Source organism: Aquarana catesbeiana, linkage group LG05, assembly GCF_042186555.1.
Source record: "Aquarana catesbeiana isolate 2022-GZ linkage group LG05, ASM4218655v1, whole genome shotgun sequence".
Lineage (NCBI taxonomy): Eukaryota > Metazoa > Chordata > Amphibia > Anura > Ranidae > Aquarana > Aquarana catesbeiana.
This window is the reverse complement of record NC_133328.1, coordinates 329,176,488-329,248,576: the sequence shown is the minus strand read 5'-3', so window position 1 is coordinate 329,248,576 and position 72,089 is coordinate 329,176,488.

The window sequence follows — 72,089 nt, the reverse complement described above, 5'->3', positions numbered from 1 at the left end:
GAAGTACACCTTGGTTTTCAGCATTCCATTTATTTTCTCTATGGTGACATCAAGAAAATTGATCGACTCCTCACTGACCTGGTATTCCAATTTAATGTTGTTTGTATTGCTATTAAGCTGTTTCAAGAATACCTCCAACGATTCCTTCGGCCCTTGCCATATTAGCAAAATATCATCAATGAACCTTCTGTAGAAGATCATTTCGGGTCTACTGGTGTTAAAAATGCGTCTGTCCTCCCATTCAGACATAAACAGGTTGGCGAGGCTGGGGGCGTATTTTGCCCCCATTGCCACGCCAACCTGTTGGGAATAAAAGTATCCATCAAACCAGAAGTAATTGTGGGACATGCAGAAATCTAGTGCATGTCCCACAAATTTCTTCTGTGCAAATGGGATGTCATCACGTTTGTTGAGCGTCCAATTAAGGGCCAACGCTGCATCTTCATGCTGTATGTTAGTGTACAGCGACGCTACGTCAGCTGTCACCAAATAAGATGTCACTGTGGGGTCAAGCTTCACTGGTTCCAACAGACGTAGCAAATCCGAGGTATCCTTCAGATATGCTTTCGTTGTCTTCACACTCAGTTGCAGGAACTTGTCTAAATATTCGCCCAGTCTCACAGTGACTGATCCAATCCCGTTTACTATGGGTCGTGGAGGTGGATGCTGGGTGTTTTTATGCACTTTAGGTAGTGTATATATCACTGGTATGCGACTTGCACTCGGGACCAAATATCTTTTTTCTTTAGGGTTTAAGGCCCTCATCCCAAATCCCCATTCCACAAGTGCGGCCAATTGTGTACTATATGAATCTGTGGGATCCGACTTCAATTTCCTATAAGTATTTTGGTCACTCAGTAGTTCCACCAGTTGATCATGGTAGAATTTCTTATCCATGATTACCACCCCTCCACCCTTATCAGCTGGGCGGATAATGATGTTTTTCCTATTTTCCAAGGATTTAATCCCCTCCTTAATGTCTATTGGGAGAGGGAGCACTGAACACAGAGGTGTGGTGGAGAGTTCAAGTTAATTTCAGGAACTACCAAGATTTGCTGTGACACCATTATTTTGCATCTTTATCACGGACTTTCTCTGTTTCACATATGTGCACCTATTGTTGGACTTATATGTTATTTAGTCACGAAGTTCATGCTGAGTGTGTATATTGATCAGTCACACGCTTAGTTATAGGAGTGACACATTTGCGATTTTCAGCAATATCACTGAGTCACTGTAGTCATTGTTTTGCGTTTTGGTGTTTTTTTTGTTTTTTTGCTTTGTTGTTTTCATTGTATTTTTATTATTATTACTATTTTTCACTACTATTTGTTTGATTCACACACCTTTAACAAAGGGGTTATTAGATTAGATTATTCACTAGCAATAGTAACAATACGGAAATAGTGATTAGAATAGCGCCACATTTTTATTTTTCACGTGGGTTGTAATACACCATTGTCACGTCACAAGATTTAAAAATATTTTTCACACACTGTTATACACTAAGTGGCAGCTATAGATAGACTTTACTAACTGATGATCATTATGATTTAACTGATTTGTTCCGAGGCGCAGTGGTGGTTAATCGTGTGTATGTAGGACGTTACACTTAGAAGGACCGTTTATTCATCTACTTATTGTGCAATCCATTAGCTGCCATGGACCCTTTCAATTATTTGTCTAATAGACAAATGAATCCTGAACATGTTTTCTCAAGTAATCAAGTTATGACTGTAGAAGAGGAGGATTTTTCAGGGACATTGAAATCACTGGAAAATCTCCTAGAGAAACAATTAAAAGCGTGGTGGGATGTGTTCACTTTTGAGCACTACCAAAAGGAAAACTTAATTTTTAGGAGCCTTAGGTGGGAAGTACCCCCACAGGATGGTCTTAATGACTCGCATTTTATGGAAGAATGGCTGGCATTTTTTAATAGAGCTGGTAGGGAACTACAAAGCTTGGTTTTAAAAAGAAAGCATATTAAACTAGGTAGGATTAATGAGAACATTAGGCTGTTGCAAGAGAAATTGGAACCCATCAAGGAATCCAACCAAGTTAAAGATTTCAATAATAAAATGAAAATAAAATTAGAGAAGGTAGATCGTGAAACACAAAAAAAGAAGGTGAAGAAATTCACGAGGGACTCGAATGATTTTAGGACGAACAAAATCTACTCCTGGCAAAGCAATAACAGTGAAAACCAGGAAGTCACTGCCGAGGATCCTAGTCAGGAAATAGAACCCACTGTGGGAAAGTCCCAATACAAACCTACACAGAAGGAAGGCGGACAAAAAAACATGTTGAAAAAGAACAAACAAGGACCTAGTGGCACTACCCATAATGGTGACCACCAGGTGAGGAATAACAACCACAATGAAGGATATGGATACTCACCTGGACCAGGACGACAAGGAAGGGGAGAGTATAACTATCAAACACCAAGACCTCACAGGAATAACACCCCACAAAGAAGAGGTGATGATTACTACCAATCACCATATAGAGGAGATGAACCAAGAGGGTACCATCCCCCACAGGAACATCAGCAGTGGAGACAATACCCCCCACCGAACCATTATTCGGATAGGAATAATGGAATCCCGTTGTACAATAGATATGCTGGGTTGGAAGATGAGGGCTATTATGATCCACCATCATATAACAATTCTTTTTTAGGACAACGGGGGAGGGGAGGGAAACGGGGAACACCGAGGGGATACCCCCGAACACAATACCAGAAAGGGGGGGGAAAGTTTGGACCCCCCTACATGCAAGGTACAAACGTAGGGCCCCCACCAAGAGAAGGAGGGGATGTAGGGCTGGCCGATCAAGGCAATCCAAAAAAACGGCCGAGGGACATGTGAATACTGGAATTTACAATTTAAGCGGTGTGACGTTGGACCACAAGGAGATCAACATCTTAAATTTAGGCCTGAAATGTGCACCTAAAAAACAAATGAACAAATTTCAGGTATACATTGATACACACAAGTTCATCCGGACATTAAACATAAAAAAACATTTTTTGAATCACCCAGTGGAAGCAAGTATGAGGGCTTTGTGGACCCCGGTTAATATAAATAGTGGCCTAAAGAACAGGTCCATTTTTAACCCCTTAGTCCAAAACAACCACTTTGTGGAGGTATTTAAAAATCTCGTTTTAAAAGATATTGAGGAATTACCGGTTAGGAAAGGGGTGAATCCCTACTACATTAAGGAGGGGATTAAATCCTTGGAAAATAGGAAAAACATCATTATCCGCCCAGCTGATAAGGGTGGAGGGGTGGTAATCATGGATAAGAAATTCTACCATGATCAACTGGTGGAACTACTGAGTGACCAAAATACTTATAGGAAATTGAAGTCGGATCCCACAGATTCATATAGTACACAATTGGCCGCACTTGTGGAATGGGGATTTGGGATGAGGGCCTTAAACCCTAAAGAAAAAAGATATTTGGTCCCGAGTGCAAGTCGCATACCAGTGATATATACACTACCTAAAGTGCATAAAAACACCCAGCATCCACCTCCACGACCCATAGTAAACAGGATTGGATCAGTCACTGCGAGACTGGGCGAATATTTAGACAAGTTCCTGCAACCGAGTGTGAAGACAACGAAAGCATATCTGAAGGATACCTCGGATTTGCTACGTCTGTTGGAACCAGTGAAGCTTGACCCCACAGTGACATCTTATTTGGTGACAGCTGACGTAGCGTCGCTGTACACTAACATACAGCATGAAGATGCAGCGTTGGCCCTTAATTGGGCGCTCAGCAAACGTGATGACATCCCATTTGCACAGAAGAAATTTGTGGGACATGCACTAGATTTCTGCATGTTCCACAATTACTTCTGGTTGGATGGATACTTTTATTCCCAACAGGTTGGCGTGGCAATGGGGGCAAAATACGCCCCCAGCCTCGCCAACCTGTTTATGTCTGAATGGGAGGACAGACGCATTTTTAACACCAGTAGACCCAAAATGATCTTCTACAGAAGGTTCATTGATGATATTTTGCTAATATGGCAAGGGCCGAAGGAATCGTTGGAGGTATTCTTGAAACAGCTTAATAGCAATACAAACAACATTAAATTGGAATACCAGGTCAGTGAGGAGTCGATCAATTTTCTTGATGTCACCATAGAGAAAATAAATGGAATGCTGAAAACCAAGGTGTACTTCAAACCGACGGACCGCAACAGTTATTTGTCCGTGGCTAGTGGACATCATCCATCATGGATAAAAAACATACCGAAGGGCCAACTGTTGCGGATCCGTCGGAACTGCACCTTGAAGGAGGATTTCCTAACTCAATCAGACATCCTGAAGGAGAAATTTATTCAGAAGGGCTATAAGGAAGACATATTGGCCAAAATAACACAGGAAATTGCTGAAATTCCTAGAGAGGAATGTCTGAAAGAAAAAGAGGTACAAAATGAGGAAACCAGGCACCAATTAAGCTTTATATCCGGGTTTCATTGCCAGTATAAGGACATTGAACATATTTTTAGGAAATACTGGCATATCCTATGTAGAGATAAACATCTAGGAGAGATCTTATCAACTCAGCCGAGGTTTATATATAGGAAAGCCCAGAGTATAGGAGACCGAATAGTGAAAAAGATCCTGGATCCACCAGATTCAGGATCTTTGTCCTTTAATTTTAGGGGTTTTTACTGCTGTGGGAAGTGTGTCTGTTGTAAGACAGTAAAGGTGAGGAATAGAGGTGTTACCACTGTCACCAACAGAGAAGGGGATAAATTCGAGATTAAGGAATTTAGTACGTGTACCACCACACATGTCGTATACCTCATGTGGTGCCCCTGTGGCTTGTATTATGTTGGTAGAACGAAAAGACAACTAAAGATCCGGATCAGTGAACATCTGACCAACATAAGAAATGGGTACAAGTATCATAGTGTGTCCATGCATTTCAGGGAGAAACACCAACGGGACCCATCCTTGCTACAATTTTGTGGCTTAGATGTGGTACACCCCTCCTGGAGAGGCTCGAACAGAGTGAGAGACTTGTCACGCCGAGAAACGGAATGGATATTCCTGTTTAAAAGCCTCACCCCGAGGGGGCTCAACATTGAACTGGACCTCAATTGCTTCATTAACGACTTTTAGCTGAGCAGGCAAATCCCCTCTGGTATAAGATGGGTACATTATCCCTTGCCACCATGTAAAATGGTGTCTATATCGTTCCTCCATACACCCTAGAGTGGAATTCAAACACCCTATAGAGTATATGGTTATTTTGTTATAAGATGAATACAGGACTTTTTTAGCAGTATGATAACTTGTAGTCTGATATTAGACAGCCCAATTTCTTATATATTGTTTATATGTCCCAGATTTGAATTTTAATATCCTTTGTAGGTAGTCATACTGAAATATCGAGTTACGACTACGCCAATTAGCAGTAATGGATGGATTAGGATTATTTATACCTCTCATATAAGAATATGAAATATAGATATCTTATTATAGAGAAATGTGATACAGTTACAGATATTTGACTTTAAATTGTTTCAGATATAATAATAATAATTTTTTGGAGTTGTGTAATAATAGTCCTGTAATTACTCATATATGATTGATATTAATAGATGTATATGTAGTAACATCAGATACAACAAGTCTGAGTCTATTTTAGTTTTGAGTTAGCCAAGCTTATTCTTCCATTTTATATAATTTTATATATTTTTTTAATATATCTCTAAATTTCAATGTCTAGAGTACAGATTTTATTGTATGGTTATACACCTCTTTTTGGCGTGTATTAATGAGGACACTGAATATTACAAACCAGTGAGGGTATTAACAAATAGATTTGAGGAGCTTTGGATCCCGCTTTTTAATGGAGGGGGAATAAAACATACCTATATTATAGTTTTTTTTGTATTAAGCGCATAAAGCGCTCTGGGATACATTTCAGGACACTCATTAAAACATTAAAACAGTCATCGGGCTGTGGGATTCCCATATTAATGGTATTTGAGCAGTGGGATGTCAGTATTTTGATGCTGCTGCTGAGAACAACATGGTATGATGAACAGACAGCTGCATATAGCTGCGGTTAGCGCGTATGGGGACACTCTAACTGCGCATGCGCGAGACACGCGGGACGTACATGCGCACGGAGATTCCCCTAGTTAGATAGAGAGGAGGGAGGGTATATAGGTAGAGTGACAATCTAAGCGGCCTATCCCATGAATAAGCTACAGTTGTAGCGAAACATGTCGGGGGCAAGGCCGAGAGAAGGATAAACACCAGAGACTGTGTGACTTAAGAGAGCAAGGCGCTGCGGTTTCGCTTGTCAGGGGAGACGGAGGGTCTATTGGAAGAGCGAGCGAGGAGAGGGTGAGATAGACCCCTGTACACGTTACTGGCATTTAGGTCCTCCGCGACCACATACCCTTTGTGAAAGCCTTAGGAAAGCCCACCCAGGTTGCTGTGTTGAGATTGCTGTGTACAGATTGCCGTGGAGTTTTTTTTGGTGTGCTGTTATAAAGTTGACACAATGTGAGTGCATCTTTTGAAGTGTATTTTGAAGTGTGTATATTAAAAGTTTTTACGTTATCACACTATTGGGAGTTCTTTTTCATTTGCATATGGAACGAGTCCCTGTATGGAATACATTTAACCCCTTCTGATTACCTGGATATTCTTATGCTTGCTAGCCTCATACGAAAGTGGAGGCATACGGAGTTGGTAAGAGACTGTCTATTGGGAGAGGGAGCACTGAACACAGAGGTGTGGTGGAGAGTTCAAGTTAATTTCAGGAACTACCAAGATTTGCTGTGACACCATTATTTTGCATCTTTATCACGGACTTTCTCTGTTTCACATATGTGCACCTATTGTTGGACTTATATGTTACTTAGTCACAAAGTTCATGCTGAGTGTGTATATTGATCAGTCACACGCTTAGTTATAGGAGTGACACATTTGCGATTTTCAGCAATATCACTGAGTCACTGTAGTCATTGTTTTGCGTTTTGGTGTTTTTTTTTGTTTTTTTGCTTTGTTGTTTTCATTGTATTTTTATTATTATTACTATTTTTCACTACTATTTGTTTGATTCACACACCTTTAACAAAGGGGTTATTAGATTAGATTATTCACTAGCAATAGTAACAATACGGAAATAGTGATTAGAATAGCGCCACATTTTTATTTTTCACGTGGGTTGTAATACACCATTGTCACGTCACAAGATTTAAAAATATTTTTCACACACTGTTATACACTAAGTGGCAGCTATAGATAGACTTTACTAACTGATGATCATTATGATTTAACTGATTTGTTCCGAGGCGCAGTGGTGGTTAATCGTGTGTATGTAGGACGTTACACTTAGAAGGACCGTTTATTCATCTACTTATTGTGCAATCCATTAGCTGCCATGGACCCTTTCAATTATTTGTCTAATAGACAAATGAATCCTGAACATGTTTTCTCAAGTAATCAAGTTATGACTGTAGAAGAGGAGGATTTTTCAGGGACATTGAGATCATTGGAAAATCTCCTAGAGAAACAATTAAAAGCGTGGTGGGATGTGTTCACTTTTGAGCACTACCAAAAGGAAAACTTAATTTTTAGGAGCCTTAGGTGGGAAGTACCCCCACAGGATGGTCTTAATGACTCGCATTTTATGGAAGAATGGCTGGCATTTTTTAATAGAGCTGGTAGGGAACTACAAAGCTTGGTTTTAAAAAGAAAGCATATTAAACTAGGTAGGATTAATGAGAACATTAGGCTGTTGCAAGAGAAATTGGAACCCATCAAGGAATCCAACCAAGTTAAAGATTTCAATAATAAAATGAAAATAAAATTAGAGAAGGCAGATCGTGAAACACAAAAAAAAGAAGGTGAAGAAATTCACGAGGGACTCGAATGATTTTAGGACGAACAAAATCTACTCCTGGCAAAGCAATAACAGTGAAAACCAGGAAGTCACTGCCGAGGATCCTAGTCAGGAAATAGAACCCACTGTGGGAAAGTCCCAATACAAACCTACACAGAAGGAAGGCGGACAAAAAACCATGTTGAAAAAGAACAAACAAGGACCTAGTGGCACTACCCATAATGGTGACCACCAGGTGAGGAATAACAACCACAATGAAGGATATGGATACTCACCTGGACCAGGACGACAAGGAAGGGGAGAGTATAACTATCAAACACCAAGACCTCACAGGAATAACACCCCACAAAGAAGAGGTGATGATTACTACCAATCACCATATAGAGGAGATGAACCAAGAGGGTACCATCCCCCACAGGAACATCAGCAGTGGAGACAATACCCCCCACCGAACCATTATTCGGATAGGAATAATGGAATCCCATTGTACAATAGATATGCTGGGTTGGAAGATGAGTTCTATTATGATCCACCATCATATAACAATTCTTTTTTAGGACAACGGGGGAGGGGAGGGAAACGGGGAACACCGAGGGGATACCCCCGAACACAATACCAGAAAGGGGGGGAAAGTTTGGACCCCCCTACATGCAAGGTACAAACGTAGGGCCCCACCAAGAGAAGGAGGGGATGTAGGGCTGGCCGATCAAGGCAATCCAAAAAAACGGCCGAGGGACATGTGAATACCGGAATTTACAATTTAAGCGGTGTGACGTTGGACCACAAGGAGATCAACATCTTAAATTTAGGCCTGAAATGTGCACCTAAAAAACAAATGAACAAATTTCAGGTATACATTGATACACACAAGTTCATCCGGACATTAAACATAAAAAAACATTTTTTGAATCACCCAGTGGAAGCAAGTATGAGGGCTTTGCGGACCCCGGTTAATATAAATAGTGGCCTAAAGAACAGGTCCATTTTTAACCCCTTAGTCCAAAACAACCACTTTGTGGAGGTATTTAAAAATCTCGTTTTAAAAGATATCGAGGAATTACCGGTTAGGAAAGGGGTGAATCCCTACTACATTAAGGAGGGGATTAAATCCTTGGAAAATAGGAAAAACATCATTATCCGCCCAGCTGATAAGGGTGGAGGGGTGGTAATCATGGATAAGAAATTCTACCATGATCAACTGGTGGAACTACTGAGTGACCAAAATACTTATAGGAAATTGAAGTCGGATCCCACAGATTCATATAGTACACAATTGGCCGCACTTGTGGAATGGGGATTTGGGATGAGGGCCTTAAACCCTAAAGAAAAAAGATATTTGGTCCCGAGTGCAAGTCGCATACCAGTGATATATACACTACCTAAAGTGCATAAAAACACCCAGCATCCACCTCCACGACCTATAGTAAACGGGATTGGATCAGTCACTGCGAGACTGGGCGAATATTTAGACAAGTTCCTGCAACCGAGTGTGAAGACAACGAAAGCATATCTGAAGGATACCTCGGATTTGCTACGTCTGTTGGAGCCAGTGAAGCTTGACCCCACAGTGACATCTTATTTGGTGACAGCTGACGTAGCGTCGCTGTACACTAACATACAGCATGAAGATGCAGCGTTGGCCCTTAATTGGGCGCTCAGCAAACGTGATGACATCCCATTTGCACAGAAGAAATTTGTGGGACATGCATTAGATTTCTGCATGTCCCACAATTACTTCTGGTTGGATGGATACTTTTATTCCCAACAGGTTGGCGTGGCAATGGGGGCAAAATACGCCCCCAGCCTCGCCAACCTGTTTATGTCTGAATGGGAGGACAGACGCATTTTTAACACCAGTAGACCCAAAATGATCTTCTACAGAAGGTTCATTGATGATATTTTGCTAATATGGCAAGGGCCGAAGGAATCGTTGGAGGTATTCTTGAAACAGCTTAATAGCAATACAAACAACATTAAATTGGAATACCAGGTCAGTGAGGAGTCGATCAATTTTCTTGATGTCACCATAGAGAAAATAAATGGAATGCTGAAAACCAAGGTGTACTTCAAACCGACGGACCGCAACAGTTATTTGTCCGTGGCTAGTGGACATCATCCATCATGGATAAAAAACATACCGAAGGGCCAACTGTTGCGGATCCGTCGGAACTGCACCTTGAAGGAGGATTTCCTAACTCAATCAGACATCCTGAAGGAGAAATTTATTCAGAAGGGCTATAAGGAAGACATATTGGCCAAAATAACACAGGAAATTGCTGAAATTCCTAGAGAGGAATGTCTGAAAGAAAAAGAGGTACAAAATGAGGAAACCAGGCACCAATTAAGCTTTATATCCGGGTTTCATTGCCAGTATAAGGACATTGAACATATTTTTAGGAAATACTGGCATATCCTATGTAGAGATAAACATCTAGGAGAGATCTTATCAACTCAGCCGAGGTTTATATATAGGAAAGCCCCGAGTATAGGAGACCGAATAGTGAAAAAGATCCTGGATCCACCAGATTCAGGATCTTTGTCCTTTAATTTTAGGGGTTTTTACTGCTGTGGGAAGTGTGTCTGTTGTAAGACAGTAAAGGTGAGGAATAGAGGTGTTACCACTGTCACCAACAGAGAAGGGGATAAATTCGAGATTAAGGAATTTAGTACGTGTACCACCACACATGTCGTATACCTCATGTGGTGCCCCTGTGGCTTGTATTATGTTGGTAGAACGAAAAGACAACTAAAGATCCGGATCAGTGAACATCTGACCAACATAAGAAATGGGTACAAGTATCATAGTGTGTCCATGCATTTCAGGGAGAAACACCAACGGGACCCATCCTTGCTACAATTTTGTGGCTTAGATGTGGTACACCCCTCCTGGAGAGGCTCGAACAGAGTGAGAGACTTGTCACGCCGAGAAACGGAATGGATATTCCTGTTTAAAAGCCTCACCCCGAGGGGGCTCAACATTGAACTGGACCTCAATTGCTTCATTAACGACTTTTAGCTGAGCAGGCAAATCCCCTCTGGTATAAGATGGGTACATTATCCCTTGCCACCATGTAAAATGGTGTCTATATCGTTCCTCCATACACCCTAGAGTGGAATTCAAACACCCTATAGAGTATATGGTTATTTTGTTATAAGATGAATACAGGACTTTTTTAGCAGTATGATAACTTGTAGTCTGATATTAGACAGCCCAATTTCTTATATATTGTTTATATGTCCCAGATTTGAATTTTAATATCCTTTGTAGGTAGTCATACTGAAATATCGAGTTACGACTACGCCAATTAGCAGTAATGGATGGATTAGGATTATTTATACCTCTCATATAAGAATATGGAATATAGATATCTTATTATAGAGAAATGTGATACAGTTACAGATATTTGACTTTAAATTGTTTCAGATATAATAATAATAATTTTTTGGAGTTGTGTAATAATAGTCCTGTAATTACTCATATATGATTGATATTAATAGATGTATATGTAGTAACATCAGATACAACAAGTCTGAGTCTATTTTAGTTTTGAGTTAGCCAAGCTTATTTTTCCATTTTATATAATTTTATATATTTTTTTAATATATCTCTAAATTTCAATGTCTAGAGTACAGATTTTATTGTATGGTTATACACCTCTTTTTGGCGTGTATTAATGAGGACACTGAATATTACAAACCAATGAGGGTATTAACAAATAGATTTGAGGAGCTTTGGATCCCGCTTTTTAATGGAGGGGGAATAAAACATACCTATATTATAGTTTTTTTTGTATTAAGCGCATAAAGCGCTCTGGGATACATTTCAGGACACTCATTAAAACATTAAAACAGTCATCGGGCTGTGGGATTCCCATAATAATGGTATTTGAGCAGTGGGATGTCAGTATTTTGATGCTGCTGCTGAGAACAACATGGTATGATGAACAGACAGCTGCATATAGCTGCGGTTAGCGCGTATGGGGACACTCTAACTGCGCATGCGCGAGACACGCGGGACGTACATGCGCACGGAGATTCCCCTAGTTAGATAGAGAGGAGGGAGGGTATATAGGTAGAGTGACAATCTAAGCGGCCTATCCCATGAATAAGCTACAGTTGTAGCGAAACATGTTGGGGGCAAGGCCAAGAGAAGGATAAACACCAGAGACTGTGTGACTTAAGAGAGCAAGGCGCTGCGGTTTCGCTTGTCAGGGGAGACGGAGGGTCTATTGGAAGAGCGAGCGAGGAGAGGGTGAGATAGACCCCTGTACACGTTACTGGCATTTAGGTCCTCCGCGACCACATACCCTTTGTGAAAGCCTTAGGAAAGCCCACCCAGGTTGCTGTGTTGAGATTGCTGTGTACAGATTGCCGTGGAGTTTTTTTTGGTGTGCTGTTATAAAGTTGACACAATGTGAGTGCATCTTTTGAAGTGTATTTTGAAGTGTGTATATTAAAAGTTTTTACGTTATCACACTATTGGGAGTTCTTTTTCATTTGCATATGGAACGAGTCCCTGTATGGAATACATTTAACCCCTTCTGATTACCTGGATATTCTTATGCTTGCTAGCCTCATACGAAAGTGGAGGCATACGGAGTTGGTAAGAGACTGTCTATTGGGAGAGGGAGCACTGAACACAGAGGTGTGGTGGAGAGTTCAAGTTAATTTCAGGAACTACCAAGATTTGCTGTGACACCATTATTTTGCATCTTTATCACGGACTTTCTCTGTTTCACATATGTGCACCTATTGTTGGACTTATATGTTATTTAGTCACGAAGTTCATGCTGAGTGTGTATATTGATCAGTCACACGCTTAGTTATAGGAGTGACACATTTGCGATTTTCAGCAATATCACTGAGTCACTGTAGTCATTGTTTTGCGTTTTGGTGTTTTTTTTTGTTTTTTTGCTTTGTTGTTTTCATTGTATTTTTATTATTATTACTATTTTTCACTACTATTTGTTTAATTCACACACCTTTAACAAAGGGGTTATTAGATTAGATTATTCACTAGCAATAGTAACAATACAAAAATAACCTTACCTGAGTTATCTCAGAATCAAAAAAGCAGTTTGGATGAGCCTATAACTATAGATGAAGTTGCTAACGCCATAAAAGACCTAAAACTTAACAAAAGACCAGGCCCAGACGGCTACTCGGCTTTATACTATAAAATATTCTCAGAAATACTCTCTCCCATTCTCACTGAAACTTTTAACAAACTTCTAGATGTACATTCTTTTCGGCAAGAAACACTAATGGCAATTGTTTGTATGATCCCAAAACCCCTTTCTGATGATACTTCCTGTGTGAATTATCGGCCTATCTCTCTGTTAAACCTCGATATTAAATTATTAGCAAAAATAATAGCAAAACGCCTCAATAGCATTATAGGAAAATTAATACATAGAGATCAAGTAGGCTTCATGCCAAATAGACAGGCAGGCGATAATATACGCAGGGCAGTGTTATTGGCACATATTGCTAAAAAACGGAAAATCCCTTTATGTTTTCTATCTCTCGATATTAAGAGGGCATTTGACACAGTATCCTGGCAATATATGCAATATTCATTACAAAAATGGGGTTTTGGACCCCACTTTTTAACATGGATCAAAGCATTATATAATAAACCCAAAGCCTATATAAAATATGCTGGATACAAATCTGAAGCCTTTAATATCGAAAGAGGTACCCGACAGGGTTGCCCATTATCTCCCTTATTATTTGCCCTTATACTCGAACCCATGGCCCAATACATCAGAACAAACCAAAATATAACTGGCATTGAAGTAGGAGGTATTACACACAAATTATGTATATTTGCAGACGATATATTACTTTTTCTATCATCACCACAGGTCTCTGGTCCTAACTTAATACCAGCTCTTGATGGATTTGCAGCCCTATCCGGCCTTATGATTAATCCTAAGAAATGCCTAGTGCTTAATATTTCACTCACAAACATGGAATTGATCCCGGCTAGGGCTGCACTCCCATTCACATGGGCAGAAAAATCAATCCCATATCTTGGAATTCATTTAACAGCATCTCATTCTGACTTATTCTCAACCAATTATCCTCCTGTATTAAGACAGATCACAAATCTAATAAAACAATGGTCGCAACTTCCTTTATCCTGGATGGGGAAGATTAATGCAATCAAAATGACTATTCTACCCAAATTGCTTTATCTATTCAGAGTCCTCCCTATTCCAATTCCTTCCTATTTTTTGAGAATAGTACAAAAAAGAGCAACTTTGTTTATATGGGGCTCTTCTAAACCACGTATACCTATACACACACTACATCTTCCCAAAAATAAAGGAGGCCTGGGATACCCTAATTTTACTAACTACTACAGAGCAGCACATTTGGCCAGTCTGTCCAAATACCATGCAAAACAGGAAATCCCATTATGGGTATTTATAGAGGCTTCAGAAAATGACCCTCTATTAATATCAAATTTATTATGGCTTGATCCTAAAGACCGCTTTAAAATTCATAATCCCATAACTAAACACTTCTTATCTCTCTGGGATAAACTAAAAACCAAATATCAGTTACAATCTCCACACAATCCTCTCCTTTCTTTTATCAGAAATCCGGCCTTTTATCCGGCATGGATCTACCCAAATTCTTTTAAAGCTTGGACAACATCAGGCATTCAGACACTAAATGACTTCATAGCATCTAAATCATTCCTTTCATTCCCATCGCTTAGAGAAAAATATGATCTACCAAACTCTGAGATATTTAGATATCTCCAAATCAAAAATTTCTATACACCATTCCTAAAGGGGGATACACCATTATCCCAATTATCCATTTTTGAATCAATCTGTACAAAAGATCCATTTGCTAAAGGTACAATTTCATCACTTTATAATCAATTATATGGAGTAGCAAATCTTAATAGACCCTCTTACGTTCAGAGGTGGGAGGAGGACCTGGGACGAACTTTAGAAGACACGGACTGGTCTAACATATGGCTCACATCTAAGTCATCTTCACCCAACATCTTAGCACTGGAGACAAATTATAAAGTCCTAACTCGCTGGTACCTTGTACCCGCTAGAGTGGCAAAATATTCACCTAATACCTCAGCTCTTTGTTTTCGAGGATGCCCAGAAATAGGCACATATTTACACATATGGTGGACGTGCCCAGTAATCCAAACCTTCTGGAAGGAAGTCTTCGTGATTGCATCTAAAATATTTAAAAAAATAATACAACCAGATCCATATTTAACTTTACTTAATCTAAAACCGGAATGGTTAACACTCTCTCAATTCAAACTAATGATCCAACTAATAACGGCTGCAAAACAAACAGTGGCCAAGGCATGGAAATCTCCTACATTGGTACTAGCAGAAACAATTCACAGAATGAATAATACAATGTCCCATGCTAAGATGGTAGCCATCGATCAAAATCAAATTCCAAAATTTGAAAAACTTTGGCATCCTTGGATAAAACAACAGTTCCTGTCAAACTTCAATGACTCTGTCCTGTTGCCATGGTAACAGATTAAATGACTTACAGAGACACCCATTCTAAGGCTTCAAAGAGAACTAAAAAGAATAATAAACTGACGAGCGGGACAACCTTGTGGACCATACCTCTACCTTTCAACCCTTTTTCTTCTTTCTCTTTCCTTTTCTCCACCTTACGATTAAAGCTCATTATCAGAATTTATTTGACCTATATACACTCTACTTGTAAACAATATTTATAGTAGGTATAAATCATTTAAATACCTACAAAAGTAACTAAGGAAATGATATATATCTTTAATTTAGGTTTACGTGAACCCAATGTTTAATATTTGAAATTTCATGATATTTACCTATATAAACCCTACTGTAAAACAATGAGCTTACTTTATAGATCCTTGTAAACTTACTTTATGTATCTTTATAACATTGTATACTCAATAAACTTCTTTTGACAAGGAAATATAGAGGTGCTGTTCCCGATTTAAGTGCAAAATGAAATTATTCTATCCCTGATTTATTAATGTGTGCACAATGCTAACGAGTTTATTTTTAAAACATTATTTGTATAAATGTCACAAGCATAATTCCAGGCTGCAGAAATGTTTCCTATATTTTCTCTAATACTATGACCTCCTATGATTGTCAGCACCAACCTGACCATAATGCTTTATATTTTTCTAAAATACCTCAGCCAGAATATCACATTTTGGCCACAATATGGATCAGGGGATATTGTTTCCACCTCTAAAAGAGTTGACCAATAGCAATGGTAGAGTTTGTAATGAGTATTCACTTGTTTTGTACTTATCATTATTTGAACAGTGTTCTACCCCTACACTGGTCTGCTTGATAAAATGTGGGACTGTAAACACACAACACTAAAAATCAGGCATATGGTTAGTTAGACCTGAAAGTAGTGAAATGAGTGGTTAACCTTTCCCTCTCCCTCTGGTTCCTTGTTGGGCTTGGGAGTTAATTTGTTTGTTTTTCTTCATTCTCGGTCCTGTTGGCAAATGTCTGAGTAGACTCAGGTGTTCGTCGGTCCGGCTTAGTCATTCTTTCTCCCTTCCTTTGGTACCTTTTAATGTTTTATTACTCTAATGCACATGCCACCTTTGGGTAAAAGTCAGAGTGGAGGTATGGTTTGGACATTCACCAATTGGTTGGCCAACCCTTACCACCCCTAGGGCACATGTCTAGGTGGAGGGTGAGGCTTTAGCTTGGACAATCGCCAATGGGGGCAAACCTTCTGCTAAGGCTTTTTGTGGGATATGAACATAACCTATTTATGTTGCACATTTGTTTCTGCATTGCATTGTGGGAGTTATAAGCACAGGTGGCTTGCCCCTTACATTATCCATCTTTGATGGAGGGATGCCCACTGTATGCCTAAACAGAAGAGGAGGGTAAAAGGAACCTTTAGGGTAGGTGCCATTATATGCCCTAGATTTTAGGTATAAAATGTTTCTAATGAACATTATGATGTTCCTCCATCTCAGCCTTGTTCACTTTATTTCTATTACCAGGGATTTGCAATCAGCCCCATAATTCCATGCAATACAGATCAGGTAAAATCCTTATTTATTTGTATAAAAGACCATAACTTTTTTGTCATATTTTTTGGTAAGTACCAATATAGAGTAAAAAAGCACATTTTTGAAAGTGGGTGTATATATTAAGCACACAATATGTAGTAGTGTGGGAGAAGAGTGGCGCTGCCCTAAGAATGTTTATTGGTAAATGAATTACAACCTTTGTTCATTACCATAAGTGCTTGTATAGGCTGTCTCCTTAATTGTACCTAAGTATGGTCATATCTCGACCAGTAACCTTGTGTGTGTGAATCCCAAATAGTAAACCAAAAATAATAAACCAAAAATTAAGTGAAAAATTAAGGATTGAAATCTTCTTACCCTATTATCAGAGAGTGCTGGTTATATTTAAATTACCATAGATAATGTGAAAAAAGACCATTAATACTTTTAAAAATAGATAAAATAAAATAAAACAAAAATTGACCCCAAGGTTCAAAAGTATTGTGACACTAAAACATCCTATAAAGTGCAGTATAAAAAGTGTTTCATATGATCAAATTGACATGAATAATGTGAATATGAAAAAAGTTGCTTTAAAAATTAAATAAATTAACAAATTACCCCAAGGTTCAAAAGTATTGTGACACTATAGCCTCCTTTAAAGTGTAAAAATATTCTTTTAGGTGAAGGAATGTGTGTGATAAATACGGGGTGTCAGTGTGAGAGGGTGTTTAGAAACTCAAAATAAGTTAATTTGGTACTTTATATAGATATTATTTGAAAGTCATCCCAAACTCCAAAACTATTGGGACAGTATGGCACCTTATCAAGGGCAAACTGCCTAATACATATAAATAAAATTATAAATACAAAGTGTCAGTGCCAGATTCTATTGTGATTCTCAGAGGAACTGTTGGTATACCCACAAATTAAAATTACATTGAGATAATCCACAAGGCAAGTCGCATGAGAATAGTAAAACTCTTATATTATGTCAGCAATTGCAATAGGGATTTATAAATTATTTTGTCCGTTTAAAACCAGAAAATTGCCTCTAGCCGGACAATATAGTTAGCTGAGTTCAGTATATGCAGTTCATCAACCACAGGAACAAAAAAAGCAGTGACTTCTGTGTGTAGTTCAAACAGTGACTCGAGGTGCTCACCCCCCGTGCTCCCCCACCCACCAGAAAGAAACACCCCTACAGGGGTACCGAGCGATAGAGTGGGTGCCTTTGGGGATGGGTGTGGATCATTCCTGTACTATTGCTGTTCCTCAGGTCTGTATGGTTCCTCCGCTGTTTGCAGATAAAAACATGCGTTCCAGGAAACCAGGGTCCTCCACTGCTTGCCAGTTACTAACTGTTAGACTCTCCAGTCCACCCAGAGAAAGAAAAAACAGGGGCTTCCTTCGTGAAGTATGTCCTAGTTTATTGGTGCATATAGTAATAGCAAAGTCCATACACATAGAACAGGTATACTATATATTGTAAATCAAAAAGCGCTGTGTGCAAAGATGGAACCAGGAACAAGAAACGAGCGTGCGTTCCACCTTGCGTTCCAACGTACCACTTCCGGGTATGACGTGTGAGCGTGACTCCGCCTTACGCGTTTCGTCATAGGACGTTTTCAAAGACGTTTTCAAAGACGTATTTATCACACACATTCCTTCACCTAAAAGAATATTTTTACACTTTAAAGGAGGCTATAGTGGCACAATACTTTTGAACCTTGGGGTAATTTGTTAATTTATTTAATTTTTAAAGCAACTTTTTTCATATTCACATTATTCATGTCAATTTGATCATATGAAACACTTTTTATACTGCACTTTATAGGATGTTTTAGTGTCACAATACTTTTGAACCTTGGGGTCAATTTTTATTTTATTTTATTTTATCTATTTTTAAAAGTATTAATGGTCTTTTTTCACATTATCTATGGTAATTTAAATATAACCAGCACTCTCTGATAATAGGGTAAGAAGATTTCAATCCTTAATTTTTCACTTAATTTTTGGTTTATTATTTTTGGTTTACTATTTGGGATTCACACACACAAGGTTACTGGTCGAGATATGACCATACTTAGGTACAATTAAGGAGACAGCCTATACAAGCACTTATGGTAATGAACAAAGGTTGTAATTCATTTACCAATAAACATTCTTAGGGCAGCGCCACTCTTCTCCCACACTACCTCTCATATCTATTCAATTAGACCCCTTAGGGGAACTAATTAGGGAGAGGCTGCAGCTCATACAGTGTCTGAAGCGCGGATTTATTTACTTAACACAATATGTAGTGGTTACCCACTAAAAGTAATGTTTGGTAACTATAGTGTATATCTGCTCTTTCTCCAACCTTCCTTGGATGCTCTTGATCAAACATTATACATTACATTATACCTTTACAACAGAGTGATAATAGACAAGTTGTGAGTGTGGTATGGAATCTTAATAATAAATATGGGGAATTTGAATTACATAACATTTTTGTGTTTTGCGCAGTGCCTCCAACCTATGGTAAAAATGTGAACTTTGTTCAGACAATCAGTAACATACCACAATAATTTCCTGTTTGTTAATCTATGGGAAATTCTAACCAATGCATAAATATCTCCCAATAAAATTAATAAGTAAATCATTTTTATTAATTTACAAGTATAATTATACAATTTTATACAGAACCAGGATTTTTGGTGATTAATATTTCATACACCCTACCAAAGACATCAGCGCGGCAATAAAACTTTTTTCCTTATTGGGAAACTTGGAGTTCCTCTAAATATGCCTCCTCACATGTATGAAAACTATTCCTAATCCTCCACTACTGAAACACAACCATCAAAGGTCTAGTGGTACAATCCAATATTGGGTATGGTCATATATGATATGGTATTATACTAAGCACACAACATAGCAACACTACGTGGTTTACCTATTATCAAAAGAATGAGAAAGTCTAACTAAGATGAATCAGTCATTCTAAGTTTATTATTATTGGTTAACGACAAATTTACAGGGAACTTACGTGATAGTATATTTGAGGGGACCCTCAGTAAGGTCCTCTCAGGGCTAACTTTGAAAACTTAAGCAGAAAGTCTGTTTACAGTGTGTACCCACAAGGGGTGACAGGCTTGACAAATGTACAATGCTTCATTGAGGATATTTCTTAGTAACCCTACCAGTTAATCTGTTTTACTCTAATAATGTAGTAAGCTCCTGAATGGCGAACAATATGTACAAATGAGAAATGAAAAATCTGCTTGTATTTTGTATATTTTGGAAAAATACCAATAAAAATTTATTGTTTAAAAAAAAAACTTTTTTCCTTAATATTTGATAAATAACCCAAGGGTAGCCCAAATGTCTATGTTAAAAAAATTGCGGTAATCGTGCCTTAAGTTCAAAAAGACAATATTTCTTGTCCCTCAGAAAAACAATCCTCTGAATTTCTCTGGCCGGAAGGAATACAAATGTATGTCTCATGGAGTCAACAGATAGATATTATCAATTTGAATGAAATATTAATTTAACAGGGCTACCAGATTGAATGGGGCGATAAATAATTTCCCTGGGACCATAGTAGTCAAATTTGTTGTAATACAGGTTGATCTTGATCTCACCCACAAACGGCTTCAACACACAAGGCCAATAACTTGGGACAATTATTAAATACTAAACTACCCTTCACACAGTATTGGATACGATAAAATGTAAACAGTAAAATACGATTCCTATAATTTTCCCTTCACACCGTATTTTATAAGATACAGTGTATACAGTAAGATACAATTCCTATGATTTTGGGAAGAGAAAATATTATCAATAATTATATGGTCAGTATCTCACCAATGATTAAAGGAAAGGATGTATATTCGATTCTTCCTAGCAGCAATGTCCAACGAGATGGAGAGTGGTCGCTTATCACCAAATTTGTGTTCGTCCAGAGGGTGTAATGTCAGCTTGTGGGTCTGTGGTCCTCTCCTGAATCATGTGTGTGTCTCCTTTTGTATGGTGCAAATTCTTGGATGGTTACCTCCCTCACTTCATATTTACCATCTCGTGATTGGTTGGTTCCAAACATGGAAGGTAACTGCCCTGATTCTCACCCGCCCATCTGTGATCATGATAAATGTGTAATCAGAATATGATGTCTAGTGCTATTATGAAATGTGTTTTAATATGTTAATATAATATGGCGATTGCTGGCCTTTTGCCCTGTCATTTGCTGTCCCCATCTTGTGTACCTTTCTGGCTATAAGACATCTCTACCTAACCAAATATATTGAGATTGACAGAGATTTATGGACTCAAACATCAACTTTTAACCATGACAGACTGGTGCCAAATCCTTGTCAAATGCTTGGATGACTACAGTACACATTGATTTTTACAAAATGCATTGCAACATTGTAATTTAACATATTATAAATCCATATCTATATCTATATATATATATATATATATATATATATATATAGATATAGATATATATCTATATCTATATCTATATCTATAGATATATATATATATATATATATATATATATATATATATATATATATATATATATATATATATAGATAGATATATATCTATATATATATAGATTATATACATCTATAGATATATATACATATCTATATATATACACATATACTCTTAGTTCTGTTTCTGTTCTGGTGTATAATTAACTGGGTGTCTTCTGCCATTGTCTGGGGAAAAGCTGAGTCAACACTGGGTTCTTACTGAGGAGATGATCTCACCCTTTGAAACATCTTGACCTCAACCCTCCACTGGAGAGGATAATTCAATCAACCTTTTCTGGTGGGGGATGCTCCCCTAGTATGATGACTATTTAGCTGAGTGTTTCATGAATTATGAACATTTTTATGTATCCCGGCCATGACAGACAAGAGAATATATATTGTATATAAGAGAGATATGATTAGGGGGTGTCAATAAAGAGATTAACCAACATATTTTATTATGTCATACTGTAAAATCCTTTATTCAAGAGAAAGGAAGATAAAAGAGGAGGGGGGCTACCTAAGAATAGCTACATGTTTCAGTCCATCTGATTCCCTGCAGTCCCACTGAAGTATGGTTATATCTATAGGAAGATACCATAGTACAGTGGTTCTCAACCTTGCTAGTGCCGTGACCCCTTGATAAAATTTCCCAAGTTGTGGGGACCCCTAACAGTAAAATTGTTTTCGTAGCGTGGGTTGTCAGCACCCAAGGCAAGACAAGTAATTTGCGCCCTAACCCATGGACATTTAGTGCTCCCTGAGTCCCTTCCACTCGTACAGTATTAAAACCCCTTATGGTATATTTTAGGATGTACCACTCCTTCTCTTTGTTCTCCTCTCTTTCCCTTTTATCTCTCTCTATGCCAATTTCTTGTCCCCCATCCCTCTCTCTAGCCAGCTTTCTTGTTCTTTCTCCTATTCTTTCTCTCCCTTTTTCTTTGTTCCTTCCCCTCTTTTCCTCTCCCTTCCATGTATTCTCTATTCTCTTACTCCTTGGTGGGGGGGAATGGGATGAGTGGTAGTGCTGGCAGGTAGTTGGGATGAGTGGTAGTGCTGGGGGGAGTTCTGATCAGCCAACTTAAGTGCTCTTGATCAAGTTCATCTGCTGATGTGAGAACTGTAGTGGGGACTTTTAATGGCAACTATAATTACAGGTAGTGTCACTCACTGTGTCTCCGGCTTCACTGTGTCTCCAACTTTGTGGTGTCTCACAGCAGTGACACCTATGCCGAAATCAGGAGATAGGGTCTCCTCCAGCCCCACCCACTTCACATTCCTCACCAGTCAGCTGACCTCTAGTCTCTGCCCCCCAGCCATGCTGTGAACTGTATGGGCGGCTGCGAAGAGGCTGAGTGGGCGGCTGCGGGCTCCAGGAACAGCCCAGCTGGGTGGCCACAGGCTCTAGGGACAGCCCTGCTGGGTGGCCACGGAAAGGCTGGGAGAGCAGCGCAGGCTTCAGGAACAGCTCAAGATTCGGTGACTCCTGGCAAATCATCATTTGACCCCCGAGGGGGTCCCGACCCCCAGGTTGAGAACCACTGCCATAGTATATGCTTTATGTAAGTTTATTCTGTGATATTAATATTATTGATTATCAATTAATTCTAAAATTATTGGTTTCAACATAAGTTTGTATAACTGTAAATGATCATTTTCATTTCTGTCCGAAAAAGCAGGGATCATCTCTGAAACACATTACAAATATAATTAGATACAAAAAGTCCCCACTCAAGTGGAAAAAAGAATACAGTCTTGCAACAGGGAAACTTAGGAATATGTTCTTTATGGGTAAAAATGTATTTGTAATTGTGACTATATTAGACAGTATCCACTGCTTTGTTGCTTCCTAATGCACAGCATCCATGGCTCTGCTCCTTCCTCCAGACTGGGTATCTTTGTAACACACTATAGATCAAAAAGTAAGTGTACAAGCATTGCTTGACAGTTGTTAAATGTACTCTGTTGTGAGTTACGTGGTTCCAGCTTTAACTATGCCCACTGAAAAATTTATAATTAAAGGCTGTATTGGACCAGTTAATTAAAGACAGCAAACATGTGTGCAAATCAGCTGTCAGGAATGGGTTCACCTGCGGGTAACACTGTGGTTCCCAGACCTATAGGCTGCAGTTCTAGTATCCACCAGTGGGTGTCTCTCAGCAACCAGAAGCTCATGGAAATCAGTCATCACCTGATACTCATTGCAGAAAGAGTATTTAAAGGAGTTGTAAAAGGAGAAGGGTTTTTTTATTGTAATGCTTTCTATGCCTTAGGATAAAAATCCTTCTGTGTGTATAGCAGACTCCCCAGCACCTTCTAACACTTACCTGAGCCCCCTCTCTGTCCTGAGATGTCCAAGAGTCCCTCGGCCGTCCCTGACTCTCCCTCCTGATTGGCTGAGACAGCATCAGTGCCATTGGCTCCCGCAGTTGTCACTCAAAGTCAGTTAACCAATCGGGAGAGAGAGGGGGAGGGGGCCGTATGGCAGCTCTGTGTCTGAATGGATATACAGAGCTACAGCTCTGCTTGGGGGCCCCATAGCAAGCTGCTTGCTGTGGGGGCACTCAACAGGAGGGAGGGGCCAGGAGCAGCGAAGAGGGACTCAAGGAGAGGAGGATTCAAGCTGCCCTGTGCAAAACCACTGCACAGAGCAGGTAAGTATATCATGTTTGTTATTTAAAAAAAAGAAAAAAACAAGACTTTACAATCACTTTAAGCTCTGCCTGTGTTAGTCCTCTTTGCCTTGGTGTTTGTCCATGTGCCTCTGATCTGTGTTCCTGCATTCTGATCCTGCATCCCGATCCTGGTTCTGACCCTGCACCCTGATCACTTACCAGCCTGCTTGTCCCTTCTCCCATTTACCCTTTCCCTGTCCTGGCTTGCTCCCTGCTCCTTATGCCTGATCTTCAGTGTCTGACCCTGGCTCTGACACCAACTACCATTCTCATATCCTGCTATCTGTATATATTTGTTTTTTGTAGATGTTCACTCACTTATTAGATTCTCTGGTTTGATTTATGCAGTTCTGGCATATTGGAGGTGTGTTTATATTTCTGTTATCCACTTATTCTTAATAAATTACAAATATAAATTTTTTTTACATTATACTTGTGCCTTATGATTGCTGTGCAAGTCCACACATTTCTGGTCAAACCTTGTGTCAGGATACAGGCACTTGGTATCTCTGACACCAGCTCTGATGGAGAGGGTCCATCCTTGAAATCTCTCTTGCATACTCTCTAAAAGAATTCTCTTTTAACCACTTCCTGACCAGGCTATAGCCAAAAGATGGCTACAGCATGATCGTCTAGTTTTGGGATGGTGTCCCTGGATGGCAGACACAGCTGATTACAGATCGGGGTAAAGGGCCAATCACAGCGACCCTTTACCATGTAATCAGCTGTGTCCAATTACAAATGATCATATGTAAACAGCCTCGCCAGTTGTCGGCATTCATTGTCACAGCGTGAGGAGAGGAGAGATGGTTACTGGCAATTGTGTCAGGGGACTTTTACACGGATAATCAGGGCAGTGATAATAGGTGTCTTGATTATCAGTGCAGCTCCAACAGTGTCAATCAGTGCCCAGCAGTGCTGTCTACCAGTTTTCATCAGTGCTACTTATCAGTGCCCTTCTTTGCTGCCTATCAGTGCCGCCTATGAGTGCCCATCAGTGCTGCCTATCAACATCTATAAGTGTCGCCTTCAATGCTGCCTATCAGTGCTGCATATCAGTGCAGCCTCATCAGTGCCTCCTCACCAGTGTCCATCAGTGCTGCATCATCAGTGCTGCCTCATCAGTGCCGATCAGTGCAGACTATCAGGGCCCATCAATACAGCCTAATTAGTACACATCAATAAAGGAGAAAATTACTTATTTACAAAATGTATAACAGAAACTAAGATTTTTTTTTTGTGTAATTGTCTGTCTTTTCATTTGTTTAGCAATAAATAAAAAAAACCCAGTGGTGATTAAATACCACCAAAAGAAAGATCTATTTGTGTAAAAAAATGATGACAATTTCATATTGGTACAGTGCTGCAGGACCACGCAACTGTCATTCAAAGTGCAACAGCTCTGAAAGCTGAAAATTGGAGTAGGCAAAAAGAGGGAGAAAGTGCCCAGTATTAAACGGGTTAATAATCATTATATGAAGGTGTCACCCAATGCTTTTAAGATTTCTGTTTGTTCTATAGCACATAACATTTATAACTACAGCCACCAGCAACCATTCATCTGAAAAACATGGTTATTCTGTGATAGACAGTTGTTCTTCCTAGAATATGGAACATCAATAGTTGGATGTTATATATCATTAGGGGATTATACTAGCTGTGAACATAACAATGATTCCTTTCCTTTCCTATTTTTTTTAATCTTCTTTGAAAACCTTTTTTAAGAGAAAGCTTTTCATACAAACATCATTAATAAAATATATGTGATTTTCTTTCATTTGAATGTGATTGTACTGAATATAACATACTGACACCTCAAAGTCCCCCATTTGGCACATATGTGTTTAACATACAAAATATGGTCATGACTATATTTGATTGATGACATCACTCAGCATCATGAGCCAGATTGTTTACATATAGCAGACAGCTAGGGAATAATATATGTAATTCTGCAGCAGTCCAAAGGGTGGAGGGATGTTTTGGTGAGTCAATATCATAAAACAAGGATTGGCAAAGATCTATATCTCTGGTTGACATGATTGTTGTAGAATTTACAATGGGTGAACTTTGTTTATTTTTAATACATGATTTGTTCATGTTGTAGTTTTTTTTTGTATTTTTTTATTGTGATTTAATACCCTTTAATGATTTACCTGAAGGGGGCGGGGGGCATTATCTTGGACCCATATGTAAAATGCTGTGTAAACTAGCCTACCTATATAAATAAGTAGTATGTCATCCTCACAGTGTTCAGCTAAAACTACAAGTTAGTGTAGTGCGACCTCTGCAGTGTTCAGCTAAAGCTACAAGTTAGTGTAGTGCATCCTTCTCACAGTGTTCAGCTAAAACTACAAGTTAGTGTAGTGCGTTCTCTGAACAGTGTTCAGCTAAAACTACAAGTTAGTGTAATGCGACCTCTGCACAGTGTTCAGCTAAAGCTACAAGTTAGTGTAGTGTGTCCTCCTCACAGTGTTCAGCTAAAGCTACAAGTTAGTGTAGTGCTTCCTCCTCACAGTGTTCAGCTAAAGCTACAAGTTAGTTTAGTGTGACCTCTGCACAGTGTTCAGCTAAAGCTACAAGTTAGGGTAGTGCATCCTCCTCACAGTGTTCAGCTAAAGCTACAAGATGGTGTAGTGCGTCCTCCTCACAGTGTTCAGCTAAAACTACAAGTTAGTGTAGTGCGACCTCTGCACAGTGTTCAGCTAAAGCTACAAGTTAGTGTAGTGCATCATCCTCACAGTGTTCAGCTAAAACTACAAGTTAGTGTAGTGCGACCTCTGCACAGTGTTCAGCTAAAGCTACAAGTTAGTGTAGTGCGTCCTCTGAACAGTGTTCAGCTAAAACTACAAGTTAATGTAGTGCGACCTCTGCACAATGTTCAGCTAAAGCTACAAGTTAGTGTAGTGCGTCCTCCTCACAGTGTTCAGCTAAAGCTACAAGTTAGGGTAGTGCGTCCTCCTCACAGTGTTCAGCTAAAGCTACAAGATGGTGTAGTGCTTCCTCCTCACAGTGTTCAGCTAAAGCTACAAGTTAGTTTAGTGTGACCTCTGCACAGTGTTCAGCTAAAGCTACAAGTTAGGGTAGTGCGTCCTCCTCACAGTGTTCAGCTAAAGCTACAAGTTGGTGTAGTGCGTCCTCCTCACAGTGTTCAGCTAAAACTACAAGTTAGTGTAGTGCGACCTCTGCACAGTGTTCAGCTAAAGCTACAAGTTAGTGTAGTGCATCATCCTCACAGTGTTCAGCTAAAACTACAAGTTAGTGTAGTGCGACCTCTGCACAGTGTTCAGCTAAAGCTACAAGTTAGTGTAGTGCGACCTCTGCACAGTGTTCAGCTAAAGCTACAAGTTAGTGTAGTGCATCATCCTCACAGTGTTCAGCTAAAACTACAAGTTAGTGTAGTGCGACCTCTGCACAGTGTTCAGCTAAAGCTACAAGTTAGTGTAGTGCGACCTCTGCACAGTGTTCAGCTAAAGCTACAAGTTAGTGTAGTGCGTCTTTTGAACAGTGTTCAGCTAAAACTACAAGTTAATGTAGTGCGACCTCTGCACAATGTTCAGCTAAAGCTACAAGTTAGTGTAGTGCGTCCTCCTCACAGTGTTCAGCTAAAGCTACAAGTTAGGGTAGTGCGTCCTCCTCACAGTGTTCAGCTAAAGCTACAAGATGGTGTAGTGCTTCCTCCTCACAGTGTTCAGCTAAAGCTACAAGTTAGTTTAGTGTGACCTCTGCACAGTGTTCAGCTAAAGCTACAAGTTAGGGTAGTGCGTCCTCCTCACAGTGTTCAGCTAAAGCTACAAGTTGGTGTAGTGCGTCCTCCTCACAGTGTTCAGCTAAAACTACAAGTTAGTGTAGTGCAACCTCTGCACAGTGTTCAGCTAAAGCTACAAGTTAGTGTAGTGCATCATCCTCACAGTGTTCAGCTAAAACTACAAGTTAGTGTAGTGCGACTTCTGCACAGTGTTCAGCTAAAGCTACAAGTTAGTGTCGTGCGACCTCTGCACAGTGTTCAGCTAAAGCTACAAGTTAGTGTAGTGCGTCCTCTGAACAGTGTTCAGCTAAAACTACAAGTTAATGTAGTGCGACCTCTGCACAATGTTCAGCTAAAGCTACAAGTTAGTGTAGTGCGTCCTCCTCACAGTGTTCAGCTAAAACTACAAGTTAGTGTAGTGCGAGCTCTGCACAGTGTTCAGCTAAAGCTACCTGTAGAAGGTTGGTGGTGTTTTCCTGATCCTATCACTACCGCAGGCAGCTAAATAAGCTACAAGTTAGTTTTTTGTGAGCTCTGCACAGTGTTCAGCTAAAGCTACCTGTAGAAGGTTGGTGGTGTTTTCCTGATCCTATCACTACTGCAGGCAGCTACATAAGCTACAAGTTAGTTTTTTTGCGAGCTCTGCACAGTGTTCACCTAAAGCTACTTGTCGAAGGTTGGAGGTGTTTTCCTGATCCTATCACTACCGCAGGCAGCTAAATAAGCTACAAGTTAGTTGTTTGCGAGCTCTGCACAGTGTTCACCTAAAGCTACCTGTCGAAGGTTGGTGGTGTTTTCCTGATCCTATCACTACTGCAGGCAGCTAAATAACCTACAAGTTAGATTTTTGCAAGCTGTGCACAGTGTTCAGCTAAAGATACCTGTAGAAGGTTGGTGGTGTTCTCATACTACAGGCAGGCAGTTGATTTTGCTAGCTGCAGTATCAGTATATATATATCTCCCAGCTTAGTGCAGCTACAGGCCATTAGTATGTCTGGAAGGCCAACAAGGAGAGGCAGACAGTCACAGGCCAATAAAAGAGGGTAAGCAGGCTCTGTGTCTAGAGGCAACAGTGCTGGTCGTGGAGACGGTGCATCCTCATCAGCACGTGGCCGTGGGACACGCTTGGCCTTTTTTTTCGGCAGCTGGCCATGTTGAGCCGCAACATGCGGAAGACTTGGTCGAGTGGATGACCAAGCCGTCCTCATCCTCCTCATCCTCTCTCACCCATGCTCAGCGTATTTTGTCTGGCAAAGCAGCTGCCAACGCGGCCTCTTCCCTCAACTCAATGGCATCAGTGACTCCTTCCCTAGCCCCACCATGTTCTCCTGAGGAGTCCCTCGAACTGTTTGACCACAGTGTTGGGTACATGCTCCAGGAGGATGCCCAGCATTTAGAAGGCTCTGATGATGATGCTGAGCTAGATGAAGGCAGTAACAGGAGCACTGACAAAGGGGGTGCCCAAGAAGGACAGCAATCTGGCAGTCATGCTCCCCCTGCTGCAGCATACTGCAAGGTTTGCTCCAGTGATGAGGAGGGAGGGGATGATGAGGTCACTTACTCAACGTGGGTGCCTGATAGGAGAGAGGAGGAGGAGGCACATCACCGAGGCAGGATGCCTTCCAGGGGCCAGCCTAAGGACAGCACACTGACTGCATCACACCCCAAAGCTCTGCATGTGCAGGGCACTGCTGTTTCTGTGCGTTATTCCAAAAGTTCTTTGGTGTGGGCTTTTTTGAGACGAGTGCATCAGATGGCACCGCTGCTATTTGCAACATATGTCTCAAGCGTATCTCGCAAGGCCAAAACATCTCCCGCTTGGGCACCACATGCTTGACCAGACATATGTTGACCTGCCATGCAGTTCATAGGCAAGCGTATCTAAAATACCCACACCAAAGAACAAAGAGGAACTCTCCTTGCTCCTCATCAGCTGAGATCTCCAACCCCACTATACCTTCAGTCCTCTCTGAGACCTGCACTGAGAGGAATGAAGGTGTAGAATTAGGTGTGTCACAGCCAAGTATTTGTGGGCAATCTACTTTCGGTACACTGACGTCAGATTGTGCCAGGCAAATTTCCCTGCCCCAGCTGCTTCACCATCGAAAGAAGTTCGCTCCCAGCCATCCACATGACCAGCGGTTGAATGCTAGCTTGGCAAAATTGCTAGCACTTCAACTGCCGCCTTTTCAGTTGATAGACTCTGCCCCCTTCCGTGAGATTGTGGAATGTGCGGTTCTTCAGTGGCAGGTACCCAAATGCCACTTTTTATCATGGAAGGCGATTCCAGCTCTCTACCGGCATGTGGAAGGCAATGTCTTGGCCTCGCTGGACAGGGCGGTCAGCGGTAAGGTGCATATTACTGCTGACTCATGGTCCAGCAGGCATGGACAGGGACGTTACCTAAGTTTCACCGTGCATTGGGTGACTCTGCTGGCAGCTGGGAAGGATGCAGGACAAGGTGCAGTACTGTTGGAGGTTGTTCCGCCACCACGCCTCCAAAATGCCACTACTAATGATTGTGACACACCTCTCTCCTCCACCCCCTCCTCTTCTTCTTCCTCCATGGCCTCTTCCTGTGCTTTGTCCTCCGAACCAGCGGTGCTCCGTAGCCGCTCAAGGGGCTACGCAAGTATGCAGGCCAAAAGATGCCATGCGGTGCTTGAGCTGGTGTGCTTTGGGGACAGAAGCCACACTGAGGCAGAGGTTCTGTCAGCTCTGCAGGGGCAGGTTCAGAGGTGGTTGATGCCACGCCAACTTAAGGCAGGAATGGTGGTTTGCAACAATGGCACCAACCTCCTCTCTGCCCTCCGACAGGGACAAATGACCCATGTGCCCTGTTTGGCTTACGTCCTTAACTTGGTGGTTCAGCGGTTCTTGGGCAGGTACCCGGGCTTACAGGATGTCCTGAGGCAGGCCAGGAAAGTCTGTGTGCATTTCCGCCGGTCATATAATGCCAGTGCTCGGCTGGCAGACCTCCAAAAGGAGTTTAACCTGCCCAAGAACCGCCTAATCTGTGACATGCCCACCAGGTGGAACTCAATGTTGGCCATGCTGCAGCGGCTGCACACACAGCAGAGGGCCATCAATGAGTACCTGTGTGACTATGGCACCAGGACAGGGTCAGAGGAGCTTGTTTTTTTTCCCCACGCCAGTGGGCCATGATCAGGGATGCATGCACTGTCCTGTCACCATTTGAGGAGGCCACGAGGATGGTGAGCAGTGACAGTGCATGCATCAGTGACACTGCCCCCCTTGTCCACCTGTTGGAGCACATGCTGCATGGAGTAATGGACAGGGCACTTGAGGCAGAACAGAGGCAGGAAGAGGAGGACTTCCTTAGCTCTCAAGGCCCCCTTTATCCAGACAGTGTTCCTGCGTGCCCGTCGATCACACAGGAAGAGGAGGAGGATTGTGTTAGTATGGAGGTGTAGCCTGGCACTCAGCATCAGCAGCAGTCTTTAAGGGATCAGTCCCAAGAAACACATGGACTTGTATGTGGCTGGGAGGAGGTGGCTGCAGACCATGTCGTCCTTAGTGACCCACAGGACTCAGGACCCAATGCCGTGGTAAACCTACGCTGCATGGCCTCCCTGATCCTGCAAAGCCTGCGCAAGGATCCTCATATTCTTGGTATCAAGGAGAAGGACCAATACTGGCTGGCAACCTTCCTTGATCCACGTTACAAGGGTAAGGTTGCAGACCTTATCTTGCCATCGCAGAGGGAGCAGAGGATGAAACATCTTCGGGAGGCCTTGCAGAAAGGTCTGTGCAACGCGTTCCCAGAGACTGGGAGGTTACAAACTCCTGTTGCTGGACAACGTGTTGCTGAGGCTTCGGTCAGTCAAAGAAGGAGCGGTGAAGAAGGTGGCCGTCTGACCAATGTGTTCAGACAATTTTTTGGTCTGCAGCCCCAAGGTATGATCGGTTCCAGCAACCATCGCCAGCGTCTGTTTTACATGGTGCAGGAATACCTAGGGGCAAGATCTGACTTGGACACCTTTCCCACTGAAAATCCTCTGGGTTACTGGGTCTTGAGGATGGATCACTGGCCAGAGCTTGCAATTGAGCTACTGGCCTGTCTTTCATCCAGCGTTCTTTCGGAACGCACGTTCAGTGCTGCTGGAGGCTTTGTAACCGATCACAGGATGCGTCTGTCTACCGACTCGGTCGATCGACTGACCTTCATAAAAATGAATCAGTCTTGGATCACCACCAGCTACCAAATGCCTGATGCTGATGTAACCGAATATTTTTTTTTAAAATCTCAGATTCCTTCAAAGACTGCCTATGCTGATGCTGAGTGACTATCCTGAGTAATTATCCTCTTCCTCCCCAATCATCACGCTGATAGCTTGTAAGAACATTTTTGGTTCTGGGCGCCACCACCAGTGCCTAATGCCCAATTTTTCAGCCCCTGTTTAACAGGGGCATGTAATTACAATTTTTGATGCAATACTTTGCAGCAGGGCTCATTTCTGCATTCCAACTAGAATATCTGTGAGGGGTTGCAGTGTTGTGGCACCAGCACCAGTGCCTAAGGCCCAATTTTTCAGCCCCTGTTTAACAGGGGAGTGTAATTACAATTTTTGATGCAATACTTTGCAGCAGGGCTCATTCCTGCGTTCCAACTAGAGTATCTGTGAGGGGTTGCAGTGTTGTGGCACCAGCACTAGTGCCTAAGGCCTAATTTTTCAGCCCCTGTTTAACAGGGGCATGTAATTACAATTTTTGATGCAATACTTTGCAGCAGGGCTCGTTTCTGCATTCCAACTAGAATATCTGTGAGGGGTTGCAGTGTTGTGGCACCAGCACCAGTGCCTAAGGCCCAATTTTTCAGCCCCTGTTTAACAAGGGCGTGTAATTACAATATTTGATGCAATACTTTGCAGCAGGGCTCATTCCTGCGTTCCAACTAGAGTATCTGTGAGGGGTTGCAGTGTTGTGGCACCAGCACTAGTGCCTAAGGCCTAATTTTTAAGCCCCTGTTTAACAGGGGCATGTAATTACAATTCTTGATCTAATATTTCATAGCAGGGCCCGTTTCTGCAGCCACCAAGAGCGAGTGAGGACTTACAGTGTTGTGGCACTAGCACCACCACCAACAAAGGCCCAATTTTTCCGCCCCTGTTCAACAGGGGCATGTAATTACAATTCTTGATCTAATATTTCACAGCAGGGCCCTGTGAGGGCTAATGCCCCGTACACACGGTCGGACTTTGTTCGGACATTCCGACAACAAAATCGTAGGATTTTTTCCGACGGATGTTGGCTCAAACTTGTTTTTTTGTACACACACGGTTGCACAAAGTTGTCGGAATTTCCGATCACCAACAACGCGGTGACATCAAGCACGTACGACGAGACTAGAAAAGGCCAGTTCAGAACCAAGCGCGGCACACTTTGGGCTTCTTTTGCTAATCTCGTGTTAGTAAAAGTTTGGTGAGAGACGATTCGCGCTTTTTCAGACTCGTGGCTTTCAGATCGTTTTCTGCGGTTCAGTTTGTGCTTGTGGGTTTGTATCTGCTCTTCAGTGTGTGCAAGCAAGTTCCGCGTGACTTATAGTCATTGTGTTCTTGTTCGTTCGTTACTGTTTTTCAGGTCGCTCTTCACAGGCCTTGCTGTTCTTCAGTGCATTCTGTTACTTCGTTCTGAGCAGCCGACCATTTTCTAGCCATGTTGCGTATACGTACTCCTCGTAGAGTTCGTGCTGTGCGGGGGCTTGGTGTTGGGGTCCTGACCTTGACACAAGTCCAGTCCATGAACAGGGTGGGGAGGAGTTCATGGACCAAGAATTGGTTGCTTCAGCGTGACCAGTTCTGTCATATGCCTTTGCTCCGTGAGATCCGTGAGAATAATCCTAATGATTTCAGGAACTTTCTCAGGATGACGGACCCCATATTTCACCATTTGTTGGCTTCGCTGACCCCCTATATCAGCAGGCAGGATACCTGCATGAAGCAAGCCATCACTCCGGAGCAGAGGCTCATCGCTACCCTGCGGTACTTGGCGACAGGGAGAAGCCTGCAGGACCTCAAGTTCTAGACAGGCATCTCTCCCCAGGCTCTGGGGATCATTATCCCAGAGACCTGTTCTGCCATCATCCAGGTCCTGCAGAAGGAGTATATGAAGGTAAGATTTTTATCCTTTAATATCACATTTTATTGTATTGAATGTTTGATAATATATTGTATTTCTTTCCTCATTCCCTAATTACCATGATTGGAATATGCTGTGAATGTCCCCTTTGTCCTCATGCATGCTGGATTTTTCTGTAATTATTTTTTTTGTCCTTCATACATATTTGCCTTCAATAACCTCCCCAGCATGCTCTCCTGCCCTATATTCACCTCATGTAGTCACTTAACAATGTATTTTATCAGCTCCATAGTAGTGCTTTACCCAAAACACCCCCTAAAATGTTTAGAAATGTGATTTGTGCTTTAAATTCAGGCAGAGTGCCAGAGGCTTTTTTTTGTGGTGTCCCCAAATCATTTTTAGTAACCCTCCCTCCCCCCAACTGCTAAGTCAGCTGATCCCAATTCTCTATCTATCCTCAATCATCTATCTGCTGACTTTGCCAAACCCATACACACTATACCCATCTCTTTTGTGCTCAGATGTATGGATGAAATCCCCAAAGTATGTAGTGCAAGGGCCTGCCTGTATACTTTCAAATGGTACTGTTTAAAGTTTTCCAATGTCCTCAAATGTGTACAGTGTGTATTTATATCTTTGTATTATGACACTTCTTACCTGTCCAGTGGGCTGCCAATAGTGTAACTAAGGAGGGGCTGTTCCAAGTAATACCCTGTATTTAGGCATTCATTTCTCAATGAAGTGGAGAGGGTTACCTGTCCAAAATCCCCCCCCCCCTTTAATGTTAGAAATGGCCCATGAGGGGGGTGGGGGAATATGATAGGTGTACCTTATACTTTGGTGTTGTTAAATTCCCCTTAATAAATGCTATCTGGAGGTTGGCCAAGAATGTTTGTGTCTAATCTGGCTGCCATGTTTATGTGCAAAAATAATAATTTTTTTTCCTCAACAGTTTCCTTCCACGCCACAGGAATGGCAGACTGTGGCCTCCCACTTTGCCCAGCGGTGGGACTTTCCTAACTGCGGAGGGGCAATTGATGGGAAACACGTCCACATCGTCCCACCACCCAACTCGGGGTCATACTATTTCAACTATAAGGGGTTCAATAGTATTGTGATGTTGGCGGTGGTGTCGGCCAATGACGACTTCTTGTATGTGGACGTGGGGAAGAATGGCCGGATGTCCGATGGTGGAGTCATCACCCAGACGGAGTTCTACAGGCATCTCCAGAATGGCAGCTTGGACATTAGGGTTTGTCTTGTGTTGTGTCTTGCAGTGAAAATGGATATCTTTCAAGATACTGATTTCATGGCAATATTCATTGACATGTTCAGGGAGCTGCCTTGTCTGTGGGAGATCAACCACCCACATTATAGGAACCAAACAAAGAGGAAGGCAGCGCTGGATCAATTGTTGGAAATTGTGAAGCAGGTAATCCCCACGGCAGACATCACATATTTGAAGATCCTAATTGGTGGCCTGAGGAGCACATATGTAAGGGAGCGCCAGAAAGTCCAGGATTCGCAGAGATCCAGAGCAGCAGATGACATCTATGTCCCCAGGATGTGGTACTATGACAGGCTGCATTTTCTGGCAGGCCAGACTGAACCCAGGTCATCACTCTCCAGTCTTCCTTCCACGCTTCCTTCCCCCCCTTCCAGGCAGCAACATGTGGAGGAGCCAAGATTGAGCCAGGTATAGCATTCCTCTAAATATTTCTGCTTGTCCAATCAATGATGTTAACTAGATGTTAGTTTGGAGTACTAATTTCTGATTGTGATTGATGATGCAAAAACTAAAACCATGTCCCTTTTTCATACACAGGGAAGTCTCAGCCAGGAGGTGGCCGGGCCAAGCCGGCTGGCTGATCTGCAGGTCCCTCCCCTACACCTGGAAAGAGAACGTGGCAGGAGGAGGAGTGCCCTAGAGGAGGCTGCCATAGGCCTCTTTTGGAAGGCTACAGAGGCCCTGGGAGCACCACACACCGTGGAGGAGGACTTCGCTGCCATCATTGCCTATAAAATGCAGAGGATGGAGGAGGGACAACAACTCATGTGTGAGTCGTTAATATTGGAGGCTCTTAATAAGGGGATGAGGGCCCAAATTACATCTAATACACACCTTTGTGAACTCACACATGGTCCTCCTCCTCCTCCTGCAGGTCCTCCTCCTCCTTCTCCTCCAGGTCCTCCTAGTCCTCCTCCTCCTCCTGGTCCTACTCCTCCTCCTGCCACATCTCCAACAGCAGAACCACAGCCAGGAAGGAAGTGTGGAAGGAAGACCAGAAAGTGAGGACCCTGGATCCAGTCTGGTCGGCCAAAAGATGCAGCCTCTTGTGGTACCACAGCCTGGGGACACAGATGTCATCTGCTGCTTTCCAGATCTCTGGGAATTCTGGACCAGACTGCCCTCCCTTACATATGGACTCCTCAGGCCACCAATTTTGATGTTCAAGAATTGATGTCTGGTTATCCAGCGTTGCCTCCCTCTTTGTTTGGTTCTGAGCCCTTAATAAAGGATTTTTGGTTTGAATTATACTTGCCTATGTGTGTTTTCCTTCAAAAAGGACAGTTTGTTTGTGAGGATTCAGGTACATTTCAAAAATACAATGTGAAATTAACAAGGGACACCAACAACAAACAATCTCCTTGAGATTAAATAATAAAAGATATCAATGGTAGTGTGTTTGTGATAGTTTGTGAGAAGTGTGTGTGAATATGAGCAACAAAACTACTTAATTCTTGTCACATTATAAAGTAGAAGAGAGTGCGCTGTATTAAACCATTTTTAACATTGCAGCGTGATGAAAGTGCTGTATCCATTGCGAACGCTAATTTGCCAGACCGAGCTGTTCTGTGTCGGAATTTCTTCTGAGCATTTGGCACTTTGTGCGTCGGAACAGGCCACACACGGTCGGAATTGACGTGATCGGATTTTGTTGTCGGAAAATTTTATAGCCTGCTCTCAAACTTTGTGTGTCAGAAAATCCGATGGAAAATGTCCGATGCAGCCCACACACGGTCGGAATTTCCGACAACACGCTCCGATCGGACATTTTCCATCGGAAAATCCGACTGTGTGTACGGGGCATTACAGTGTTGTGGCCACAACAACACCTAAGGCCCAAATTTCTGCTGAGTATATACAGTAGGTAACCGCGATATTGTGTCAATCTCGCCACATTTCTCAGCGAGATTTGACACCTGCGAGCGGGGGCTAGCGCCGAGATGGCTCACTCATCGGGAAAGGAAAAGTTTTTTTCCTTTCGCGATGAGTGACAGGCAGTGCTGACAGCTGTCTGGTATGAATCCTGAGGGGGAACACTGCGCCAAATTTTAAATAAAAAAACGGCGTGGGTTACCCCCCAGGGAACCCCCAAATCGGCGTGGGGATCCCCCCAAAATCCATACCAGACCCTTATCCGAGCACGCAGCCTGGCCGGTCAGGAATGGGGGTGAGTACGGGCGAGCGCCCCCCCAACATGGGGGTGGGTGCCTTGGCGGAGGGGGGCACCCTGCAGCCCCCCCACCCCAAAGCACCTTGTCCCCATGTCAGTGAAGACAAGGGCCTCTTCCCGACAACCCTGGCTGTCGGGGTCTGCGGGCAGGGGGCTTATCAGAATCCTTGAGCCCCCTTTAATAAAGGGGACCCAGATTCAGGCCCCCCACCCTATGTAAATGAGTATGGGGTACATGGTACCCCTACCCATTCACCTAGGGAAAAAAGTGTCAATAAAAAAAAAAAACACAGTACACAGATTTTAAGAGTAATTTATTAGGCAGCTCCAGGGTCTTCTTCCGACTTCGGGGGGTCTCCTTCCGACTTCTCCCGGTGTTCGGCCTCTTCTCCCAGTGTTCCACCTCTTCTTCCGGGCCCCTCCTCTATCTTCTTCCAGCTCTTTTGCCAGTGAGGGGGCCCGGTCTGCTGCCGCTGTCTTGTCGCTTCTTCTCCTAGGCCCCTCCGCTATCTTCTTCCAGCTCTTTTGCCAGCGAGGGGGCCCGGGAGAAGAGGTGGAACACCGGAAGAAGAGGCCGAACACCGGGAGAAGTCAGAAGGAGACCCCCCGAAGTCGGAAGAAGACCCCGGAGCTGCCTAATAAATAAGGGGGTGTGACCCCAGAGTCCCTGCGCATGCTGGGACCGTGACGTCACAAGGGGGTGGGGTCACCGCCTATATAAATGGCTCCGCAGCTCGCACACAGCATTCCAGCCGGAGAGAGCATTGTGTCAACATCAGAAGAAGAGAAGAAGCAGCGAGACAGTGGCGACAAGACAGCGGCAGCAGACCAGGCCCCCTCGCTGGCAAAAGAGCTGGAAGAAGATAGCGGAGGGGCCCAGGAGAAGAAGCGACAAGACAGCGGCAGCAAGACAGCGGCTGCACCGGGCCCTCTCGCTGGCAAAAGAGCTGGAAGAAGATAGTGGAGGGGCCTGGGAGAAGAGGTGGAACACCAGGAGAAGAGGCCAAACACCAGGAGAAGTCGGAAGGAGACCCCCCGAAGTCAGAAGAATACCCCGGAGCTGCCTAATAAATTACTCTTAAAATTTGTGTACTGTGTTTTTTTTTTATTGACACTTTTTTCCCTAGGTGAATGGGTAGGGGTACCATGTACCCCATACTCATTCACATAGGGTGGGGGGCTGGGATCTGGGGGCCCCTTTATTAAAGGGGGCTCCCGGATTCCGATAAGCCCCCCGTCCGCAGACCCCGACAACCAACAGCCAGGGTTGTCGGGAAGAGGCCCTTGTCCTCATCGACATGGGGACAAGGTGCTTTGGGGGTAGGGGGGCCGCAGGGCGCCCCCCTCCCCCAAGGCACCCACCCCCCATGTTGAGGGCATGCGGCCTGGTACGGCTCAGGAGGGGGGGCGCTCGCTCGTCCCCACCCCCATTCCTGACTGGCCAGGCTGTGTGCTCAGATAAGGGTCTGGTATGGATTTTGGGGGGATCCCCAAGCCGATTTTTTGGCGTAGGGGGTTCCCCTTACAATCCATACCAGACCTAAGGGCCTGGTATGCCCCTGGGGGGAACCCACGCCGGTTTTTTATTTAAAATTTGGCGTGGCATTCCCGCTCAGGATTCATACCAGACAGCTATCAGCACTGCCTGTCACTCCTCGCCAAAGGAAAAAAAGTTTTCCTTTCCCGATGAGCGAGCCAGCGCGACATGCACAGTATCCTGTCGCCAAGAACCAGCGCGAAGGTATCGCGCTGGAAACACAATCTCGCGGTCAGGTACTGTAGGGCAGGCCCCTACTTTCAAACATCCAACTTACAAACGACTCCTACTTGCAAACGGAAGAAGACAACAGGAAGTGAGATGAAATCTACCCCTAGGAAGGGAAATTCTCTCCTGTAAGAGTTAATATGAGAAAAATGTTTCTCCTTCACTGATGCTTTATCACCAATCCTTGTTTCACAAAAAAACTTCAAATTTTCAAAAAACATTTGTCATTGGGACAAAAAGTGAGGTGAAATCTTCTGAAGAGGAGCACAGACAGCAAAACAAATGTCACAGGGGTGATAACCCTTCCCTATGTTTTCCAAAAAGCTTAAAATAGATTTTTTGGCTGGAGCTAAACACGTTAAAAATGTACCGGTTCAAAATTACAAACAGATTCTACTTAACAGCAAACCTACAGTCCCTGTCTTGTTTGCACCGCCTGTATACTGCTGTTCAGAGTATATAGGGTCTGGTGGCCCCACGCCTTTCCTTTTTTTAATTTAGGTGCGGGGTTTCCCCTTAATATCCATACAAGACCCAAAGGGCCTGGTAATGGACTGGAGGGTACCCATGCTGTCTGTCTCACTGATTTTAATCCATATTGCCAGGACCTGACATTACATTAAAGCCGCAAGCAGTTTTAAATGACTTTTTTTCCTTTAAAAATGACATTTTGTGTAGGGACTGTTCTAAGCACGGGAAACACGCGTCACTTTGCAGGCATATTATAGACACCACCCAGGTACAATATTTAAAGGAATATTTAACTTTTTTTTTTAACTTTAAGCATCATTAAAATCACTGCTCCCGAAAAAAAAGGCAGTTTTTAAAAGTTTGTTTTCATTGATACATGTCCCCTGGGGCAGGACCCGGGTCCCCAAACCCTTTTTAGGACAATACCATGCAAATTAGCCTTTAAAACGAGCACTTTTGATTTCGAACGTTCGAGTCCCATAGACGTCAATGGGGTTCTAACGTTCATGCAAATTTTCGGTCCGTTTGCAGGTTCTGGTGCGAACTGAACCGGGGGGTGTTCGGCTCATCCTTAATCCTGGGTGATGTAATTGACTAAATATGGCTGTGACCATATTTGGTCAATGGAATCACCCATCTAAATGACTGACTCTGGGCTGATGTACTGAATGTTTACAACTACAAACAGACTGGGCTTGGAAGGAACCTGAAACCAAATCTCATTTCTACACTCTAACGGTAACAAAGCTTACCTATTTAATGTAAAATCTTATCTAACAATTCTATTTAATTTATATTCAGTCAGTTAGGCCTTTATATTAAACATGTGCTGGCAATTTTTGTTGATATGACAAAAGAAATCTAAAGCAAAATATGGGTGTAAGTGGTGAGAACAAAATCAAGTTTGTTTGTTGTAAGTGTAAGTCAAGCTAACAGTTACACAGGAGCAGACTTCTCGTCCGCCTGAACTCCGAAGGACTTTTCGACGGAGTTCCAACGAAACGGACTTGCCTAAACATGATCACACCAAGTCCGATCGTTTTGAACGTGATGACGTACGAATAAGGAAGTTCATAGCCAGTAGCCAATAGCTGCCCTTGCTTTCTTTTTTTGTCCGTTGAACTAACATACAGACGAACGGATTTTTCGATCGGACTCAAGTCCGTCAGAAAGATTTGAAACATGTTCTATTTCTGGGTCCATCAGAATTTTTGACAGAAAGGGTCTGAAGAAGCCCACACATGATTGGAATGTCTGACGGAATCGTACCGTCGGACCTTTTCTGCCGGAAAGTCTGCTCGTGTGTACGCGGCATAAGTCAGTGTTTCTGATCAACGTTTTCTTTTTGAAGATCAAATGGAAAAATATTTTTGCTTTATTTAAGGTTTGCAAACACAACAGGCAGCATGTAAAACATTTTCCCATTGTGTGGCAAATTACTTTTTTTATAGCATTATGTTGTGTTTTGGGAGAGAAGTTGGTGTTTTAGATTCAATAATTGATTGCCACAAAAGAAGCACAAAGAAGAATGCATTTGCAAAATTCACTTAGTAACAGTAGGAAATACATATTTAACAGCACAGAACTTGCGTTTAACACCAAGGGATGTCTTTAATGTTTAAATGTGTTTATTTCAATGGAGGTAACATCTGTTTTAAAGCACAGCAGCTACTACCAACAGCTGTTTGCAATAAAGATGTTATGTATGCTAGATATAGAATACAATTACCACATTTCAGGAATTAGTACAAATACAGCATGCAAAAAGTGAATTTTATTACCATTTTTTCATTGCTATTGTCTACAGAAATCTCCCAACTCCAAAAAATCTTAAGATAAAGAGAGTAGACATAATTTATTTAACTGAGTATCAGCAATTGTGTCTATTGCAGAAAAAAAGTGAACCACAGCACTCAGGACTTTTAGTGCAAAACATGTCAGTAGTCACTCCTGCTGGTATTTAGAAAATAAGAAAAGTTGCTGTAGCCTTTAGTGTGGTGAATTATTTGCTCTTCTTTTCACTGGAGTGCAATTAGCTTTACCAGGAATTTTCTGGTGAAGCCACCATGTGGTATGTGGTAAGTTTCTTATGCATAGAGTTAAATGCTAAGTTCACCTTTTTTTCTAAAATCCAGCTCTCCTATGTACCAATATACCATTAATGTACCTCGGTTGCAGAAAAATACAAGCTTTCTTTGATTTTGAGAACAAGGCCTTAACTTACCCCTTACTGTATTTCTTAGAAATCTTCCTCACTTGCTGGCATGTAGATTGGAATGGAGAAACCAGTAAGATACAGGAAGGAGTTTACCAGCTGCCCTCATTAGTACACACCCTTCACCCATCAACTATGTTTGCACATAATCCCTCCACACATCTCTCCACGCTTGCATTTGCCCAGCTTCCCTACAGATGGGCTAAGGCCACATGTTAAAGCGGGGTTCCACCCAAATTTTGAACAATATCTGTATGTATTCTCTTCCTTGCCTAGATGCTGACATGCCGTTTAAAAAAATTTAAATCGCCGTAATTACCTTTTATTTTTCTATTCTTCTTTGCACTTCCTGGTTCTCCTCCCATGGGAGTAGGCGTGTTTCTAGCCTCTCCCAGACTCCTGGGAGCTAGTCTCAGGCTTCCCAGGATGCCACTGAGCATGTGCGGGAATGAGCGGTGAATGCTGGGAGCACAGCATTCACCACATCCAGGAAATAAATGCTTGTGGGCTTCAAATGCCCACAATGAAGATGGAAACCGCCTGCAGTGAATAATATAAGTTATTCTTTCCGACGAAATCTGACACAGGCGGACATATTACACACAATATGTGAGTATGTAATGCTGAGAAGAAAAGTTTGTGAATGAACTCAAAAAAAAAAAAAACGATAGATAGGTGGACCCCCGCTTTAAACTCCCCGAGGCCACATGCAGCCCACAAGAGATCCCCGACGTAGTGCAAGGGCCTGCCTGATTGGATAGAGAGTGGTTGGATAGATGATGTGTCCTCCTATTATTTTGTTTTGGTAAATCTAAAGGAGTTTGTATGGAGATTGTAAAATCAGATTGTATAGTGTATGGACACATTTATACACCTAAAATTACCTAGTTGCACTTTCAGTGTAATTACATGTTTACAGCACACCAAACACACATTTTGCCACATGAGAAAAAAACAAGTGGCAAATGTAGCAAAACACACAGTAAAAAACATGCAACTCACACCATGAAAAACTGTCCCATGAGCTACTTTGCCACATGTAGTGCTGCCCATTGAAATCAACGGGCCGCCCTATGAGTATCACAGGAAAAACGAGCCAAAAAACCCGCTTCCCCACCATTGTAGATGTGAATGGGGCCTGAAAGTGAAATTTGTGCATTTACACAAGAACAATGAGGCTTCATTCATTTAAGTTCATTTTTTTCCTCATTAATGTATACACAGCACCCCATATTGTCAGAAAAAACACAGAATTGTTGACATTTTTGCAGATTCATTAAAAAAGAAAAACTGAAATATCACATGGTCCTAAGTATTTAGACCCTTTGCTCAGTATTTAGTAGAAGCACCTTTTTGATCTAATACAGCCATGAGTCTTTTTGGGAAAGCTGCAACAAGTTTTTCACACCTGGATTTGGGGATCCTCTGCCATTTCTCCTTGTCAGGTTGGATGGTAAACGTTGGTGGAAAGCCATTTTTAGGTCTCTCCAGAGATGCTCAATTGGGTTTAAGTCAGGGCTCTGGCTGGGCCATTCAAGAACAGTCACAGAGTTGTTGTGAAGCCACTCCTTTGTTATTTTAGCTGTGTGCTTAGGGTCATTGTCTTGTTGGAAGGTAAACCTTCGGCCCAGTCTGAGGTCCTGAGCACTCTGGAGAAGGTTTTCATCTAGGGTATCCCTGTACTTGGCCGCATTCATCTTTCCCTTGATTGCAACCAGTCGTCCTGTCCCTGCAGCTGAAAAACACCCCAACAGCATGATGCTGTCACCACCATGCTTCATTGTCGGGATTGTATGGACAGGTGAAGAGCAGCACCTGGTTTTCTCCACACATGCCACTTAGAATTAAGGCCAAAAAGGTCTATCTTGGTCTCATCAGACCAAAGAATCTTATTTCTCCCCATCTTGGAGTCCTTCAGGTGTTTTTTTAGCAAACTCCATGCAGGCTTTCATGTGTCTTGCACTGAGGAAAGGCTTCTGTCTGGCCACTCTGCCATAAAGCCCCGACTGATGGAGGGCTGCAGTGGTTGACTTTCTACAACTTTTTCCCATCTCCTGACTGCATCTCTGGAGCTCAGCCACAGTGATCTTTGGGTTCTATTTTACCTCTCTCACCAAGTCTCTTCTCCCCCGATAGCTCAGTTTGGCTGGATGGCCAGCTCTAGGAAGGGTTCTGGTCATCCCAAACGTCTTCCATTTAAGGATTATGGAGGCCACAGTGCTCTTAGGAACCTTAAATTGCGGCAGAAATTTTTTTGTAACCTTGGCCAGATCTGTGCCTTGCCACAATTCTGTCTCTGAGCTCTTCAGGCAGTTCCTTTGACCTCATGATTCTCATTTGCTCTGACATGCACTGTGAGCTGTAAAGTCTTATATAGACAGGTGTGTAGCTTTCCTAATCAAGTCCAATCAGTATAATCAAACACAGCTGGACTCAAATGAAGGTGTAGAACCATCTCAAGGATGATCAGAAGAAATGGACAGCACCTGAGTTAAATATATGAGTGTCACAGCAAAGGGTCTGAATACTTAGGACCATGTGATATTTCAGTTTTTCTTTTTTAATAAATCTGCAAAAATGTCAACAATTCTGTGTTTTTCTGTCAATATTGGGTGCTGTGTGTACATTAATGAGGAAAAAAAAAATGAACTGAAATGACTTTAGCAAATGGCTGCAATATAACAAAGAACGAAAAATTTAAGGGGGTCTGAATATTTTCCGTCCCCACTGTATATATATATCTATATATATATATCTATATATATAGATATATATATATAGATATATATATACTCTGCATCCAGTGTAGCCTATATCTACAGTGCATTTGGTGGTGTACTGTTTCTAATTGTTTCTAATACATTTCAGAATTTCAGGCTGTGTATTAATATATATATATATATATATATATATATATATATATATATATATATATATATATATATATATATATATATATATATATATATATATATATATATATAGTATCTCACAAAAGTGAGTACACCCCTCTCATTTTTGTGAATATTTTATTATGTATTTTCATGTGACAACACAACAAGAAATTACACTTTGCTACAATGTAAAGTAGTTAGTGTACAGCTTGTATAACAGTGTAAATTTGCTGTCCCCTCAAAATAACTCAACACACAGCCATTAATGTCTAAACCACTGGCAATAAAAGTGAGTACACCCCTAAGTGAAAATGTCCAAATTGGGTACAATTAGCCATTTTCCCTCCCCGGTGTCATGTGACTCATTAGTGTTAATAGGTCTTAGGTATGAATGGGGAGCAGGTGTGTTAAATTTGGTGGTATCACTCTCAGTCTCTCATACTGGTCACTGGAAGTTCAACATGGCACCTCATGGCAAAGAACTCTCTGAGGATCTGAAAAAAAGAATTGTTGGTCTACATAATGATGGCTTAGGCTATAAGAAGTGGCCAAAACCATACGGCGGTTTAACAGGACAGGTTCCACTCAGAACAGGCCTCGCCATGGTTGACCAAAGAAGTTGAATGCACGTGCTCAGCACCATATCCAGAGGTTGTCTTTGGGAAATAGATGTATGAGTGCTGCCAGCATTGCTGCAGAGGTTGAAGTGGTTGGCGGCCAGCCTGTCAGTGCTCTGACCATTCTAAATGAAACCTGCCCTGTTGAACTTCCAGTGACCAGTATAAAAGAGTGAGAGCGATAATACCAAATGTAAGACACCTGCTCCCCATTCACACCTGAGACCACGTAACACTAACGAGTAACATGACACCGGGGAGGGAAAATGGCTAATTGGGTCCAATTTGAACATTTTCACTAAGGAGTGTACTCACTTTTGTTGCCAGCGGTTCTGTGTGTTGAGTTATTTTGAGGGGACAGCAAATTTACACTGTTATACAAGCTGTACACTCACTACCTTATATTGTAGCAAAATGTAATTTCTTCAGTGTTGTCACATGAAAAGATATAATACAATATTTTCAAAAATGTGAGGGGTGTACTCAGTTTTGTGAGATACTGTATATTCTCTGCATTCAGTGTAGCATATATATACAGTGCATTCAGTGGTGTATAGTTTCTAATACACTTTAGGTGGTGTACACAGTATATAATATAATAGTGTGGTGTTGCAAAACAAAAAATAGATCATGTCCGGAAGGCCACCAAGGAGAGGCAGACGCTCACAGGCCACTAAAAGAGGGCAAGCATCCTCTGTGTCTACAGTTAGCAATGGTGCATGCTCTGCAGGTGGCCGTGGGACACTCTTGTCCTTTGTTTCTGCTGCTGGCCATGTTATTGAGCCACAACATGCAGAAGAGTTTGTGGAGTGGATAACAAAGCCGTCCTCATCCTCCTCATCCTCTGTCACACAGGCTCAGAGTAGTTTGCTTTCCAACACAGCTGTCAAAGTGGCCTATTCCACCGGCTCCTTGTCCACAGTCACTCCTTCCGTAGCCCCACCATCATTCATGGAGGAATCCCTAGAATTATTCGACCACAGTGTCAGTTATATGCTGCTGGAGGATGTGCATCCATTTGAATGCTCAACCAACCTGTGTTGATTCACAGGTTGAGGAAAGGAGTAATGTGAGCCTAGAGAGAGGGGGTGTCACAGAAGGACAAGAAACTGTCAGTCATGTTCCCCCAGCTACAGCATTCTGCCAAGTTTGCTCCAGCGATGAGGAAGGAGGGAATGATAAGGTCACTGACTGTACTTGGGTGCCTGAGAGAAGAGAGGGGGAGGAGATTTCTGAACGCACATTCATAAAAATGAATCAGTCTTGGATCAGCAGCTATCAAGCACCTGATGCTGATGTAACTGATTGAATTTGCTATGGATCTGGGATCCCTTGAAGACTGCCTATGATGACTATCCTATTCCTCCTCAATCTTGATGATGCTAGCTTCCAACAATATTTTTGGTTTAGGGCACCACCACCCAAGGTCCAATTTTTCTGCCCCTGTTTAAAAGGGGCATTCAATTAAAATTCTTGATATAATATATAAACAGCAGGGCCCATTCCTACACCCAACAAGATTAACTGTGAGGGTTTACAGTGTTCTGGCACCACCAAAACCAAAGGCCCAACTTTTCTGCCTCTGTTTAACAGGGCCATGTAATTACAATTTTTAAAATAATAGTTAAGCAGGGCCCGTTCCTGCGCCCAACAAGAGTAGCTGTGAGTGCTTACAGTGTTCTGGCCCCACCAAAACCAAAGGCCCAATTTTTCTGCCCCTGTTTAGCAGGGCTATGTAATTACAATTTTTGAAATAATAGTTAAGCAGGGCCCGTTCCTGTACCTAACAAGAGTAACTGTGAGGGGATACAGTGTTCTGGCACCACCAAAACCAAAGGCCCAATTTTTCTACCCCTGTTTAACAGGGCCATGTAATTAAAATTTTTGATATGACATAAACAGCAGGGCCCGTTCCTGCACCCAACGAGTAACTGTGAGGGGTTACAGTGTTCTGGCGCCACCAAAACCAAAGGCCCATTTTTTCTGCCCCCGTTTAACAGGGGCTTGTAATCACAATTTTTAATATAACCCCTTCCCGCCGACCGAACGCATATATGCGTACCCGGCTTTCCGGGGTTATACCGGGATGATGCCCGCAGCTGCAGGCATCATCCCGGTACCGTTGTTTTCAGCGGGCGATCGGCTACCCGAGTATAACAACCGATGCAGCTAAAAGCCGCTCGGTTGTTATACCGGAGGAGCGGGAGGGGACATCCCCCCCTCCCGCCGCCTCCCGCCGCTGTTACCGGGCCTCCCGTGCGATCGGGAGGCCCGGTGTCCGTTCCGCTGCCTTCGGCGGCTGGGGGCGGACTGGAACGAAGCTGCGAGCGGCTTCGTTCCAGCCTTCTTCTTGTAAATGCGGAAGCGACGTCATGACGTCACTTCCCGTTTACTCGGCTGCCAATGGCGCCGAATTTAAAAAAGTACACAGTATTCAGAATCGCTGTTTTCGGCGATCTGAATACTTTGAAGTGTAATGGAGGGATGGGGGGTCTTTTAGACCCCCCATCCCTCCATAAAGAGTACCTGTCACCACATATTACTGTCACAAGGGATGTTTACATTGCTTGTGACAGCAATAAAAGTAAAGAAAAAAAAAAAAAATTTAAACACAATTTATAAAGTACAAAAATAAATAAAATAAATAAAAAAAAAAAAAAAAAATTTTTTTAAAGTGCCCCTGTCCCCGCGAGCTCGCGCAGCGAAGAAAACGCATACGGAAGTCGCGCCCGCATATGTAAACGGTGTTCAAACCACACATGTGAGGTATCGCCACGATCGTCAGAGCGAGAGCAATAATTCTAGCCCTAGACCTCCTCTGTAGCTCAAACCTGGTAACCGTAAAAATTTTTTAAAGCGTTGCCTATGGAAATTCAAAGGTACCACAGTTCGTCGCCATTCCACGAGTGCGTGCAATTATAAAGGGTGACATGTTTGATATATATTTACTTGGCGTAACATCCTATTTCACATTATACAAAAAAATTGGGGTAACTTTACTGTTTGGATTTTTTAAAATTCATGAAAGTGTCACTTTTCCAAAAATTTGCATTTAAAACACCGCTGCACAAATACCGTGTGATAAAAAATATTGCAACAATCGTCATTTTATTCTCTAGATTCTCTGCTAAAAAAATATATATAATGTTTGGGGGTTCTAAGTAATTTTCTAGCAAAAAATACGGATTTTAACTTGTAAACACCAAATTTCAAAAATAGGCTTAGTCATGAAAGGGATATCATTTCACAGCAGGGCCCGTTCTTGCACCCAACAAGAGTCACTTTGAGAGCTTACAGTGTTCTGGCACATCGAAAACCAAAGGCCCAGTTTTTCTGCCCCCTTTTAACAGGAGCATGTAATTACAATTTTCTATATAATATTTAACAGCAGGGCCCATTCTTGCGCCCAAAAACAGTCAATGTGAGGGGTTACAGTATTCTGGAATTACCAAAACCAGAGGCCCAATTTTTCTGCCCCTGTTTAACAGGTCCATGTAATTTCAATTTTTGAAATAATAGTTAAGAAAGGCCTGTTTCTGCGCCTAACAAGAGTAACTGTGAAGGGTTACAATGTTCTGGCGCCACCAAAACCAAAGGTCTAATTTTTCTGCTTCTGTTTAATAGGGCCATGTAATTACAATTTTTTATATAATATTTAACAGCAGGGCCCGTTCCTGCCCAACAAGAGTAACTGTGAGGGGTTACAGTGTTTTGGCACCACCAAAACCAAGGGCACAATTTTTCTGCCCCTGTTTAACAGGGGCATGTAGTTACAATTTTTGAAATAATAGTTAAGCAAGTCCCACTCCTGCGCCCAACAAGAGTATCTGTGAGGGGTACAGTGTTCTAGCGCCACCAAAACCAAAGGCCCAATTTCTCTGCCCTTGTTTATCAGGGCCATGTAATTACAATTTATGATATAATATTTAACAGTAGGGCCCATTCCTGCACCTAACAAGAGTAACTGTGATGGGTTACAGTGTTCTGGCGCCACCAAAACCAAAGCTCAATTTTTCTGCCTCTGTTTAATAAGGCCATGTAATTACAATTTTTGATATAATATTTAACAGCAGGGCCCGTTCCTGGCCCAACAAGAGTAACTGTGAGGGGTTACAGTATTCTGGCACCACCAAAACCAAAGGCCCAATTTCTCTGCCTCTGTTTAAAAGGGCCATGTAATTACAATTTTTTATATAATATATAAACACCAGGGCCCATTCCTGCGCCCAACAAGAGTAACTGTAAGGGGGTACAGTGTTCTGGCGCCACCAAAAGCAAAGGTCCAATTGTTCTGCCTCTGTTTAATAGGGCCATGTAATTACAATTTTTAATATAATATTTAACAGCAGGGCCCGTTACTGCCCAACAAGAATAACTTGAGGGGTTACAGTATTCTGGCACCACCAAAAACCAAAGGCCCAATTTCTCTGCCCTTGTTTATCAGTACCATGTAATTACAATTTTTGCTATAATATATAAACAGCAGGGCCCATTCCTGTGCCCAACAAGAGTAACTGTGAGGAGTTACAGTGTTCTGGTGCCATCAAAACCAAAGGTGCAAGTTAAGCAGGGTCCGTTCCTTCGCCCAACAAGAGTAACTGTGAGGGCTTAGTGTTCTGGCACCACCAAAACCAAAGGCCCAATTTTTCTGCCCCTGTTTAACAGGGGCATGTAATTACAATTTTTGAAATAATAGTTAAGCAGGTCCCGCTCCTGCGCCCGACGAGTATCTGTGAGGGGTTACAGTGTTCTAGCGCCACCAAAACCAAAGGCCCAATTTCTCTGCCCTTGTTTATCAGGGCCATGTAATTACAATTTATTTTTCATATAATATTTAACAGTAGGGTCCATTCCTGCACCTAACAAGAGCAACTGTGATGGGTTACAGTGTTCTGACGCCACCAAAACCAAAGCCCAATTTTTCTGCCTCTGTTTAATAGGGCCATGTAATTACAATTTTTAATTTAATATATAAACAGCAGGGCCCGTTCCTGGCCCAACAAGAGTAACTGTGAGGGGGTACAGTGTTCTGGTGCCACCAAAACCAAAGGTCCAATTTTTCTGCCTCTGTTTAATAGGGCCATGTAATTAAAATTTTTGATATAATATCTAACAGCAGGGCCCATTCCTGCCCAACAAGAATAACTGTGGGGGGTTACAGTATTCTGGCGCCACCAAAAACCAAAGACCAAATTTTGTTTGCCCCTGTTTAACAGAACATGTGAGAAAGGGTCCCCCAAGGAGGATGGGGAATTTAATTCAATCTTATTTTATTGAGATAGAAAAATTAGAATTGAAGAATTGTACAGTATACATATATGTCATTCAATATCACATAAACAGAGATATACATCCGTGTAACACTGGTGTCGAACCGTCTCATGGTTTAGGTAATTTGTGAGCTTCGGTTGATTTGGTGTGGTATATAAGCCTGTATACCTACAGCGTCTAACCTGGCTTATTAAGGTTAGGTGAGCACCACTATCTACTTAACGAGTGGTGCCCACTCATTACAAGTAGGCTAGGGCTTTTGTTGCTGTGCTGAGCATGTTTTCTCTGAGGGGGAAGCTCTGTGTGTGCCACCGTTCCGGTCTGATGAGACTAGAGATTATGATTTAGGTGATCGGGAAAGGAGAAAAAGAGAGAGAGTGGGGATAGAGGGGTCAAAGCAGTAAGGAATGTAGAAATAAAGCGAGAGACATTCCACTCTGGCTACACAGGTGCGTCGGTGGAATCCTCTGAGGCCCATGGAATAAATTCTGAGTAGTAGCGATACATAGACCATAAGGTCTAGGTCTTGGAGAATTGCTCCTCTCTACCCATTTCCTGCGACAACATTCATTCCAATCTATTAATTTGGTCCACTTCAATTGCCCAATCCCCCAGGGAAGGCATGCTCATTACTTCCAATGTCTGGGCAGAACCATTCTAGCAGCCACCAGAAAGTGACGCAAAACATCTTCAGTAGGGGAGCAAATTCAGTAGGGGAACAAATGATTTGTAAAATTTAGGGGTGAAACCGTTGGCACCCGGTCTTTTACTGGACGGGGTGGCCGCTATCGCTCCTATTACCTCATCCGCTGTAATTACTTGCTCCAGCTCTTCTATAGTATCGCCATCCAAAGTAGGGAGCTCCGCTTCCTCAATATAAGACTGTCTATCAGGCTCAGGGGTAAGGGCTAGGCTAGAAGAAACGCCGGGCGGTAGATTGTATAGTGTTTGGTAGAAATCTCAGAATGTTTGTGATATCTTGGAGGGCTCACTAAGCATTTTTCCAGAAGGGGCCCGAATATGGGGTATGAATGTGGAAGACGTGTTTATCCCGGAATCGGTACTGATGTAAGGCAAGTCTGTCCATATAGGTACGAGCTGAGGCCTCATACAGGTCCTTGAGTTGGTATCAAGCCGTTGAGACCTCTGTAAGAGTCACCACCATTGGGGCTTGTTTATGTTGGGTCTGAAGGTCTCAAAGCTTTTGAATTGCTAAAGTTATTGCAGCTGATTGAACCTTTTTCAAGCGGGTCCCCATCTGAATAAAGATACCTCGCAGGACAGCTTTAAGTGCTTCCCATTGATCTATTAAAAAATTAGAAATGGTTTCTGAAATCTTGTGGGAACAGTCAGGGTTCGTAAGAAGGGAATCATTCAGCCTCCACGTCCATTCCCTCACCGGCGTGGAAGGGATCAATAGTGTCAGATAGATAGGTGAGTGGTCAGACCAGACCATTGAGTCTATCTCACATTCAGGTGACCAATCCAAGCAGCTATGGTCAAGAAGGAAGTAGTCAATACGACTATAAGAGTGGTGAACCTGTTAGAAGTGGGTATAGTTGCGATAAATAGCCCGTTTGAATCTCCTTAGCTTAGTAAAGGAGACGGATGAGTGAGAGGTTGATGAGTCTAAGAGTGGATCCAGGAGGGGGTTAAAATCCCCGCCTATGATTAGTTTGCCTTCTGCGAATTCTGACAAAATCCTCATGTACCGCAGAGCAAACGATATTTGATTAGTGTTTGGTAGGTAAAGGTTGGCAATAATGGATTTTGTGCCCCATAAGGAGAACTTTACAAACACATACCTTCCCTGGGGTTCCGAGAGCTGGTCTATCAGGTCAATCGGAAGCATTTTGTGGAAGGAAATAGAAATGCCTTTGGTTTTCTGAGAGGGATTTGTACTGTGGAACCCTCTGTTAAAGTACCTGTTGGAGCAGGAAGGGGTGGAATTTGTGTGGAAATTAGTTTCCTGTAACAGTAACACATTGACCTGTTGTTTATGCATTTGGTAGAGGATTTGCCCTCTCTTGGATGCAATATTGAGGCCATTTACATTGTAGGAGCAAGATTTCAGGCAAGGACGAGATAGTACTGTGTGGGCCATAGTGGAATGAGAAAAAGAAGGTCAGATTATAGACAGTAGAGGGGGGAGGAGGAGTGGGGGAGGGGGAACTTCTAAGGTGGCAAAGATATACCAGGATAAAAACTAGGTAGGGAGGACACCTAAATAAGGAGCTTAACAAGTCTAAGGGGTCCACTGAAATGGGACACAACGTGAGAAATTACGTAAGAAGGCACAGTTCATGCCCGGCCTATTGGGGGTGGGGGGTCGAGGTGGAGAATCTGAGCCGTGAGCCCAGTAGCATAACAGGCATATATAGCTTAACTGAGGCACATCAGTGTAACAAGACATTTAAATAGCAGAACACACATCAGATCATCTGTTGAGGGTAGCGGTCTGCGTTGGCAAATAGCTCCACACAAGCCCACCCTCTCTCCCTCACAGAGGAGATACCAATCCCTGAGATAATATCATGGGAGGGAAGCAAACATTTTCAACACATACTATCCACAGACCCCAACAAGGGGCCCCGGAAACAAATCTGTGTAGTAACACTAAAAACAGTAACAATGTGTAATAACATTTAAAAGTGAGACTAGTTGGTGTATGAGAAACCGTATACCGAAATCCAGGTGGGACATTTCCGCTAAACACATAGAGATTAGACCAGTGCAGTAAAATATATTAGAAGCTAAACAATTGCATATACAAAACAAACATTAGAAATTTGCAGTCATGTAGCCTCTCCCGAACCCCAGCTAGGTACAGCACACCAGCAAAGGGCAGGGAGAAGGCCCACCAATTTGGTGCACCATCTGTCCTGAGGCATTAGAGTACGTATCAGGCCATCTATCTCCCATCATAACATATCCAGCTGTAATCAGGTGGAACAGATGAGGAAAAATGTAAAAAGAAAAGAAAAAACCCCCAAAAAAATCTTATCGGGGGAGGGGTTCCAACCATCGACCTGTCCAGGAGACAAGAGATACGCAGTGTACTGGGATGGTGCTAGGCATATGGGGAACGTTGAAATGGCTTCAATCAACTTTTTAGTTACCTTAATCTTCCGTAGAGGTAGGATGACGTGGTCTAGGGTCAATAGAATGTGATCCATACCTCGGATGCCTGCATCGTTGTGGGAGAGGGTCACGTGTTTGCACCCTGGCACGGTCATCTGGCGGGTCCAGTCAGTTCGGTACATCAGTTGGGTCTTGCTCCAGAAAACTGAAAAAGGCTGGGAGTTGATCGGAGAGGACAAATTTATGCTCAGCCCTGGTCACCTTAATACTGAAGGGGTGTCCCCATGTGTAGGTTGCTCCGACTTGACGTATCAGGTCTAGCAGTGAGCGGACCATGCGGCGCATGTGGAGTGTGTTACGAGAGGGGTCTGGGTATAGGTGGATAGCAGAACCATCAAAGTCCACTGGACCCAAACGCCATGCCTTGCGCATAAGTTCTTCTTTAAGGGTGAAATAGTGAACCCTGCAGAGGACATTGCGTGGGCGGTCACTATGTTCTCTCCTTGGTCCCCCCCACTCTGTGCACCCAGTCTAGTTCAATAGGGGACGAAGCCTCTCTTCCCAGGACTTGGTTGAGGATGGCAGTGACAGAAGGTTTTAAGTCTGTACCTGCCGTGGCCTCCGGTATGCCTTGCAGCCGTATATTACTCCTTCGGCTCCTATTTTCTCCATCTTCTATGCGTAGTTGATGTTGTCGTATACGGTGCAAGTGCTCCTTGGAGGCCCACTCGAGGGATGTGATGCGGGCTGCATGGTCAGATTGAATGTCAGTTAGGGCAGACAATGCAGTCTGATTAGTGGAGACCTGCTGTTGGAGGGCCTGGAGATCCTTGTGGCGTGAGGTCTCCATTTTGACTGCCCAGGACTCAAACTCCGCTCGGAGGGCCACCAGAAGGACTGAGGCTTCAGATCTAGGCAATTCTCCTGAGATTTGAGGGGCCACAGCCCCATGCCCTGTGTCCAGAAGTGGGGCAATAGAGGTTCCAGATCTGGATGCTACAGCTGGTAAGTCCAAGTGCTGGACCGGGGGGTCATCTGGATCCTCGCTGCTGTCTGTCGCTGGCTGAGCAGGGAGAGGAGGCTTGTCCTTCCCTGGGGTTCAAGCGGGCGCCATCTTGTCTTTGGGAGTGCGGGGATCAGGTTGAGATGTGCAGAGCAGGTATCGCTGGATTGTGCCCTGTTGTAGATCCGTAGACTCAGTGGATCGAGAACTGTGCATGGACATGCTTTTCAAGGATGTGCGATGGCTGAAGTATAGCTGTCTGCTACGGGTGGCCACGGAGCTCAGCAGCTCATTTCTTCAGCCATACATGGTCGGTCACGCTTCTCTGCAGAGTTGTACGGACGGGGACCACAGGTGGGCGCTGACCCTGCTGGGCTACTCTTGTGGTTGTGCAGGCAGAGATCCAGGCTCAGAGGTATGGAGGAGATCAGGAGCATTTGAGGATACAGTAGCTTGGGTGGAGCAAGATGGCTGCCTCTTGTGGTTTCCGGGGCTGTGTCTGCAGCATGCGCACTGATGAGGGTAGATGCTTGTGGGTATCTCTGTTGAGGGCAACAATCTGCCAGGCCATGATGCCCCGGGGGGGTAAGTGAAGTGTGGATTAGGCTCAGAGGAGGAGACGGGGGCTACCAGGGTGTAGTAAGATGGCCCCCACACTAGGCCTCTGGGGCTATGGCTGTGGCTGCAACTGGAGCCAGATGGGGGTGAATGCTTTTTCAATATCCCCTTGGGGAGCTTAATTGGCCAGGCCAAGGTGCTCCTGGAGGTGGATAGGGACGGATTGGGCTCAGGAGAGAGACGGAGAGGCCGCCAGGTGTAGCAAGATGACCGCCGTCACTTACCAGGTCCCTCTGGCTGGTCTAGTAGGGCGGCACGGGCAGGATTGCGGGCCCTGGGTTGCAGGCTGGATACCCCTAGTGGTCGAGGAGGAGGAGAGCCGGTCTCAGGGCAGGTGGAACAGCCTGAGGCCACGCCGGCATGGCGTCCTGGTGGAGCAAGATGGCCGCCACTCCTTGTGGTAGGCCGAAGCCGTGGCCTGTCCTCTTAGGCAGCTGGTGCTCCTCGATCAGCATGCTCGCGATCTCAGGCAGCGCCCTACTGGTCTGGTGTATTCCCTGGGCCCCCCGGTGGGGTCAGTGCAGGTCTGATGCATGTGTAGAGCTCTGGGTGTGCTCTATGGCTGCAGGAGCTCACCCGAGGCATGTCCACTCAGATCTCTGTTTGGACACGCCCCCAGGATTGGGATTTTAAGGGCAACTGACTAATGGTACAAAACCAAGTATTGATTTATAACAAATTGTAATTTATTAAATATTATAAAAAGCAAAAATCTGCATAGAAATTGTGACTTGACTTTTTAAGAACAACATCAGAATGTACAACAAATACAAATAAGTATTGTCTCCTAGATGGAAATTATGCCCGACGCATTTCAGGAACTTGTCCTTTCCTCAGGGGCGGTTCCTTGTGGGTACAACCTGACTGGAAATGAAGATGGAATCCAAAACATAGAGATGAAAAACTTCATAGAAATGAAAAAAACGCATAATGATCAATAACCAATGAGTTGAGGAAGTGGCTGTTAAGCAGTAGTTAAGCCAAAAAATATGGCTAGAAAATGTCCATATATGAACAATTAAAGTTGTCAGAGTGCATGATGGACGCCAATGCAGGTGCTAAAGGATAAAGATGACAAATAAGTATAAACACATACTGTGCTGAATTATTATATATATATAGTCACACAGAAAAACCCCAACGTATGACGTGTGTCAATTGGTAGTCCACCGATCACACATATAATACAACAAACATGTAATGTAGCGGACTTTTTGACCGGACTGGTCCGACGGTATAGTCGACGGACTTTCGGCGGACTTCCGATGGACTTGCCTACACACGATCACACCAAAGTCCGACGGATTCGTACGTGATGACGTACGACCGGACTTAAATAAGGAAGTTGATAGCCAGTAGCCAAAAGCTGCCCTAGCATCGTTTTTTGTCTGTCAGACTAGCATACAGACAAGCGGACTTTTCGACCGGACTCGAGTCCGTCGGAAAGATTGTTCCAAATCCAAAGTCCGTCAGATTTTCGACCGAAAAAAGTCTGCTGCAGGTCCGATGAAGCCCACACACGGTCGAATTGTCCGCTGGACTCGGTCTGTCAGACCGGTCTGGTCAAAAAGTCCACTCGTGTGTACGCGGCATAAGACACAAACTTAAGTTGCTGTGTGCAAAGTCAGTACCAAGGTTGTAAACAAACATCAAGCAAAGAGGACAAAAAGTAATAATGGCCTAAAGTAATAATGGCCTCTGTGTTTGTTGCAAACTAACAATGTACAAAAATACCTCAGAGGAAATTAAAATAAATCTATGTTATCAGTAAACCAAACAGTGAGATTATTCAGAATGAATTAATGGTGATGATATCCCAAAATTCATTTTGATTGCAATAGACTAGATTTAAAACTTCCAAACAGCATAATATAACCCAACACAAACAAGAGTCTAGAGCTCAAGAAGCGGTGCAAGGTCAAACAACGTCCAAACTGTACCAGCGCCTGTGCACTAAAAGAGGACGCGACGGCCACAAAATCCTGCGAGAGTGCAGCAAGTATTGATCATATCCACAAAAAGCAAAGCAACAGCTGCGAATGCACAATAATAAATGCACGGGAGGGCCGGAGCATATAGCACCCCACAAATAAACATAACAAAACAGCGCCGCACCCACCCAACACTTAATATGCAATAGGCGGCAAAAAAATAAATAAAAGAATAAAACATAAAAAAAATAGAATTAAAAAAAAAATATATATATATATATATATATATATATATATATATATATATATATATATATATATATATATATATATAAAAACAACTGGAGGTAGAAGACCGCAATGGGCAGGGATGATGAACCAAACACTCCACCACCCTCAAGGGATTATACAGCTATCATTAGCAAGCCTGGCACACATCACAAATTGATGATATTCTTACAGTCAGAGAAATAAAAAAGAAGAAAAAGTAAAAAGAAAAACCAAAAAACAACAACAACAAACAGCAAGATATAAATTGATGTATCATAATAGCAGAATAAGACCATCCAAAGTGGTACATAAGGTGACATTGAGAAACAGAACCTTGATAATTCACATATCCTTTTGGCAAACCCCGAATTAAAACCCTCCAAAAAGGGTCTAAAACTAAGAATACTATTAAGGCCAGGAAAATAAGTGGCATCTAACTCCATGATCCAATGAGATTCTCTCTGGAGCAGAAGTTTATTGTAATCTCCATCCCTAGCATTATGGTGAATTCTATTAAGGATCAGGAAGGAAAATTTAGGGGCTTTGCCATTATGCAAGTTCCTAACATTCCTCCCAAGTGACAAATCTGGATTAGCTGTTGTAATGCTCTTAATGTGCCTGCCTGCCCTTTTATGAAACCCAAGTTTCGTCTTTCCAATGTAAAAGCTCTGACACTGGCATTGTAAGATGTAAATCACAGCTGGAGTTTTGCAGTTAGCAAAACGCTGAGGCTTGAATGTTTTGCCATTGGGTAACAGGATGTGAAGTCTAGTGTCCATATACTGACAAATGGTACAGCCCCCACAAGTGAATATACCCAACTGCTTACATGGATCCTTTCTAAATTTCCCCACAAATTCTGTATGTACCAATTTGTCTTTTAACAATGTTGCTTTATGAAATGTAATGGTTGGGCACGGAGATATATGAGGACAGATAAGAGGATCAGCCTGTAAGATTTTCCAATGTTTCTTAAGGGTGTTTTTAATATTTTTGTGCTGATTGCTAAACATAGTTATCAATCTCATCTGTTGTATTCCTGTAGGCATTTGTCCGTCCTTTGGGAAAAGCAAGTCAGGCCGAGACTTGTTACATGCTCGCCTGTATGCCTTTTTTAGACAGGTATGAGAGTAACCACGTTTAAGCAAACGGTTTTTAAATGCATCAGCCTTTAGTCTAAGATATTGACTGTATGGAATAGAAAGAATAAGCAATTCTGGATGGGCACTAGACGCATGGAGGATTGTATTTCCGGCAGTGGGCTTTCGAAAAAGCCCAATGGAGAGACTACCATCCTCATGTTTATGGACAGTGACGTCCGAGAAAGTGATCTCGGTCTTGCTGTAAGACATTGTAAAATGTAAATGTAAATGTAAATTGAAACTATTTTTGTTGATGGCCAGTATGAAAGCATTCAAACTTTCAATCGTACCCTCCCAAATAATAAATAAATCGTCGAAACAATGATACCACATAGTGACATTACTCATAAGTGGAATCAGCTCCTCATCATCTTATAGAGAATGCTCCCACTCCCCCAGGTACAGGTTCGCATAGGAGGGGGCACACAATGTCCCCATAGCGACACCCTGTACCTGGAGGTAGTGGGACCCATCAAAAGTAAATACGTTGTGCGTTAGAATGTAATCAAGAGCAGATATGATAAACTGATGGATTTTTTTATTGACTCTATGCGATTGGGAGAGGATATGTTGTAAAGGCTACTATTCCAAGATGGTGCAGAATTGAACTATACAAAGTTTCCACATCAATAGCCACCAATAAGCTATCGGGACTAAGGAAAACATTGTCGAGAATCCATAAAAAGCGTATAGTATCCTTGATGTGGGATGGGAGGTTCATGACATGCGGCCTGAGAAATGCATCAATGTATTTGCTTAAATTATCAGTAATGCTCCCTCTACCGGAAATAATCTAATAATAATAATAAATAATTCTTCCGGGAAGGAGAAGCATCTGTTTGTGAATTTTTAGTAAACAATACAGGGTAGGAATCTTAGGAAACTTGGTACGGATAAATTCCCATACACCCTTGTCGATAACACCCTGGGAAAAGGTGTCATCGACAAGGGTATAAAAAGCAACATAGAACTTATCAACTGTATTCCTGGTAATCTTTTTGTACCAGGCTTCATTGTGCAAAATTTTCAAACACATAGCTTTGTATTGTGTGTTTGACATAATAACTATATTTCCCCCCTATTAGCCTGTTTAATTGAAAGGGAATGTTGATCGCATAGTGAATGCAAAGCAGAAAGCTCATGATGAGAGAGGTTTCCACCTCGCTTATGCTTACGCATTTTTTTAATGTCATTGGTGACACAATTGACAAAAGTTACCAAGCTGAGGTTATCAGACAGGGGGGGATTCATCAGATTTACATTTGAAAACCGGTACAGAAGTTGGGGGTTGATGTTCAATGATAGGCCTTACATCATAACTCGTTTGAAAATCAATCATGTCAGTTGACCCAGAGGGATCTGATTCCTCAAGGAGACTTAGTAGGATATTAAGTGCATCATCAGTTTGTGTAGAATCAATGGATACAGGGTCAGTAGGTTTGCTCTGTTTCTCATAGAGACTCTTGTAGAATAACTTCCTAGCAAAAAGTTGGACATCCTTAATCAGATCAAAGGTATCAGAGTTTGCAGTGGGGCAAAAACCGAGACCCTTGCAAAGGAGAGAATATTCAGCTTTGGATAATGGATAATCAGAAAGATTAATGACACTAATGCCCCATACACACGGTCGGACATTGATCGGACATTCCAACAACAAAATCCTAGGATTTTTTCTGACTGATGTTGGCTCAAACTTGTCTTGCATACACACGGTCACACAAAGTTGTCAGAAAATCCAATCGTTCTGAACGCAGTGACGTAAAACATGTATGTCGGGACTCTAAACGGGGCAGTAGCCAATAGCTTTCATCTCTTTATTTATTCTGAGCATGCGTGGCACTTTGTGCGTCAGATTTGTGTACACACGATCGGAAATTCCGACAACGGATTTTGTTGTCGGAAAATTTTATAGCCTGCTCTCAAACTTTGTTTGTCGGAAAATCCGATGGAAAATGTGTGATGGAGCCTACACATGGTCGGAATTTCCGACAACAAGGTCCTATCACACATTTTCCGTCGGAAAATCCGACCATGTGTACGGGGCATAAGAGTATCCAAATTATTAGTGTCAAATTCTTTTAAGTTTGTATTCGTTAGGAGTTGTGTTTGTTAATAGACAAATCCCCTTCCTGGGATCGAATCTCAGGCGGAGAATCATGTATAGGAGAGACACCAGTGCCCATAGAGATGTTAGAGCCATCACCAGAATGCCCATATGGGTGAACAATAGAACCACCTCAAGTGTTACCTTTACCAGATTGGCTACCAGATCCAAGAGTAGAAGGAATAGATGATTGTTGTATTGGTGTCAATTCCACTATGCGTTTCTTTTGTATAGTATCCTCTTGTGAGCGAGATTGTTGGGTCTTTTTTGACCTTCTATCATCATGATGTGATTTCTGTGGAATATAAGCTGTAGAAGAGTTAGGAGTGAAATTATACAACTGACTTTTTTGTATACTATCTTTCTGTCTGTAATTGGTATTATTAGGTCTATTGCTCTGGTGCCATCTATAAGCCTTTCCTTCCTGGAGAGACCTTTTGTCTCTCCAAAATTTCTTCTCCGTAATTGCTAAGGTATCATGAGTAAAAACATCTAAGTGTTTTTTTACTTTATCTTCCTGTTCCTTAAAATTGGATGCATTTTTTGAGATGCTGTAATTTATTGTACACTAACTCCATATCTTTGTCGATGATAATTATACGCTTACGGTATTCTTCATTTAAAAGTTTCAACATGGTTGCAGTGCATTTTTGCAAATTACTCTCCCATTTCTTTTTAAAGATGGAATCGACTTCCTCGAGGGTGGGAAATATCTGTATTCTTAGTCCATATGGATTAATGTCCTCCCTTAGATATCTCTCGAAGCATTCAATGTGCCAGAACATCGCTGCTTTCCTTTCAACTAATTTTCCAAGTTGATTGAGATGCCCCTTGTGTGTCATGCCTACTATAATAACTGGCCATAAGGGCCTCCCACTCCTGACCCTAAAACATGATCCCAATGAAGACCTACCCAACAATAGATGTACAAGCAAATTATGAAAAAAATTATTAACATACAAAACAAATTGTAATTTTTAATGAAAAAAAACAACAACAAAAAAACCCAACACAATAAACAAAAAGAATTTTTAACTAGTAGACAGAGGTAAGTCTACTTATGGTGAACATGGGGGGGGACATGTGCAAGCACAGAAAGTGGGTATTTTCTACCCTATGTTTAACATGAGCATGTAATTACAATTTTTGATATAATATTTCACAACAGGGCCCGTTCCTGTGCCCAACAGGAGAAACTGTGAGGGCTTACAATGTTCTGGCACCACCAAAACCAAAGGCCCAATTTTTCTGACCCTATTTAACAAGGGCATGTAATTACAATTTTTGATATAATATTTCACAGCAGGGCCTGTCCCTGCATCCAACAAGAATAACTATGAGGGCTTACAGTGTTCTAGCACCACCAAAACCAAAGGCCCAATTTTTCTGCCCCGTTTAACAGGGGCATGTAATTATAATATGACTAAATGGACCAGGTTGAGCTTTGCTTCTGGCAGAAGCTTTGTGCCCCAGAGGTCATGGTATGGTCCTACTTCGAGATGAGCTGAAAAAAGTTGTAACCCGAATTGTAACCCGAATGGTCCGGTATCAATGCAATTTTTTTTTTTTTTAAAGATAATTTTTTCAGGAGCAGTGATATGAATGATGCTTAAAGTACAATAATAAAAAAATATCCTTTAAATATAATACCTGGGGTCCCCTTAGTCTGCCTGTAAAGTGGCACATCTGTAACATATATAGAACATGCTACAGCAAAAATTTAATTTCTAAAGAAAAAAAAAAAAAAATGAGTCAAATCACATTTCCCTCCTCATCAGGAATTTTTCTTTACCTCTAGTACTGTCTCTAACAGACGGGGTACTTTCTCTATTCTACCCACTCACATAAAGCGTGAAAAATTGGGAGGTTCTGCCTGATCCAAGATGGCTACCAAAGTCACATAGGGCGGCAGCATCCACCGGATAGCTTCCCCAGTGACCCAGGAAACTATAGAAGAACATAGTTCCTCTTGACTTCCTCTCTAGCTGCACAATCACTGTGATTGAGAACAACCTGCAGTGGAGATGGTAGATTGCACCTACCTACAAGCCTACTTTATGGACAAATGTATATACTGAAGTAAGCAAGACTTTGTTAAATTGATTTTTCTGATGAAGAGAAGCTTTTTTTTGTAAATACAGTATATAAAAATAAATGCGGGACAAGTAAAAGTAATTCCTCAAACAGTGCTGTGTTGTACGGTGCCTTAGAGTAATACGGGGTTATTAACGAAAGGCAAAGTGCACTTAAAATTACACTGAAAGTGCACTTGGAAGTGCAGTCATTGTAAATCTGAGGGGTAGATCTAAAATGAGGGGAAGCTCTGCTGATTTTATTATCCAATCATGTGCAAGCTAAAATGCTGTTTCTTAATCGTACATCACGGGACACAGAGCCATATTAATTACTATATAGGTTATAGGCCACCTTCAGGTGATGGACACTGGCACACCCTAAGACAGGAAGTTCAGTCCGTATATAACCCCTCCCACTACTGGGAGTACCTCAGTTTTTTTGCCAGTGTCATAGATGTTGGCCAAGAGTAAAGATGTGCTGTGCTGAGCTCAACTGGAGCAATCCTTGCTGGGGCTAGTTATGCAGCCGAATTGAATGGTACCTGGGCCTTGTGGCATAAGAAATGAGGTTTAGCCCGTAACACTTCTCTTTTTAGAGAGCTGGACCCCGGGATCCAGTGCTTTTGTTTTTTTCAGCCATAAGTTTTTTCTGGCGGGATGCTATTATGGGTCCAGGAGTGGGATCCCCCGATTAAAAGGGGGTCCCAGTTCCTGAAGGTTTTTTAAATGGAGCCCACCATGAGAGGGGAAGATTGGGTCTGTTGGTTTTACCACAGAATTCCCTGCGGCAGGAAAGGTAAGTGGAGACTTCTAAACAAATTAAAATTTTCTTTGAATTGTCTCCTTTAAAAAGTAAATGTTGTCATGCCTAAAAGTCACCACTGGGGGCTGTATAGAGCACATACCTTGTTATGCTTTCTCAAATCATGCTGTGTCAGCAAATGCTGACAAATATCTCTCTGGCTAGCAGTCACAGGACTCTGGTAAGATATTGGGGGGTTCTCTAAACCCCCCCAGACAACAGCTCTCCCCCTCTTTCTGAGTAGAGGGAGAAGCAGAACGATAGGCGAATGCCACTCTGTTCTCCACCGCCTCTGTACGGCGGTTTGTCACTGCCCTCCTCCTCGCCGCCCTCCCCCAACACCCGCCAATCACGTTGGATCGGAGGCTCGTGCTTGTGCGGGAAAATGCTCTTTTTTGAAAAGAGGAGGGGGGAGGGCATGGGGGAACATGGAGTGGGCGTGGTTTAGTGTGGCATTGGCGTGCTTCAATGTCCAGCGCGGGGGTTCTTTTAAAAGGCTCCATTTTTTTGCTGACTGTATGCTGTCAGAGAGACACAAAAGCTAAAAAGAGGCATGTAATTGGTGACACAGGTATTCCTTTGTCACATTTACTAAAAGCATCAGGCTGAGCGTTAAATAGCAGCAGCAGTTGCTGGACTATCTGCTCAAGCAGTGGATGCGATTTCTTCTGGTAGTCCCTCTGCATTTGTGCATTGGGCTATGGTCAGAGGGGGGTAGAAACACCCCAAAAAAAGGGCTTAAAAGGGACTCCTAAAAGCTCTAAACACTCTACATTGGCATTTTCCCCTGAGAGTTCTGGGATGGCCGGTCAGAGTAAGCAATCAGGGATATCAAATATTGCAATTATTTTCAACACTGCAGCCCCTGTCTATTTTACTGAAGAGGGTTTTCCTCAAGCCATGATGGGATTGGTTAGCGGCTTTAATTGCATTCCAGAATGGGATAAAATGCAATTTCCCTCAGGGGACTGTGAGAAGGCTGATGACTCCTCTTCTGAGGGGTCAAATGTGGGGGGATCAGCTTCACAATCTGAAAGATTGGTGCAATTCTTACTGAATTTGTCCGCTCCACATTTTTTGCTACTCTTCATTGAGTTGGTTGATATGCCCACTTGCTTGTTTGGGTTCACTAAAGCCTCCTCAAGCTGTGCATGCCTTTTCTGTCCATTCATTGCTGGAAAGGCTTATATATTCTGAGTGGGATCACCCAGATAAACATTTTTTTCCTCATATAAAGTTTTAACACTTTTTCCTATGAAGGAAAAATTAACTAAGAAGTGGGAGATACCAGCAATTGTTGCTGCTATATACTCTGTGAATGAAAGTTTGACCTGTCCGATGACAATGCTCAAATGCTTAGGGATCCAACAGATAAGAGGTTGAAAATTCCTATAGAAAAAACGAAAAAAACTTTTTTTCTGATGTCTTAACCTGCGCTAGCAGCAATTGGTGTATGTCAGTCCTTGAGAGACCATTCTGAACAGGTGCTCAAGGTTATTCCTGATCAACAGGCCAGGATTTAGCCGAGTTACAGCGGCATTATGTTTGACAATAGACGCCATGAGAGATTCTAGTCTTCAAGCATCGCGCCTTACGCTTGGCTGGTGCATAGGTATAGAATCTTATGGTTGAAATGTTGGTCAGCGTCATGCAAAGCCTGGTTAATTTTCCTTTTCATGGGGAATGGCTGTTTAGGGATGATTTGGATAAATACATCCAATTTTTTTTTTTTCTGGAAAAAGTATCCTTTTGCTAGTTGGAAGAGGAGTAAACATATTTAATTTAAACAACTCCTTCTCCAGTGCCAGGAGCATCTGCTTCCAGGCAGTCACGACGGCCTCCACCGTCAAGTTTCAAGAAGGAAACTGAAGCCTCCTTATGAGGTGGGGCACCCTCGCTCACTCGAGTGGGGGGGAGACTTCTGCAGTTCTCACGGATCTGGCAGGAAGGGCCTGATCTCATCTGATTTCAGAGGCTAAGCAGGGTCGGGCCTGGTCAGTACCTGGATGAGAGACTGCCTAGGAATGCCAGGTGCCATAGGCTGCAGATGGGTGACTTCCTCAATAATTCGAGGGTACAAACTTGAGTTCCAAAAGTCCCCATCTCCTCCGCGCAGCTTGAGGAGGCTTTAGTGAACCCAAACAAGCAAGAGAGGAAAATAAGTCTTTCTTTCAAGCATTGGACCATCTTTTGTCTCAAAAGACTGATCTTAGTGGTTCCCATGCAAGAGCAGGGATTGGGGTTTTATTTAAACCTTTTCACGGTACCAAAACCAAATGAGTATGTCGGACCCTAGATCTAAACTGGTTTCTGAATATCTGCTCTTTTCCACATGGAGTCAATCCGATCAGTGGTCTCCATCCTACAAGGTGGAGAACTTCTGGCGTCAATAGACATCAGGGATGCATACCTCCATGTACCTATATTTCCTGCTCACCAGAAATACCTACGTTTTGAGGTAGAAAATCTTCTTTTTCAGTTTGTAGCTCTGCCTTTTGGTCTAGCTACTGCACCTCGAGTCGGTAGCCTGCTTAGACCAAAGTATGATCTACAGTCAACTACCTGGAATACCAAGGTCGGATTCTCAACCTAGAGAAATCCTCCTTAAAAAACTGTCAAGGAGATTGGAATACTTGGGTCTGATTATTAATACAGCCCAGAAAAAGGTATTCTTGCCCCAGGCGAAGATCGGTGCCATAAAGGAACTGATTCAGATGGTAAAAGCAAAGAAGAATCCTTCTATTCCACTTTGCATGAGGTTGTTGGGAAAGATGGTGGCTTCATTTGAGGCCGTTCCTTATGCTCAGTCTCATTTGAGGCTGCTGCAAAACAGTATTTTGTCGGCTTGGAACAAGTAGGTCCAAGCTCTAGATTTCCTAATGTGTCTGTCTCCAGGGTGCACTGGAGCCTCAGTTGCTGGTTGATAACCAAGAATCTGCAGAAGGGAAAATATTTCCTACCAGAGCTACCTGGAAGATGGTAACAGCAAATGCCAGCCTTTTGAGTTGGGGAGCAGTCCGGAAAGAAGCGACTGTCTATAGCAAATAGTCGAGATCAAAAATGACCTTGCCCATCAACATTCTAGAGATCCGGGCAGCGCGCTTGGCCCTGAGGGCCTGGATATTCAGGTTACAGAATTGTCCTGTCAGGATCTAATCCGAAAATACCACAGCAGTGGCCTATATCAATCACCAAGGGGGCACGACAAGTGGTGCGGCCTAGAGAGAGGTGAATTATATCTTAACTTGGGCAGAGAACAATGTACCTTGCCTATCGGAAGTTTTCATTCAAAATTGGCAGGTGGACTACTTGAGTCGCCAGCAGTTGTTTCCTGGGAGAATGTTCCCTTCACCCCGATATCTTCCTGGCAATATGCCAAAGATGGGGGATCCCAGATATAGATCTGTTTGCGTCAAGGTTCATCAAGAAAATCATCAGCTTGGGCGTGGCCTAGCACTGGAGGAAGATGGCAGCATAACCTGAGAGCTCCGCCATCCAGAGCTTCTAAAGTGCCTCTAATCAGCAGGATAATCCTTCCACACAACAGGGAGGATGACCGGGAGAAGCTTGTCAGCTACCTGGTCCTCGCAGGACCCATCCACACAGCTCAGCCGCAATATACCGGCGATGTTCCGTACTCAGCACATGGATCCACAGGCCGCATCTCAGGCCTCGGACAAGAGTTTCACCGCAGCCACCGCTGACACTCCTGGAGCCTCCGCGGCAGCAGGTACGCTTAACCCGCACCCCTCCCCCTCTCTGTGCCTGGCAGACCTCCATTTAGTAGCCACAGACATTAAAAACACGCTCTTTACGGCCATATCTGACCTCAAAACAGACATTAGAGCAGTAGCTTCTAGACTGGAGCATGTGGAAGCAGCGGCCATGACACACGGGGCAGCTATTCAGCAGGTACAAAAAGTCAACAGTGTCCATGCCCAACACCTGATGGAAATGCACAGACACATGTAGGACCGTGATAATAGGGTCCGCAGGCGTAACCTGTGTAAGAGGCATACCAGAACCAGTAGAAGGGCCCCAGCTACAAACCACTAATTGGGCTATCTTTAATACCTTGCTGGGCAGGCCGCCAGATGCCCCAGTGGAGATGGAAAAATGTCACAGGGCCCTCAGGCTGAGGGGAAGAGATGCGGTATGCTGCCTACATAGTTACATAGTAGGTGAGGTTGAAAAAAGACACAAGTCCATCAAGTCCAACCTATGTGTGTGATTATGTACCTAGTGCCTAGTGAACTTTATGCAAAAAGAAGAGATACTGCGACTTGCGCGCAACCATGATCACCTGGAACATGAAGGGGCATGCATTCAATTGCTTCAAGACTTATCAGCCATTAGGCTGCAACACTGGAGAGATCTCCGCCCCTTGTTGCAAGCCCTACGCGACAGATGCATCCCCTACCGGTGGAAATTCCCCTTCTGCCTGCAGGCCACTGCAGGTAATCGCACGGTGCACCTGAGAACCCCTGCCGACTTGCAGCCTTTCTGCGACACTCTGGGCATACTACTAGATGTCCCGGACTGGTACAGTGCGTTTCTGAAACCAGATCCTTGGATCCCCACACAGCCGGGCGCCACACCAAGATCACAAAGAACAAGACAGAGAAGACGCAGGATCTCAACTGCCTCACCATCGAGGATCCGGGGGGACATAGAAACAGATGAGAGTCCAAGAGTATCCTCATCATCCGTTTGGCGCAGAACCGATCGTTAACTACACACCAAATTGATGGGTGAGCGGATCTGCATCTCCCCCTTCTTTTTGTTCATACTCTGAACTTTGAGACCTACCTTTTGCTATAGGTGACCACGTTGGCACCATGCTGTTCCATTACATAAATAGCCTCCGATAGATGGAGGCGAGCATATGAAACTGCACTGGAACCGGACAGCAGATAATACCCCCAGGCCTGGGGATGAGACTGCTTATGTTTTCCAGCTCTGTTTAACTTACATTACAACCATATGCAAGCATAATGAACTGGCAACTCTCCTAGCTGCAGAACTTGGTTGCACAAAAAGTGGAGGGGCACGTTCCCCTACTCACAGAGAGTGACATACTAATTTGCATTAGTATATGAGTTCCATGTTATTGTCGTTTTAAAGGTTAACACTGACCAAGGGCACAAGGAGGGTTATGGGAACCGCGGTGCTCCTCCACTGAACCTTTGGTGGAACTTGCCAACCACAGAACATTCGCCTTGTAAACTTTCTCTTTTTCTTACAGCAACATCATTGGGTTAATAGGTTGTTTGCTGGTCTATGGGACCCACAGATCCCTCCTGTCAGCAGGGGGACACTTGTGGCTCCCGTGAACCACCGAAACACTGATATAGCCATGTTCATTGATAAGGGTGCATATAGAGTTTCTGTTGCTCGGTTTTAGCTTACCTTAACTACTCAGAGCTATATGTATTTGTTAATTTGTTATTTTTCCTTTTTCTGTATATGGGTCTGTTTACTGATGAACATGTCCATCTTTGGATAGCGAGGGTTCATGGCTATCTTTCACAGGCTCTTATCCAGAGCCCCCGAGATCCAAATTCAGAGGTTGCAATGCTTTGGGATGCCCCCGGGACTAGCAGTTATGCTAGAGTTGCCTGGGCGCATATATGACACGGAAATGGGGGCTGACATCCCCAGTGGTATCAACTACACTGATAGGTGATTGCGTATGGACTCCAGTGACCGGGAGCTCTGCACCCTCTGGATCTGAGATTTGGGATCTAGTGGGGATCCAGGGCCTGTGGTGTTTGAGGATGCCAGTCCACCAACCTTGAGATGGCTTAAACTATCTTATACACTTGATACCAAGGGAGCATGGTCCTCTGTAAGTCTTGTATATTTTATATGTTATAAACGTTCAATGTTTTACGTGGTCAGGAACGATTTCTAATATACCCATAGAGATACTCCAACCTCAATCTTTGAAGTATGCTATCCCATAGGGGACAGGTGTCAAGGGGAGAGGGAGGAGACTACTGGTAATGTCAATAATGTCAATAATGGCTGACTACAACAGGGCTTTATCTGGTATTCGTAGACCTCTGTAGCGGAAGGATATCCCATACTTGTTAAGCTCCAACATGGAACTCTCTGGGGCATCTGGATCCACCTTGGTGTTGGGCTTCTTTCCCACCTCAAGGAGGCAGGTTCCCCTTTTGAACATACTCGGAATAGTCTATTCCTATACCCGTATCCCTGTAGACCATCCACTAGGTGGGTAAGCAGGACTATACCCACCCCTGGTAAATTTAACGCCCTGCCCATACTAGGGGCGTTCACCAAGCATAGGTAGGGGTCTCCAGTTGGTACTGGAATCCTCTAGGGAGCATACATAACTTTCCGATTTCCTCTATCTCTCAGGTCGTACTCATTCCTTTAACCCTCTAGCCTCTTCCCCCCCTTTTTTTTCTTTTTTTCTCTTTCCCTCTTCCCTCTTCTTCCTCTCTCTCCCATCTCTCTATCTCTCTCCTCCCTCTCCCCTTCCTGTGCGAGCCCTCTCCGTCTATAAAGCCTGATAGAGCTTGAGCGACCTTACATTGTTTAATAATGTCCTCTGCAGTGCACTCCTCAGCTCCTCTATCTCTTAAGGTGTTTTCTCTAAACGTTAAGGGCCTCAATGTTCCGGAAAAGTGTAGCAGTGTCCTGGCGGAAGCTCACTGACATAGAGCACAAATTATCTTCTTACGATAAACTCATTTCAAGCCAGACTGCGTCCCCCGTTTAGCAGATAGACGCTATCCGGAGGCATACCATGCAACATGTAGTCCAAAACTAAGGGAGTTTCCATCCTATTAGCTAAGTCTATGATGTTTCGTCTTACCGACAAGCTTATAGACCCCGAGGGTAGATTTCTTTTCTTGAAAAGGCATGTGGAAAAACAAACCCGTGATCTTAGCAAATGTATACTGTCCCAATTCGAATAGGGTTCCCTTTTTGAAAAACACTATTTCGAAATTGGCTGCATTCCAGACAGGTATCTTGATACTGGGAGGAGGCTCTAGACCCGCTATTAGACACATCCTCTGGCACCTCCTCATTCCCCTACTCTGTGCTACGTCAAGTGAAACTCCAGTTAGCCTCCCTTACATTACATGACACCTGGCGCACTCTCAACCCCTCGAGAGAAGGATTACACATTTTACTCGATACCACACAACCGCTACTCGAGGCTGGACTATATTTTCATACACCAGGCCAACTTATCCTACCTAGCAGATGCTACCATTGAAAACATGGTACTATCTGATCATCACCCGATCACAATGACCCTACGATTCCCACAAAGAGAGGGGTTCATTAGGATCTGTAGACTAGATGCGTCCATCTTAGCGGACCCGGGAGATGCAGAACACATCAGACAGGCCCTTCGGGACTATTTCCACAATAACGACACACTGGATCTGACTCCCATGGTCCAATGGGAGGCACATAAATGTGTCATAGGGGGACACCTTTTGGCCATCGCAGCTAGGAAAAAAAAGGAACACCAAGCACTGATACTGGCTCTATCCGAAAAAATAACCAAACTAGAGGTGCATCATAAACATACTGGGGCTATTCAAGTAGCACAAGATCTAGCAGACACGCGAGCGCTGTTGGTCGAGAAACTCTTTAGAAGGGCACAAAAACGTCATATATTGCCACAGAAACTATTTTACGAACAAGGCAACAAACCTGGGAAGCTACTGGCCAGATGCCTGCAGAAACGCACTCTTGCCTCCACAGTTCACCATGTGACTGATCACTCAGGGAAATCCCACACTAAAAATGAGGACATTGCACAACATTTCTTCCGCTTATATAGCAAACTTTATAACCTCAATTAAACTATCCGTAGCCCTACAGAGGACAAGGCTCGCTCTAACCTGATACAGCAGTTTCTAGGCAAGTTTAGCCCGCGAGCATTATCAGACAGAGACCGGGCTGAGCTAGAAGCACCCTTGTCCTCTGAAGGATGGGAAGCAGCTCTGAAGACCACGAAGCCGGGCAAAAGCCCGGGCCCAGATGGCTTCATGGCGCAATACTATAAATGCTATACAGAGCTTCTAGCCCCACGCTTCCTCAAGGCTTTTAACACACTCTCTACTGCCCCTTGCCCCTTGGCTACTTTACTAGAGGTGTATATAACAGTGATTCCCAAAGAAATGAAGACCCCACTGATGTGACATCTTATCGACCAATATCACTCCTGAAAGTTGATGTAAAACTTTTCTCAAAAATCCTTGCAACGCGCCTATCATACTATATACCAGCCTGGGTAGAAAGGGATTGAGTAGACTTTGTTCCAGGCAGGGAAGCCAGGGACAATACCATTAAGGCCCTAAATTTACATCACTGGATGACTTCGACCCAGCGAGAAGGATTCTTCCTG